Source organism: Lissotriton vulgaris, chromosome 10 (genome assembly GCF_964263255.1).
Source record: "Lissotriton vulgaris chromosome 10, aLisVul1.2, whole genome shotgun sequence".
Taxonomy (NCBI): domain Eukaryota; kingdom Metazoa; phylum Chordata; class Amphibia; order Caudata; family Salamandridae; genus Lissotriton; species Lissotriton vulgaris.
This window is the reverse complement of record NC_141698.1, coordinates 56287728-56355447: the sequence shown is the minus strand read 5'-3', so window position 1 is coordinate 56355447 and position 67720 is coordinate 56287728. Positions and strand designations below refer to the sequence as shown.

Below are 67720 nucleotides of genomic sequence, written 5' to 3'. Positions count from 1 at the left end.
TGGCAGATGCAGTGTTTTACGCTTAGTTAAGCATTCGTCACATTTTCCACATAGTCCATCATCTGCCGCATAATTTTCAAATAAAAAAAAAAGTTCTCGTAAACGGATCAAAAGTTACTAAAACGCAGTCACATGTTCCTGCACGTTGAAGGCCTTTCACAAATATTTATTGGTCACTTTTCTTTCGCTTATTGCTGTAGTTGAGTTTTAAACTGGTGCTAATGAGATTAAAAGTTGTTCCAGACAGTGTCAATGTGTAAAAAAAAAAAAGGCAACATAAATGAATGCTACCCCATGCTACGCTGCATATTTTAATCAATCCTACTGCATAATTTGGTCCTCCACGGTGCATGATTTCAGTGACCTTGATCATAATGTGGCTGTAACACCTCGGGTTATAAACTTATAAGATAATATATTGGGCTAATACACTTGCTGCGGAGACCTCCCTACAATCTGTGGCTTCACAAGGTCAAACCTTGCTACTCAGCCTTCCATTTCTGAAAAAAAGAGCGAGACAGTGCAGTCATCTTAGATTTTTGCGCCTTTTTCGGGATACTGTTTTGGTGGCTTTTGAACTCTATATACTTTACGTGTGCTAAGCAGGAGTAAGGTGCCTGTGCTCCATCTTCAAACATGGCTAAATTGGCTCATTCCTAATTGACACATTTAACCTGCCTATTAATCCCTAGTATGTGGTCTGGAAAATGTAACCAGGGCCTGGAAATTAAACAGGACTAGTGGACTACAGTACGTACTGTGCGATCCACAGAGTGGTCCTGCAAAACATGGCTTTGGGCCTCTGATTGCAATGTGGCTGCTGCAGTGTAAAGCCTGCAATGCAACCTGTTAAAATAACCCATTTGACAGGTAAGAAGACCTCCCTTTTAGATATGAAATCTCCCCTATGCGGGCCTTGTAGCCCACAAGGTAGGGTGCATGGTATTTTGAATGCAGGAAGTTTGGGAGTTTTACAACTTGGTGTTTTGACTTTATTACTGTTTTTGTATTGCATAAATACTTTACACATTTCCATAAGTTAAGCCTGTCTGCGCTGTGCTATCACTACCATGGGGTTGAGCTCAGGTTAATTTGGTGACTTTAAGGGTTCACCCTGACAAGAAGTGTTATTATTCTTTGAAGTGGGCCGTCACCCATTCTCTTTGTTCTCAAGATACGTTCTGCCCAAAAGACGGACAACAAAATAGTGGTTGAGAAAGTAGTCTGCAAATTACAAGTCCAGTTGTTAACTTTGAAGATGTACTGTTGGCACAGTTGGCAGAAAATGGAAAAAGGCACACATTTGATGTCTGGTTATGTAGATTGCCACCTTTGATTGCTCTCCCAATTGTTATGTCGCCTATTTAGTTAACCCCTTGCATGCGTCAGATGGCCCCTAGCCGTTCGACGTCACAGTGGGCGTGTGCAGAGGACGTCGGGGGCCGTCCGAACCCCGCCCACTCATTATTTCGCCAGCACCGCGGCGGAATTCGCACTGCGGTCAAAGAGTTAAAATATACACAAGCCCAGGGCTTTGCAGATCTCATTTGTGGTCATGTGTATGCAGTATAAAATCCAGTGCTGCCACTGTTTAGAATTTGGAGAGCTACCAGTGAAGAACTGATCCAGAAACAGAGAGCTGCCATGCCGGATTATGCGCACTCTTCCACCCACACAATAACAGCCACACCCCTCATTCTTTTACATACACAAAATCATTACCCATGAGCAGCTGCAGTGAAGGTGAGGCTGACAGACGAGGATGAGGTGGAGTAGAAAGGTTGAGGTGTAGTGAGAGAGAAGGGGGATGTGAAGAGAGGGGAACGTGAAACAGAGAAACAGGAGGGTAATAGGGAGGAGGCTCAAGCAGGAGCTACGATAGTGAGAAGAAAGGAGGATGTCGATTGGGGAGAGAAGAGGGTGAGTCAGAAAGACAAGAGGGTGAGCAAGAGAGAGGAGGGCGAACAAGAGAAGGGTGAAGAAGAGAGGGGGTGAGGAACAGAGAGAAGGGTGATGTGGAAAAAGAAGGGTAAAGTGGAGTGAGAGTAACTTGACTGAGTGAGGGGATGATGAGGGCAGCAGAAAATGAAACTAAGATAAGGCAGAGAGGCAGGTGAGGTGAAAGAAATATAAGATGACGTAGAGAAAGAGTAGGGAATAGCAAGGATGCAGGCAGATAAGGTGGAAAAAGGCTAGCCTGATGTGAAGAGTGAGTTGGGGAGGAAGTAGAGGGTGAGGTGAGCAGGACATCAGAGTCAGAGAGAAAGGAGGGTGAGGTGGAGAGAGCAGAAGAGATCAAACTCATAGGTAAAACAGCTACAAACACACAGTTAACTAGAAGACAGAAACCAGCAGTAAGAATGGTATGCAGCTATCATCTGTACAAGACCATTCAACATTCCCAGACTCAGCTCTCAGACACCGGCAAGACCCACCCATGCTTCTTCATGGCCCTCCGTAATCCTAAAGCCGGGCCCACTGCCCTCTGTCCCTGGCCTGCATATGTAGCTGCACATGGTGAATAGGCTTGCCTCCTGGTACAGCCATGTTTAGATCACCCACCTTCCTTCCCTCAAGAGCCTCTGTGGGTTCAGGGTTTCCCCTGGTTCACTTATGTGAAGTGGAGACAGCCTCCCACACAAACCTTGTGTTAACCCCTCTCAAGGATGCCCCCTCGAAAATGTTGTCTTTTCTTCCAGACAACACCCGCTACCTGATTCTTCAAGCAGTTGTGGGTGCTCGACCTGGCTATGTCAATGTCTTACACCTTGACCTCCCTAAAAATGCTACTTCTTTGACCCTGCGACCACTGGCCTCCACTCTGGGCCCTGGCTGTCCCCCCTCCACATAGCGCATCCTCCTTCGACCCCCTTTCCCTTCCTTCCCATTCTGGGGGAAGCACTCTTAGCTGCTTTCTTCTCTGTCTGTCCTCACCTCTCTTTTGGTTGTCTTCCTTTCTCTTTATTGTTGTATGATGTTCTTTGTTTTGTCTTTAGAAAAGTATATTAATATTGTCGCAGTGCGGAATATTTCCTTTCTGCGGGGTGGGGGTTTCACTTCTGTTTGGACCTTGTTTGCCTTGACCCCCTGTTTGACTCTTTGGCTGTGATGTTATGTCACCCCTCTACTGGACAATAGACTCCTAGTTTGGCTTCTGTCTTTTTGTCCCTTCCTTAGCCTCTCCCTTGGTTCTGGCCAGGGTTCCTTTTTGCCGCCGTCACTTGGGATTTGAGAGGTCATCGTGCCTTCATTGCCTTTGTGTTTCGCAATCTATGAAGTTGGGGTTGCTTTCTTGAAAGGTCCTGGAACGGTTAACTTATTATGCAGCCCAGTTTTTGTTGCCCTTCACCCTTGCTTTTCATTTTCTGCGACATGTATTTCCTATTTGTTTGAATTCAATAAACAGATGTTAAACATAAATACTACTTCTCAGCTTCAATGGAGCAGAATGCAGTCGCTCACCGAAACCTCAAACTACCCTGCTATGTTTCCGTCACAGGCCACTTCCAGGCTTTGTCTCAACACCACACAATAAACACACTATTTCTGAAAGATTCTGCACTTGCTTTAGTTTAACCCCTTCCACGCATGGCTAATTCTCCCATGATGCGGGGGGAGGGGGGCCGCACGCGGCGCCGCTGTGCTCATGACGAGCTGAGCTAGTCACGACTCCGCCCACTAAATGGAACGCCCCGCACAGGAGGGGAATTATCCTCGCATGGGCGTTACGCTGCCGTTATGACTCGCTCGCTCGCCATGAGCACAGCGCCACTGTGCCTCATGACGAGCTGAGCTCGTCATGAGCGTTGAACGGGTTAAAGCTCTCCACCGTGGGTGGTTTCCTCTTTATTACATTTATTTTCTAGTGGTTCATACAACTCGGATGTTTGTAATCCCTAGGTGCTACTCTTCTCAAGGCTCTTAAGATTAGGAAATTCGCCAGGTTGGCACTAACTGCTTGGAATGATTTATCATTGGAGATTAAATGCCAATCTAGCTGCTAGGAATTTAGGGAGAAAGTCAAGACTGATTTGTTTAAGGAAGAGGGTGTGCACTGATGGAGGTATTACTGGTTAGCCCAGTACGGAGGAACAACTGGCTATCTGCACCCACTAAAATTAGGTTTACAGTTACAAGCCAGGCTGGTCTTTGTCCTCCACCCTAGACTGACAAAGATGGGGAGCCAACAAAGCCATAGCAGCAGCAGGGTTGACTTTCTCGAAGGACCGTGAGCTCTAGGTTTTCCTTCAAGTGGACAGTTTGCTTTCTTATAACCTAATCAAGGGCCAGATGTAGGTGGCTAAATACCGGTCGGTAACGCCGAAATTCAGTAAATTACTGCGTTACCGGCCGGTATTTAGCCATGTGCAATGTAGGTGAGCTCAAACCTACTTGCAACATAAGGAATCGCTAAATAGTGATTCCTTATTTTGCTCTTGCATTTATGCAGTAATCGGAAATACGGATTCCTTAAATGCAATGTACGTAGCACTAAAAATAGTGCACTTCAGCCTTAAGGAATCACTAATAACCACCAACTTCAAGTTGGTGGTAAGTAGCGATTTCCTTTAAAAAAGCACTTTTTTGCTTTTTTAAATGTGCCATGTGGCACGCATCCATGCCCTTAGGGCATGAATGTGCGCCACATGTGCACATTTCAGGGGTGCAACAGGGTGTCCTTTGGACACCCTGGCACCCTTGAAATACCTCCTGCTATTAGCGATTCAGTAATAGTGAATCTCTTCCTATTCATTCCTATGGGCCTCCTAGCCCATAGGAATGAATGGCTAGGTATTCCTTAATAACGAATCTCAATTACCGATTCGTTTTTAAGGAATGTAAACGAATCGCTAATATTTTAGCGATTCCTACCTACATTCCATTTAGCAAGTCCTTAATAGCAATTCAGTAAAAATCACTATTAAGGACTCGCTAAATGGAAGTTACCTACATGTGGACCCAAGTCGCTATCCTTCTGGCTAAACTCTGTTTAGAGACAGGAGTTTCTGTCCTGTGCCTGATGTTCCATAAGAAATAGGTAACTGTTTTGAATGACTCACATCTTTAAACAAAGTTTTATCCAAGTTATTTTTGAGTGTTTGCTTACCCTCCATCAAACATTGCTCTGCAAGAGTCCTAGCTCAGGCAAAAGAAATCTTACCAAGTGCAGTGCGTCTGGCTTTAATGACTAATGTATGTCTGTAATATACAAAGATGGGCACACAGTTTCACCACTGCTCCATGCAGCATTACACTGTGGAAAGTACTTCGTGCCAGTAGGAAGCCATAATGTGCAGTCAATGGCACAGTCTATTACCATTCACGATATGCCAGTGCCCAGGAAGGGTGATAGATGACAATAGACACAGATAACTCAAGCTTTCTGTAGGCAAATGCTACAACAAGGGCAGGTAAAAGGCATAATTAGGAAGAGTATCTAAAAGTGGTTTTTGGAAGTGAAAAAAGGAAAAGTACACAAGACAACGTTATCTTTTAAGCTCATAAATAGAAAACTCCTGCATTTTTCAAGGTGAAGTTATGGATATCACAACCCTCAACTACCACTAAATATATTTACAATAATGCAGCATGGGTTCAAAAGGAAGACTACTTTCTTGATGACAAAATAAGGTTTCTCTGAGTAATCAAATCACTAATGGGAGTGGGAAGTCACAGGCTTGGTATCGGCTGCAGCTGGGCTCCCACAAAGTGAAAACATCTGGCATCTACAGAGAGAAAGCATATTTATATGAAGAATCCTAGGCTGACCCCTGCATGGTGTAGCTGTTGCCTAAGCAACAGGGTTCCCTCAAATAAAAGTGGATCAATTATTTTAGCAGCATCTAAACAACATTTAAGTGAAGAAATAAAAGCACTGGCAACGCCAATGGGTATGGCTCATTACTGAAAGCACCTCTACAGTTACAGGTGAGTATAGGCACGCAAAAAGTCAAACATGCATTGGTCCTGCAGCCTTTACCATTGACGTGTAATGTAACCATCCCTATCGCAGGCCTAGTGTATTGAGCATAAGCTTTCTCACAAGGCAACATCAGGCATACAATCATAAAATCCCTTAAATATAGATTGTAAAAACAGTATACAGCCCATGCAAGGAATAACTCAGTGAAACTCTTCTACCACCAAGGTTTGTCACAGATGGTGACCAACAACAGAACTCTCGTCTACTATGGTAATCTGGGAGTTCTATGGAACAAATACCTCTCTACAGACTTTAACACAGTGTAATAACAATGTACTCTTAAATGCCTATTGGCTTTAACAAGTGCCTTTCACAGTAAATAGATGAGACCTGCTGACTTTACCAAAAGGTTTTGTAATAAACAGCGCATGCCAGTAGTCTTCGCCTTTTTCTGGTCACAGTAACCAACTCAGTAATGCCGTAATGAGTATAAACGTTCCCTCAATAAATACAAATATTACACAAACTATTTTTTGAGTGAAAGCACACCAGTTCTACTCAATCAAATGATGTACTTAAGTTAATCAACATCTGGGCCGAGCCAAAGCCCTGCTCCAAGAGGTACTTCTTTGAAAACTATTTTCTGTTGATCCCATGAGGTCACCAACAGATATGATAAGGAAGACCTTAAAACCAGATAACATTTCCAAAGCAATTAAGTCCCAACTCTAATAAAGGGTGAATATATCCTTCCTGGTTACTACTACAGTTCCCAGAAGTTTGAGGGCCACATCTCAGGTTCCAGCAAAATGGCCTGCTGATCCTTGTCCAAGATTCCATTAGTCCTTTATTTCTCAGTGAATTTTCATGGGGTCAGTTCTCCTGAGCCTTGCGAGAGGCTTTCAGGTCTTAAGATTCAAAAGGAGACAGGGTTTCCAAGAGACTTCCTTAGGGAAGCATTCTGCCGTCTTTCGGTGTTCTTCAGCTGCAGCAGTTTTACAATTTTAATGTGGTGGGCAGTCACCCTAGTTTATAGATGTAACCCAGCGGGGATGGTTGATGCACTCTGAACCTATCACGGTTTCATTCTCATACTGACCAATCCCTTACTCAGCGCTTAATTTGTTTCATGGTTAGGACTAAAGCACAAGTTACTACTTGTGTAACAATATATCTGTAAGAGACATTAGTTAGTGATAGATTCCTTACCTTAGAATATCCCCAGGCATCAGACTGGATCCGGAAAGTTTTGCATAGCAGTACCCCTGCGCGTCGGTAGGTGGCGTCTTACGGCTCCACGTCCGTCACTGGCATTGCACGCGCTGAGATGACGTCACGGAGACTACTTAGGCGCCACCCATGCGCGCTGACGTCAGTTCTGTACACGGCTTTCCGCACCAGGAACGCAGAGCCATGCAAGATACTGACCATTGGTGCATAAAACTAGGGCCCTAAAAAGGGGAGGACCTTAACCCTAGTAATCAGTTCACAGAACGGGGAGGATGGGTGGGGCAGGAAGAAATCTATCACTAACTAATGTCTCTTACAGATATATCGTTACACAAGTAGTAACTTCTGCATCTGAAAGACACGTTAGTGATGAGATTCATCACCTTAGAATAGATACCCCATCAATACAAACCCCGATGGTGGGTCTGCGAACAAAATTACACCAGGAAGTCACGGAAAACAGAACGCCAAAGAAGCCGTCTCTCCGGACCTGACTGTCAAGGCAGTAATGCTTGGTAAACGTGTGCAGTGAGGCCCACGTAGCTGCCTGACAAATGTCCTGCAAGGGAACGCCACGTCCCAAGGCAGTAGTGGCTGCAGTTGCCCTGGTCAAATGGACACGCAGCCCCAGAGGAGGCTCCTTCTTGGCCAAGGAGTAACATGCTATGATGCACAGAACGACCCACCGGGAAATGGTCCGTTTGTGCACAGCCCGACCTATTTTGGTGCCCATGTAGCCAACCAAGAGCTGATCATCCAACCGGAACGGTTATGTACGCTGCAGATAGAATACGAGCGCATGTTTTCGGTCCAGACGGTGGAGCCTCTCCTCTTCCCTGGAAGGATGCGAAGGCGGAAAGAAGGTGGGCAAAGTGATGGTCTGCCCGATGTGACAACCTTTGGTAAGAAAGGACGGGTCCTTAGAACCACCCTGTCCGGATGAACAGAAAGGAAAGGGGGTTTAGAAGAAAGGGCCTAGAGCTCACTCAGTCTTCTGGCAGAGGGGATAGCTACCAGGAAAAGCCGTCTTTAGAGTAAGAAGACGCAAAGGACAGTTCTGAAGGGGCTCAAAGGGAGCGCACATCAGATATGTCAAGACAAGGTTTAAGTCCCATTGAGGCTTATGAACGGCACGGGAGGAAAACAGTTAACTACCGGGGACTTAAAAAGAGAAGGCTGTCAACTGTTGCCGCTCAATCTCCACGCATGGAAGTGGAGGCTGGACAGGTTCTGTTGGAGGACCTTCCCCTGCTGCTGCAACAGAAGATCCTCCCGAAGAGGCAGTTGGATCGGGGGATCGAACGTCATGTTGAGTAGCTCGGGATACCAGTATCTTCGTGCTCAATCCGGAGCCACACGGATGATTCGGGCCCGGTCACCCAAATCTTCTTCAGCACTCTGAGCAGAAGTGGTAGAGGCGGAAAGGCATACAACAGACCGCCACTCCACTCGCGACAAAAAGCATCAGCGAGCGAGTGCCATCTTGGAAATTCAAACGCGCAGAACTGATGACATTGCGCATTCTCTTCGGTGGCGAACAGATTTAACCAAGGCTCTCCCCACTGCAGAAAGAGACCTTGCGCCACGTCTGAGTTCAGATGCCATTCGTGATCCATCAAGCACCAGCGGTTGAATTCGTCCGCCCTGGCGTTCAGAGAACCTGCCTGGTGTTGAACATCCAAGGTAATGCCTTGAAGTCCCTCCATGTCCAGAGGCACAGAGCCCCCTGACATAGGGTCCACGACCCCGCTCTGCCCTGTTTGTTGCAATATTTCATGGCGGTGGTGTTGTTCGTGAACACCTGCACTACACTTCCCCGGACAGAGGGAAGGTATGCCTTCAGTGCAAGTCAGATCGCCTGAAGCTCCAAAAGATTGATATGAAGGTGAGATTCCGCTGGAGACCAGAGACCTCTGATCTCCGCCTCTGTCAAGTGGCCTCCCCATTCCAGGAGGGACGCATCAGTCACCCCTGTGTGCTCCGGTTGGGGAAGGAAGATGGATCTGCCATTGACCCAATCGCAATTTGTGAGCCACCACTGCAATTGACGTGCAGTGCCCTCCGAGATCTGGACGTGATTAGACAGGTCACCCTGATGCTGTGCCCATTGAAACTTCAGGTTCCACCACTGAGTCCGCATAAGCCATCTGGCATGTTGCACCAGCAGGATGTAGGATGCAGGAGGCCATCAGGCCCAGGAGCCGGAAGGTCATCCTGACTGAAACCCGGGATAGAGGCTGAAAGATCGGAATCAAAGCCTAAATGCTGTTCGGGAGGATAAACCGAAACAGCAACATATCCAGAACCGCTCCAATAAAAAGGAGTTTCTGAGACGGTATCAGGTGCGACTTCGGCATGTTGATGGAAGACTCCAGCGAATGCAGCAGGTCGGTCGTAGTCTGGAGGTGGGAGACGACTTCCTGGGTTGAGTCCGCCTTGAACAATCAGTCGTCAAGAAAGAGGAAGACTGAAACCCCGGATCTGCACAGACGATCTACGTCCCCGGCCATAACCGTATTAAACACCCGAGAGCCAAAAAGGGGGGCCCAGGAACTGAAAGGGCTTGCGGTCAACCGCGAACAGCAGGACATGGTAAACCGTGCTCGATGTCCCCCTGGGTCAAGGGCGGAGCAACTTCCTGTTTGCAAGTGTCAAGTGATCCCCCGACAGGCGGTGGTACTGACGTGGCATAGCAGGAGGAGAAGTCTCAAAGGAGAGAAGCAGCCCCTTCGGACCATTTGCAGAGCCCATCTGTCCAACGTGATGGCGCAGCAGTGGGGGAGGTGATGGCAAATCCCGCCGCCCACTGGCGTGTGGTGGGCCTGAAACTATGGATTGAAACAGCAGACTAGGGTGGTCTTGAGCCAACGTGTTAGGGAAGGCGATGGACCGATCCGCCTGCCCGTCCTGGGACCCCCCTTCCGTCATACAAACTGCTCTGCCTATGGAGGGTGCAGGGTCAAGACCACAGTGGATGATGAATCCCAATACAACTCGGCCCACAGCAGTTGCTTGGGAGAGAATTCTCCAAGCCTCCATAGACACCGTGGCTGCACCTGCACCACTGTGTCCCACACAGAGTTCGCTATTGAAGGGTAGCAGCGGCTTTGTAGAGGAGGCCACTGCTGAAGTACTACAGTGAGGAGATTGAGCCTGACAGGCACTGTACGGAATCATCCTCACATCGAGCTGTGAGAAGGACCTCAGACCCCTCATAGAACCCCATTCGGAATTGGAGGCCAGACAGGGCAGGCCCGATAAAACTCACTGTGGCCGGCGCCGATGGTGCCGAGGCCAGCACCGAGACCGTGATCCAACGGAGAGGTGAAGACCGACACCATCGCCAGAACCGAAGGCGGCACCAATGCCGGAGTCGAAGGCCGCGCCGAGGCAGGCGAGCTAACCGCCGTGCCGAGGCCAACGACAGTGTCGCAGCCGGAGCCAACAGCTGTGCCAAGGCAGGGGCCTGCACCGACGCCAGAGCCAACGGTGGCAGCGAGGCTGGAGCCAGTTGTTGCTTGTGTGTCGGAGCCAACGGCTGCACTGAGGCCGTAGCCAGTGGCCGTGCCGAGGCCGGAGCCAGCGGCTGTGCCGAGGCTGAAGCCAGCCGTGGCGCCGAGGCCGAAGCCAGCGGCGGCGCCGCGGCCGAAGCCGGCAGCAGCAGAGCCGAGGCTGAAGCCAGCGGCAGCCAAGGCCGGAGCCAGCAGCAGCCAAGGCCGGAGCCAGCAGCAGCCAAGGCCGGAGCCAGCAGCAGCGCCAAGGCCAGAGCCAACGGCAGCGCCAAGGCCGGAACCAACGGCAACGCCAAGGCCAGAGCCAACGGGGGTGCTGAGACAGGAGCCAATGGTAGCACCGAGTCCGGAGCCCACGGCGGTGGTGACGAGGCCGGAGCCAACTGCGTCACAGGCTATCTGGCCGGAGCCATTGGTTGCTCCGAAGCCGGAGCCAACGGCTGCGCAGAGGCCGGAGCCAACAGCTGCACCGAGGCCGGAGCCAACGGCCGCACCGAGGCCAGAGCCAACGGCCGCACCGAGGCCAGAGCCAACGGCCGCACCGAGGCCAGAGCCAACGGCCGCACCGAGGCCAGAGCCAACGGCCGCACCGAGGCCAGAGCCAACGGCCGCACCGAGGCCAGAGCCAACGGCCGCGCCGAGACCGGAGCCAATGGCCGCGCCGAGGCCGTAGCCAGCGGTGCCGCCGAGGCTGGAGCCAATGGCGGCGCCGAGGCCGGAGCCAATGGCGGCACCGAGGCCGGAGCCAATGGCAGCACCAAGGCCGGAGCCAATGGCGGCACCGAGGCCGGAGCCAACGGCGGCGCTGAGGCCAGAGCCAACGGCAGCGGCGAGGCCGGAGCCAACGGCAGCTCCGAGGCCGGAGCCAACAGAAGCGCTGAGGCCGGAGCCCCGGCGGTGTCGACGAGGCCGGAGCCAAGGGCGCCACAGGGTATCTGGCCGGAGTAACCGGGCCCAAAGGCGATGGCACACGGGCAGAACCACCCAAGCGGTCTGTGGGGCCTGAAGGCGCTCCTGAGGGACCCAATGGGACAAGAACACGGCCCATGGGCGACAAGGAGGCCCCAAGGGAGCCGCGGGGGAGTGACCACCTGCCCCCTACACTGAGTCCCGCGACAGGTGAGAAGACGTAGAGCGACGCCGCTCCTTCGCCTTTAATGGCGCCTGGACTTACCTGTCCCCGATTCCGAAGAACGGTGATGTCTGCCACGTCAGCGATCCTCGACCTCCCACGGGAGCAGGACCTTGAGTGGTGCGGTACCTAGTGCCGGGCCTCCAATTACTTCTGGGAACGCTCCCGCAAGACTTCTGCGCCATGTCCTGACAATCGGGGCACGTCTCGGGGAGATGGCGTGCCTCAAGCAGAAGAGACACGTTGAGCGGGTCAGTCACCGACATGGTCGGACAGCAGCCCCAACAGGACCTAAACCCGGGCATCCCTACTGCACCAAAAGCCGAATTCTCGACAAAAACAAGAGACAAGTCTCATAAACAAGTCAGATTTATTGACTAGGAGTACCGCTCTCTCTCAGATCTACGCTTGCTGGAGTGGAAAAAGGAAGAACTGATGTCAGCGCGCATGGGTGGCGCCTAAGTAGTCTACGTGACGCCATCCCAGCGCGTGCGACGCCAGTGACGGATGCAGAGCCGTAGGACACCAACTACCGACGCGCAGGGGTACTGCTATGCAAAACTTTTCAGGTCCAGTCTGATGCCTGGGGATATTCTAAGGTAAGGAATTTATCACTAACGTCTCTCTTTCAGATAAGCATGTTTTACAGAAGGGGGCATCAGCTCTGCTCAGCTGTCTGGCCTCTCAAAGCCCACCACAAGGCTGGTCCATTTAATTCAGGTGCCTCTATAGGATCGGGAAACCTCTAGCTGGTCGCTCTTATGGTGTTCCCTCTGTACAGGGAGTGTGTGCGGCTGGGGAAAGGCCTATACCTAGTAAAGGCCCCTTCTGCCTGAGACTAGTCTATAATATGACTGAGGATGCCAGACTGCTGGGCTGGGTGCAACAGATGGTCAACCTTTACCCACTTTTTCGCTCCTCAAAGCTACCTGTTAAGTATAGTTGGGGTGTATCCTGCCAGGGAAAAGTCTGGTAATCGCACTCCCCTCGTCTTGCTGATAGTGGGCCACTAGTTGCAATAAACACCTATTATCTCTCCAGCAGGCCCTTTAACAACCATAGTCTAAACTGCTGGAGCCAGAGCTCCAGGATCAATGGGAGGCTAATTACAGGCACCACAAGAGGCTTCACCTTTAGGCAGAACTTATGGACCGGGATGCAAAAATATGCTTTTAAAACACATCACCAGCTTTGTCAATGAAAAACTGCCTTTAACCTATGGCTAGCAGTCCCTTTTGACACTACTACTGCAGTCGCATGCTAGTTAGCACAAGTGATCGGTTTCACTGCAAAGCACCACGTAGCTGGGGCATTTGGGCTTCAAAGCCCACAGAAGAGGGCTTATTTAATGTTAGAGGTAGCCGTGTCAAATTGTTTAGTCTGATATGTTAACAGTGAAGCTTTCGTAGAAGTGGTGCAAGACTGCCGGTTAGTCCTCCTACCATGTTTTTTTTAAATCCCATGTGAACTGTGTAAAAATCCCACACTGGCAATTTCACACTTCTGTCACATTCTGCAATTTCCACCATGGATGTACTTAATTGCCAAATTTGTCAACTGGTGGTTTATACGACATGTTTTAGGAGAAGAACACTAGCATTCTTTTACTTTCAAGGGGTCCCAATATGCTAGCGCTTAGATTGTAAAAACAAGGGAACCCTGCAAAAAGATGCACTTTTTTTTAAAGCAGATTTTATTTCCTTTTCAATTTATACATACATTTTCATGGACTTTTTTTCTTTCCGGGGTCAAATTATTGTCAACTGCTTACATATATTAACATTAACATGACAATCAAATTAATATTAAAAAACAGGAAAGTAGCTGAGGTGTAAGTAGTTCCTTCATATCACACATGAATAGATTCAGTGAAGACATGCAGAGTGTTCTCCAGTGTACAAGAGTTGCAGTGCAATCTCCCAATCTTGATGCTGCATAAGGAGTGTTACCCCGATTTGAAGGCCTAGTAATGAATGTAAAGCAGTAAGTACAAAAGCACACAGAATGCGGGAAAAGTCTTTTCCAGGCCACAGAGTTTATGCACTAATTTTACACTTCATGTCCGCAACTAATTTCTTGTACCCTGGTACCTTTTCAGAAAGTGCAAGTCTCCGGAAGTGATTTAGATGTGCATCAGTCAGTTTGTTTCTTTGTTCATTTTTAGAACACCCATTGTGGAAACGGAACACTCGCATACGTATGTGGAGCCAATCATGCAAAGTATTTTCACACAGATGCACTGCATATCTATTAGTTCCATCTCAGCTTGTGCCCTTTTCAAACAAAGAAGTTCAACAGCTACAAGATTCCTTGCACTAACCATCCCTGGATTTTCTACAAGTCTGAAAAGTTGAGTGAGAACTCTAAACTGAGAAAATCGCTCCTTAATGTCCCCAGACATTTCCTCCAGATAGGCACACAGATTGAGACTCAACAACATTTCCTGAGCTTTTTCAGCCCTCTGGGTTAAAGCCTGCAACGTGGGGACGTATGCGAGATCACCATCTTTCAGCTGCTCTCAGAACAGGTCAAGTTTACTTTCGAAGGAAAATGTGGCACTTATCATTGAGGACACACGTTTCTGTCTACCTTGAAGTGCCAGCATGATAGTGTTGAAATGTGAGAAAAAGTCACACAGAAAATGGAGCATGGTGAGCCCCTGCAAGTCATACAATTCTAGGAAGGACAGCCCTCTACGGATTAAAAGTTGTTCCATTTCTGGAAGCAAAGTGATTAACCTTCCTAGAACCCGACCTTTGCTCAACCACCTTACTTCAGTATGCAACAATAGGTTCGCATATTCAGTGCCGGCATCCTTCACCAATAATTTAAAGAGTCTGTGGTTGAGTGTTTTTGCTTGAATAAAATTAAAAATTCTTACTACTTGCTTCATAACATCATTTAGTTGTCCTTGCTTTATTTTCACGCACAATGCTTGCTGATGGATTATGCAATGATAATAAATGAAAGTGGAAGATAGAATTGTTTTTCTTAATAGAGATACAAAGTCCCTCTCATATCCAGTCATAGAGGGTTTGAAGATTGTTGAATGGTAGGTGCTTAGATGCAAAGAAATTACACCCGCTAGTCAATACATCCTCTCCTCTTGTGTGTCCATGCAATGGAAAAAGGTAGAGGAGCTCTTCCTTTGGAATGATTTCTTGTTACAAATACCTCACCCACACCATTAACGCAGCCAGATCACCTACATCTGTTGACTCAAACCGCAATGCTAAAGATGAAAGGGGGCAGTGTGACTGCACTGATGGCCTGTGCTAGAACATGGTCACCCATTGATTCAATTCTATGTGCGCATGTGGAATCTGACAGCTGTAATGCACCTATTTCCTTCATAATGTTGGATTTATTAGGATAGTTAGCAAATAAAACATCTGCAGCCGAAAGAAAACATTCTAAACCAGCTCTGCCTCAGCAAATAGTTTGTTTTACAAGTAAGTAGCATGTGTGGAAAGATGCCTCAGTTACAGCTTCAGAATATTTCATCCTGCACAGAAAGAGCTTTTGTTGGGATAGAATGGTTTGCTTCAGTGATGCCACTTTGGCAGAATGAGGTTTTGAGAACACAGGGAAGTTTTCTGTGAAGTCAGAAAGCTGGGGTTTGTAGTACCGCTCCAGGTTATATCTTTTGAGGACATTAACCCTGTCTTTGCAAAGGGGACAAGTAGCTCTCTCTTTTGGTCATTCCACAAAAAGATAGATATTCTTCTTTCCACAAAGACTCGTTTTCACTCTGTATGGATCTGCATCTTTTGCAACACTTTGTTACCAGGCTGGATGCCATTTCTGTTGGGGTCCCTTATGAACACTGCAGGAACATAGTATTGGAATTCATGACCGATGGCAAAACCCTGTCTCACGACCGATGGCACCACCCAGTCTCACGATAGATAGCGTGATCCTGTCTCACGACGGATGGCACAACCCCATCTCACAGCAGATGGCACGACCCCGTCTTAATTACAGAGCTCTGCACACAACCAACGAGGTGACACTTGATGCTGCTATTTGGAAGGGGGTGGGGGGGGGGAACAAGTTCGAAAATACATTTTGGTGTTGAAAAATTTAAATGTCCACATTCAGTCTTCAATTTTTGGGTACAATACCGGACTACTAGTCCCTGAAACCTACACACATTGTTCAACAATATAATAAGTGACATATAGTAAAGAGATATCGTGCTTGCAGGAGGTGGAACCTGATGTGTACAACTCTCCTCAAAAATAAAGTCTAGCAATGCTGGCCTGTCAAAGTCCCATCCAAACTAAATCATGAAACTGTGCTATGTATATATAGATCTTGTTTTGTACCATGGTTACAGAAACTGTGTTTATAACAGATCAGCATTTTACAACTTGTAAGAGATGGTGCTGCTCCCAAAAACTACAACTTTATAGTACTGCTGCAGGGAAAATGTTACACTCCTAGATACAGGGAGCTTCAGCACTTCACCAAGCCCTCTCTCCACCCTCCTCACCGTTATCCAGCGCCTTGATCCCCTGGCAAGCTTACTTACCAAAGATTAACTATGACTGCAGATCCTCGGTGCGAGCTGCCTTTTCTTTTCAAGTGCCCTTCAACAGGCAGCTTTATAACAGTGGTTCGGTGAGGCAAAACTGCGGGTGAGGCACAGCTGGCAAGGAAGCGGATGAGGTGAGGCTGAGTGCAGGCACTTGCGGAAAAGAAAGCCAGCAACCTGCGTGGCATCAGAGGGGCTCGACGGGGCACAGCTGGCAATGATGCGGCGAGGTGAGGCTGAGGACAGGTGATGGTGACGGAAAAGAAAGGCAGCTACTTGCATGCCCCCTTTTAAAAGCTTCACTCTGCCGCACCAGAAAGCAAGTGACGTCACTCACAGAGGCCAATGAGGGCGGGGGGCGCAGGCGAGCATGCGAGAAACTGATTGTCCGTGCATGCCCCTTTGATGCTTTTCAGACAAATGCGGTCCCAGAGGAATCACAACGGGCAGAAATGGCAATGGCAATGAATCCTTGACAGCTCTAGTTTCTAAAACCTAAATACAATCAGGAGGCTTGTCCTCAGTGGAGGACCACAGATGCAAGGTGGCCAACCTTAGGCATGTTACGGTGTAGTTAAATATTACTGGATCAAGGAAAGCAGAGTGACCTTTCATTAAGAAGACGTTTTGTTTACTTTTTTTAAAATAGCTTTCCACGTTCGTTTTTTCCAATCTTCAAGTCTAAAATACACCAAATTACTGTTCATCTAGACCCTTAACAATATCCCGCTCTTACAAACCAGGTATAATGTCTTGCAAGCCAAAACTTCTGTTCCCTTTTTACATGTTGAAGTGCATTTATGCTGGTTGCTGGGAAGCCCAGACACTGTTGCTCATATATGCCAATCACAATCCGCTCACGCCCCGCAAAAGGCAATAATCAGCAGCCTGACTGACCAACCCCAAGTGAACATATGACTGCATGGCCCCATTCTCCATGAGCTTTGCTGCATGCTCCTAAATGCAAGGCACAAGGTCACATTATGCTGTCTTGATTCTAAATATTTCCATCATAGTCAAATGTCTCCACGAATTGAGACCACCAAATTCAGAACATATTTCGACAAGAACTACTGAGTGGAACTCTTTCCCACCCAAGTATCAGAAGGGACCATATCCTCTGTTCCGCCTGGGAAAATTTACGAGCCCACTCTCTTCCTGAATAGGCCATCTATACAAACTCTCCCAAAAACCTATATATTGTTTCAGTCCATTTGATTAATTTCCTCATCCACACTTCACTACTGCCATGCAAATTACTACAAAAGATCCATATATTTGCTCATGAAATCTTCTACTCCTATTCAAATTCCCACTAATCACATGCACTAGTTCTGAGCAGCTGGAACCGTATCATTAACAGCTGTGCTGGCTCAGCACAACATTGGCGTTGTCTAAAGGTCATACATATAACTCTGAATTTCTGTGAGAACTAGTGACACAAAACCTGAAGCTTCAGACTCGTGCGGAACAGTGCATTTCATGCTTTAAGTAGGTGAAATTCTGGACTATATGTAGGAAATTTAGACAATACAACGGATTTATTCGGATGCCATTGGCTCTGCACTGAGCCAGCCACAGCTCCTCATGATCCAGCCCCAGGTTATTTATTCTTTGTTAGAAGAAAGGTGTAAGGATGGTTCCTGCGCCAGTAAATTTACAGTACATTCACGCGAGAGCTCTGTTTAGAGAACCGGACACAAAGTCTGGCAACTGTGCACTGCCCATTGTAGCCAACTAGTCAAACTCTGGAAAATGGTATTCCTTGAAGACGGGACTAACAACTTTGGCATTGAGAACTCACTCCTGTTGTTCTTCAACGCAATCAGCAAATATTGCCCACTGTGGTGTTGTGTACCCTCGTTTTAGGATCATTTTACTCCCAGCTGACTGGTGTAATTATTGTTCTTGGTTTGTTGGTCTGAATCAGGACCGTGGGAATGCTTTTAAAGCGAGATAAACTGCTAGCAAATCCAACATGTTTAGATGTAGTTTGTTCTGCAGGCAGCCAGGTTACCTGGTTTCTATTTCTGCCAAGATGGCTTTCCCGGCCAAGTCTCATAGAAGTTACACTTTCTGTTCGGAAACGAAATCAAGTTTTCCATACCAGAGAAAGCCTGAACCAATGAAGTAGCTGTGCTGGGATGATAGATGTAACCCTCTTCAGTGATGCTTAATCTTCCTAGTCTACCATATAGGCGAGAATAGCAAAGCCATCTTGCTTCAGGGCATAACCACTACCACCGCCATGCATATGGAGAAAAGAACCTGCTGTACCAGTGAACCAAAGCATCCTCTCAAGGATAGGTGTTTGACCACGTATTTAAATCTCGGCGAGGCACTCAGCCTTTCATCCTTCCTCAGACAATAAACAGAGCAACATTGCGTTGGGTAACAAGAAACATCCGTTATTTTAGCGCCAAGATGCCCCAGTGAGTGAGTAAACACATTAGGTTACGGTACTTAGCAGTCATTTCATTCCTCCTTTAAATCGTAGTTGACCTGGCTGCCGTAGGAGTTGTGGCTATAAAGGGGCACCATCCAATCCCCTCTATGATGGGTTTGTTTTAAAAAGCCATAAAACTGTGAATTACATTTCTAAAATGATAAAATATTTTAATTGTGAATGTCATTGTTAAAAGTGTTCTGCATTCCACTGGACTATCTTAAGCCTCTTGAATTGGTATTGATTCCATAACACTATTTACATAACTCAGAAAAGGCAGAAGGGTAGCATTAAACACTTTATAAAAATACAGGTTATTATTATTAACGTCTAACAAAATAAATAAAAGAAAGGAAGAAGAGGTGTTTGCAAAGAAGGTGAGACAGGCCATTTAATGTAGCAGTGAATGTAGCACACAACTGTAGTGGCAGAAACCATTTCAACTTCATGCATTTGTTGACTGGCAAGATCAGATCAGTGATGCAAGTCTCCTTTTTGGGGGAGGGGTGCAACAGGGTGGACTTTGGTGAAGTAGTAAGCAGTACTGAAGCATTAGACAGGGGAGGAGTGAAGACTGGGAAATAATTAAAGGTCTTGGAGCAGAAACGGTGTACAGGATGATCCACATCCAGTGGAGAGCAAAGTGGGAGTTCTCTTCTTTCTTTTGGGTGATGCTATGATGGATTACAGACAATGGGTTGGTCACACACATGGAGGCCTGGTGATTGCAAGATGTTTTGCCATTTCAACATCCAGAAAGCTGTGAGATCGATACTCCTTCCAACAGATCAGCTTCTCATTTAATTAGATCTGTGCACTAGTCTCTCATCTTGGAGAGTGCCATGGAGTTATGCTCACAATACCAGGTCAAGATCAGTCGCCAGTCGTATTCCACCCACGGCCTGGGCAATATCCATTCATAGGTTCCTGTTCTGAACAGAACCAGGTTCTGTTGTCACACTAGCTGGACAGAGCCCTCTGTATTCGCTTGCAGGATTCACGTGGACCCAGAGATACCAGCATCTCTGCAACACTTGGGCCAGCCTGAAAGAAAAGGGAGAGGGTAACTACACAGCCGATAAACCAATAGAAGGCAACAGGTTCTCATTATCTAGAGGCAGCAAAAGACAAACAGAGTTAATGGGTGATAACCTGAACATACTCCAATTCCTAAGTTCACTATAGCTGCAAATCATTATGCCTAGCACACTGGAACATCTTAGAGGCTGTAGACCTACCACAGGAGCAGGATATGCTCATCTCTTTAAAGCACTTATGGTAGATTGCCTGAGTTCCATACAATTTGTTCTCTAGGAGTCCCTACTGCACCAACGTGGATGAAGCCATAAGACCCTGTAGGTCCATATTTAATTCCTAATGCAGAAGACAATCACCATTTCAAAGGTCAGCAAGACAACACTCTGGCAACTGATGGCCATATAATAACGTTAGAATAGACCAATATATATTCTCCTCTCACTAAGGGATTTAAAAATAGTTACATCTGTGATCCCCCTTCCCAACCCAGACCCACTCCAAGCTGGTACTTGTTCACATATTCTTAATGAAAACTTTCTTTTTATATTATGGATGCCTACAAAGAACCCAATCCTGTCCTTAGAGAAACCGCTCATTTACACACACAAATATCTTTAGCATTAGATCCACTGTCCCTGCCCTCTGACCCCTTGTTTGGGGTTATGGGGTTATGACACAAACTTACAATCCTTCAGAAGCTATATGGGGAGATTCAAGTACACAGCTTCTTGTACTCCTTTCCAGCCCATTATACCACATTTACTCTAACCCCACCTTATTCAGGATCTATGTCTCAGAATGAGATAAAGCCCAAACCTAAACAATACGGCCAATGTAGGAAAAACCTCTGACTCTAACTCCCTTCAGTCTTAGAGGTTCTGGGTGATAATAGTTCCTAATACATTTAGACAGAAAGTTAACACTTAGGTCAGCACCATGAAGAAGTGAAACCTGCACTTTAGAATACCATAAGAGAATATAACATAGAACACTGGGTATCCTTGCAGGGGTCACAAAAGCTGTAAAACTCTCAGAAAAGGAATAATATAATAGTTTGACCCCTACATAGCACTTCTACTATGCTCTTACCCTGGTTCAGCTAACGTGTCCACATCCCTAAAAATAAAAGGATTATGGTGTCATTTCCCCAAGCTTTGAGAGGTGCCCTCCTCGCCCTATGATTACAGAACGAGTGCCACTCACCCGGACTCAGCCCTTTCAATCCGCTATGCACTTTCAGTTCTGCCAAACCTTGTAGCACTATTCATGCTTTCGCCACATCTGTACAGCGCTCTGATACCCGTAAGGGTCTTGTTCGCGCTTTATAAAACTTTTCAAATAAATAAATGGTAAGTAGTGCATGTGCAAGCTTTTCTTTTTATGTGCCAAGCTCTTAGGACGAGCCCTAAGTGTGCAGCCATGGGCTTTTTCTTGGCTCCTGAGACAGACATAAATTACTGGGCGAGATAAAGTGGTAGACCACTGGGGTCCCAAGGCTGTATTAATGAGCCACTGAAAATTAATAATCAGGTTACTCCTTTGCAGGTATTTAACTCTCTCAGTGAACAGTCACAGCTTAAGCCAGGAGCTGAGTGGGTTTTGAAATGCAGAATAAAATATGACACAATATATAACTCTCAATCACTTTAATTTTTACTCGGTTACTTACTCTACAAACAACATTACGTACAATATTATACTGAAAAGCTGAATTTACAAAATAAAACCACTAACTCCTAGCATCTTCTAGCCCAAAATGATAACCCCAAATATTTGTATAACTCCGCCGCTAGCTAACAGCTTCTAGTTAACATTAAGCTCTACTGGTGTGTCCTCTTGGGCTGCATTATTATGTTCTCTCAAGTTAAAGATGGCGGTTTATAGGCTTTACTTTAAAGTAGCTACCTGTGCATATGGCAAAGACGTTTGGAGTAAAAGGCGCCGCCTAAAAAAACTAGTCCTAAGTCATTGGTTTAAGCAGTGATATCTAAAAATGCTAATATGCCTAAACACAAAAACCTATATCTGAAAACAACAAGGGCACCCAATAAAGTCAGTAAGGGACCTTGGCGTTTCGATCCCACTATTTAATCATGTGACACCACTCCATCGTGACTGACTGACAATACTCCAGTACCCCCGGCAACTTTGCAAAACTTGAAGCGATCGTTAACCTCCTTGACGCTTCATTGTGGTACCCGATTCTGGATACCTTCATTCGTACGTGCACTGCAATCCTCACCGTTAATAGAGCGCCCACGGGTTTCTCTCACGTCAGATGAGGCTTGCATTATTTAGGCATTAAACAAATGTCCTGATGATGTTCCCCATGATTAAATAGTGGGATCCAAACGCCGTCGACTCTAATTACGCACCCAATACATTTATGTACTATGTGTCATTTAACATGTAAAGGTGCATGCTGAGATTTCTGTTCTTTTATTTGAATATTGTAAATTGAAGAAACCACAAGCTTTTGCCTAAAAAGCCCTTTTTGTTTCACGTTGTCTATTGTATTTCCCGCGTTTGTTTGAGTAGGGCACAGGCTTGTGCCCCACTTTGTTGAATTGTTGAAGAATCTTTCTCACATATCTTTCAATAGTAAAGATTGGACCTCTTTCCGGCTGGACATGTCACCCCAATATAGAAACGATTGTGGCTATATTTATTGAACTGTATTGTTTTGCTTGTGAGGGACAACTGTTGTTTGAAAAAGAAATAAACACAAAAACCAACAACAAAAATAAACAAAGCAATGGGTACGTTTGGTGGTGTCTTTGGTGACCTGTGGTCTAGGCAGCAGTTGTCCCCCATATCACTCAGGGACTGGAACCACCTCATGGTTTCCCTCAACCTTAAGCCATGCTTGTGTAATGTGGGAGAAAGGGTGCCCCATATCACCCAGAAAATAGAGTCATCTCAAGTTCTCCATGAACTTCGGAGTGTGAGAGAGTGAGAGTGCGAGAGCGAGAGAGTGTGTGTGTGTTTTTCCCCAAATCGCTCTGGGAATTGACCCAGCTCCTGGTTTCCTTGAGCCTTTTGTCATACTTGTGTATTTTAGGAGCAACGGTCCTCCATATTGGCCAAGAAATGGAGGCACGTCAAGGTCTCCATGCCCTTCATGGTGTGTTTTACTGTGGGAAAGAAGGGTTCCCCATCACTCAGGAGAATGAAGTATACCTTGGGGTCACCAGCTTCTTCTGATGTTTGTGTAACCTGGTAGCAACAAAGAACCCCTCAGGAATGGCGAAACCTCAAGTTCTCAATGAATTACAAGGCATGTTACTGTAATGGGTTAACCAAAAGGCTCCCAATAGTCTAAAGTCGAGGCATCTCCTCATCGGCTCACAGCACCATTTCTTGAAAATATGTGTAGTATCCTGCATTTGTAAGGTTTAGTATTATTCTCCTCCTGCTCATCCCAGTGCGTCTGCTCTGTGCCCAATAGAACGTTGAAGTCTTGATGAGCCTCGGAATGTTGGGACACAGATAGGTGTAGTGACAGTAGAGCATGGGCTGAGCAGCAGACAGGCTGCTCCTGGTGGGGCTCTCCTTCAGAACATAACTACCTGTTATACTGGAACTGTTTGACCGGTTACCTTCTTGAATAAAAGTTCCTAAATTGAATTCTACCTGCGTGGACCTCCTCACTACATTTGATTGGAGACGAGATGGTGCCGAACCTACAGCTACAAGCAGATCTTAGGTACCTGACGAACAAGAGGACCAAGAGGTGGCGCAATCTTCTGAAACTACAGTGGCAACAACCACGATGTACACAAGAGGAGGTATCCACAAGAAAAGAATAACTGCAAACAAGAAACATGTGTGTTCCACACTGAACAACTACGACATCATCAAAGAAGAAACAAGCCTTTCTCACGAAACCAATGAAGACAACAAGAAACAAGTAAGGATGAAGCACTACGCCTTTCAGCCCCACCAGTGTCCACTCTACCGGACAGCCCTGCCCAGACGTGCTGTGCTCTTCTACTTTACATGTTCTGGACACTAGACTTACCACTACAGTTTGTAGTAAGCTTCCCCCTACCTTTTTACAGTTGTTCATTTCACCAATAGGTTTTCTAAACAGCGGTGAGAAGATGCTGCTGTGAAAGAACTGTCTTCATTTTACATTCAGCAATTGGGTTGTTTACAATGTCACTGGGAACTGTGTAGCTGACGCTGTTGTATTGTGCTCCCTGCATTGTGTGACTCTGTGCACATCTACACTACTTAGTATTGTGCTCCCTGCATTGTGTGACTCTGTGCACATCTACACTACTTATTGTGGACTTTTAGTCGTTCTATATGTGGTTCTGTCATACTTACCACCATCATTCTGCTGACTTTAGTGAGGGGTTGCACTAGTGTTGGCTGCAAGGTTTGTTTCTCATCAAATTGCTTTGGTCGCAACATTTACAATGTAAAGATTTCAACCTTTACTATATACATCGCGCGGCCCTCAACCTTCGCCTACAGTGTTCCTGTGCTGGTGAGATGTACATCTGCTGTTTGTTTAGTGAAGGTACACATACGAGGAAATTGACACTTTGGGACACACTTCATGCCATTTTTAGGAGAGGACTGCCCACATGTCATCGCGCTGTTCTGGACTCCATCTTTCACCTAGGTAACTTTTTCAGGCTGTTTGCCTGGAGTTTCTAGTGGTTTCGTGCCTCGTGCACATATGCCTCCACTGTGCCTCTCTACACTTTCCCACACATCGCCCCTGTGGTGTGTTTTTCTCTTCAGACTTCTCGTCAAGCTCATTGCTTGGCTATTTGTTTAGTCATTTGGCGGTTTGTTTTTGCGTGAGCCCCAGAGCCGCGTGGGTTTCTCTTCACATGAGCCCTCCGTGATGTCACGGAAGGTCTGACCAAGGGACATCGCTTATTGCCCTAGCGTGCCATGAGCCACCCTGCAGTGCGTCCTGTACATGCTGCCATGTTTTCTTCTAGGAATCTTTGGTGGTATTTTCACGGAGCAAAAGTCAATTTACGCCTATTCATTGTGCCTCACGGACTCTGTCAGCCTGCCATCCACTAAACGCTCTTCTCAGCATCCCATCGTGTATACTCAATTTCTACTTTAAGTCTCAGGCACAGTCATACTTCAGCCCCTGGCTAAGTAATGGATTTTAAAACACCCAGTGAAGAGTTAAGTAACAGGTTGGTCTCACCTAATGTGGTCTGAGTCCTTCTACATTTCGTAACGCTGGCACACCTGTGGAGCAGTTTTATGTAAATTATATGGACTGGTGTTAAACGTTGTGCGAATTTCTTGTGGGTATATTTCCTTTAGCCTTCCACCGGCACTCTCAGTACTGTTTCCCACATCTTTTGTGTGCCACAATACACATGCTAATTCGTCCATGTGCCGCCAGTCTACAGCCGCTTACATTACAAGGTCAGCTGTTCGATATCTCTGCATATCTGGTTAACATACGAACTCCGGTGGGTGTCACCGGACTACGGTGACACGCCCACCTAACAGACAGCCAATGTAATCCGTAGTTGTTTTGTTATTTAAGCTGTTTTTTAGCGCGGCTGTGATTTCACCATATGTTTACTTTTTTTGGTTTGTGGAACATTATATAAGGAATTGTCCTTCTCCACTGCTACCTACAGGGGTTACTCTTGGGTCCTAGGTACATACCTTTAGGGGTTCATTTATCCATTTTACTTGTGTACATTTCACACTCTATTATTCCCTACAAAGGGATGGCTATGGGTTCTACCCTCATTAGCTCTTACACACATTTGCCTACTTGCTATGTGTTCATTACACCTTCCGTTTCCCTAAACAGGGATGGGAATGGGTACTAGCCCCATTTGCCTGTATACACTTGCCTACATGGGCCACTCACGGTTTTCACCCTTACCCAGGTCACCGTTTCACGGGTTACAGTTCCATCTACGTTCACTTCGCTACCCTCACACATGGTGAGTCTTATGGGTCTTTGTCCCATTTCTATTCTACACTGCATTGTACCTCTACACAGGGGTTTTCCCTACACGGGCTGCTTTGTCATGGGTCATAGTCCCATTCACAGTGCTCCTCACACCCTTACCTAGGGGTAGAGGATGGTCATGGGCTCTTGTCCCATTGGCTGATATGGTCTTCCTTCATTAAGTTACAGTGCTGTTTTGCTTTACGCAATGATACACTCATACTCTGATTAGTTTTGTCTTTTTGAAAATGGGGAGATGACTAGTGATACTGTATGTATTCACTTTGCTTCTTCTCTGTTTTCTCTTATGTCCGGCTTTCCTCGTGATGTTATACATAATTTTATCCTTGGCTTCTGGATTTTCATTCCTTGTTGTCGTCCTTTGTCTCCAGCCTTCCCTCATTCGTATTTTCATTCTATTTCTTCCCTGTTCAGGAGGAGATCTGTTATTCCCACTTCTGTGTGTTTGTGTAGGCTGGTGTCCATTTTGCGTCATGCAATGTCCTTCCTTGCTTGCCTGCCTGGCCAGTGGGTGTGTTCGGGGGGTAGTCCTTGGTACGTCTATGTCTCTGTTCTCTGGTTGTTTTCTCCGCATTATCTCTGCTTCCTTCTCCTTCCTTACTCCATCCTGGAGGGTAAGCGCCTTTTCCTTTCATGCATTTTCACTCTTCGCTTTTTTCATCTATATTTTCGCTCTCTTCGGTTTGGTCACTTCTTTGCTTCCTTTTTGTACTCGTTGTTGGAGAGTTTGGGTCTTTCCCATTTGTGTACTATTGCTCTTTACTCCCCCTTTGTCTTCTTCCACCTGTCTCTTCGCTCTGCTTTGCATACTCTTTTCCTTGATGTTGTTTCTGTTTCTCTGTTGTTCTTCCTAGTTTATTCTTCCTTGGTTCTCTCTCGCTATAGTTTATTCATATATTGGATTTGTCCTTCTGTTGGAGGGAAAGGGGATATGTAGTATCCTGCATTTGTAAGGTTTAGTATTATTCTCCTCCTGCTCAGTTTGTGCCCAATAGAATGTTGGAGTCATGATGTGCCTCGGAATGTTGGGACCCAGATAGGTGTAGTGACAGTAGAGCATGGGCTGAGCAGCAGACAGGCTGCTCCTGGTGGGGCTCCCTTTCACAACTTAACTACCCGTTATACTGGAACTGTTTAACCTGTTACCTGCTTGAATAAAAGTTCCTCAATTGAATACTACATGCGTGGACCTTCTCACTACAGTATGGTACTTTCAGGTCTCCATAATCTTTAGGTCACGTTTTACAATATGGTAACCAGAAAAGACAACAGGAAATTAATGCAACTCCCAGGTCACGGTGAGCTCCTTGTCAGGTTTGTGTAATCTACTCATGACAAAAGATCCGTCAAGAAATGGTGGCACCTCCATGGTCTCCATGAGCTTCCGACACACCTGCAGTTTGTCGACCTGCACACAATGAGCCGCTAAGTCCTCTGATGATAAATATATTTGCATTATTACACCCACCAGGAAAGCAAACACTGAGATAAAGTAACCAACAAAAAAAAAACAATAGGCCAAAAAAACACAAAAGTATGTTTGCAAATGCACACGGATGGACATGAGTGGCCAGTGGCGTTTGATTCAGTAATAAATCCGGTGTAATTTGACAGACTGCTCTGCTGGTGGCAGTGCTGTGTCTGCATAAGAGGTACTGCATTTAATGACATTGCCCCAAGTACTCAGAAGCGATGAAAGCACTGCGTCAATAGTGTTTATTTATTGTCTTCTGATCTTCCTGAGGCTGTCGTCACCAGGTAATATTTTATAACAAATCTGGTTGGAGTTTGTTTTCCTTGTTAGGGGTGTCTGTCGTTTTGCGTACTTCTTCTGCAGCTCATAAGGGTAGGAATTCAGGCTATGAAACAAGTGTAAAATTAAATTTAAAATAATTACATTTCTAAACAGGAAAAAAAAGCACCCACAGAAGTTGCTATTCAGAGGAGAAGCGCGACATGACTTATTGCAGGCGGGTGATGAACGGGTCGTGGCAGAGGCCAGGCTGTAAACACCCGTAGGCCTCGGCCTTGAGAGCAGGCCTGAGCCGGTCAGTGAGGGCGTGGGTGACAGGGGAGTACACAGGCCTGGTTCTCAAGCTGCCCATCAGATCCCTGCATATGCCTGGCAAAGGAGATGGGCACTGTAGACATCAGTGCACGCATGTGCATCGCTGCAAGCTTCAAGTGTGAATCCGGTACCGGAGCTGCACGCGAGCACAGTCTTTCACATGCATCTCTCTGGGCCAGCTTGTTCTTTAATAATCTTTTATGTACACGGCTCTGGAGCTGCACGTGTGCAAAGCGAGCCTTTCACATACATGCCTTTGGGCCAGCATGTTCTGAGGGCCAAATTCACGAAATAATTGCACTCAAAGACCTCAAGACGACCTGCAAAAACTAACTAAAAATTCACCATCCAGTACCTCACAGAGAACATGACTGTCTACAGGCATGCCTATTGCATTGTGACCACCAGATTGGCCCTCCAGTCCTTGCCCCACCCCTGTGGCTCCTTGCACTACTCCCTTGCTGTTGATGTTAGGGAGCAGCATGAGGAATGGCTTGGGCAGGCGTGCCAGCTCTCCTTAGGAGCCTTGGGGGTTGTGGCATCAATCACTCGGGCTCCTACATTGCGCAGGTAGGAAAGAGATACAAGTGTACATATCGGCTGGTCAGAGCAAGGTACCAGTCCAATCTGACATGCGCACTTCATCCAAGGAGGCTCAGCAGCTGCCCTGTGTCACTGACACTGTTAATCATCCAAGGAGGCTCCCATCCCCACCCACATCTGCCGGTCCTCATTGACTCTCCTGTACGGCAAACTTTGCCCGAGCCATGATGCCCGATGGAGCAAACAAAATAATGGAACCGCCTGAGGATAACAAACAGGGGGACAACACCCCCATGCCCCCCAAAAAAGAAACCAACGCTGGTGGAGACCACAGTCCAGTTAAGGGCCAAATTCCTTTAGTTGGAAACACGGTTATAATAGTGGCCCAGTAACCACTATATGTCCATGCAGGGCCTTTTAGTGTTCGATCACGTATCTTGGTAACCACTCGTGACCATCAAGTTTAATGGGGCATACACTGAAGTCATGGAGCAGACCAGCAGCCACTGGCAACGGTTCTTTTAGGGTATAGTGGTGACCTTGGCTTTAAGGCATCCCCAGAATCATAAAGGTAAGAATGATGCTTCAAAAATGTTGCAGCTTCTGAAAACCTCCCCTCTAGTTCAGTGAATGCTTTTCAGACACTGCCTGGGGCACACAACGTGCTCCATGCATTTCCCAGTTCAAACCGGTTGCTGGGGCACTCTGCCCCAGCTCTGATGCTAAACTGGACGAAGGGGGTGTAACCACCCCCACCCTTGGCCCTCCCATAGGTGGGGCCATAGAGTTAGTCCATCCCCTATACTTGGTATAAGTTTAGGATCCCAGTCCCTAGGATTTTAGATTACCCTGGACGAAACTTTGATACATAAATCTTGGACCTTCGACATTCCACATCGACTGCAAGACGGAAGAATCTCCCTTGTGGTCAAGGAGTGACCATCCTGTTCAAACAGGCACCAAGAAGCATCTTTGCAGTTCTGCATTTTCGAGGCTCCCGCCGGATCCCGAAGAATCTGCAACACAGGACACGGACTTCCAGACATCTCTGAAGCTGACCCGAGCTCCCAGCAAAGCTGAGACCTGTAGCCGACACGAGAGATGTGGGACCGGAACTCCTGGACATCCTGCATTTTTGCAATTGCACTTACTTCTCGAGGTATCCCGAGGTTGTGCATTGGGGTATTTGAAGCCCCTGCCCCGAGCACCTTTTGCACCGAAGTACAGAGGCCAGCACTCCACGAGTGACCCGTGAGTCCCCTTTTTTCACCGCAGCTTGAGACTCCTTCACGGTTCCTAGTCTGTTGGCTAGTAGGCCCCCACAAAGGACAATCTTTCGTTTCTTGAGATTTCCTGGTTGCTTCAGACGTGCTTTCATTCCTCTCCAAAGGAGGAGTCCCCCAGACCGTGCTGGTCTGAACCGAAGCCAAATTCGACATCTTGCGTGGGTTGCTGTTGCCAAGGCTTGTTGGATCCAATCCGGATTCTGAAGCTGCAGCACTCGACATCCTTCGTGGGACAGCTCGAATCCAGCTCCTGGTCATCGTCGACGCCTCCTGGCTGAAGAGTCAAGCTTCACCTCTTTCACCTGAAAACACCCGACATTGGTTGGCATCTTTCCATCGCCATCGGCAAGTGACCCAGACGCGGTCCCCTCTGCTTTCAGGTTCTTCAGATCTCCGATCCACCCTTGGATCCACCGGGACACTTTTCCTCTGGTCGCCTGCAGCATTTCCTCACAGCTCTCCATTGGAATAGACGACGAAACCCGACACCAAAAGACACCTATGCACCCGGCTTCTCTGGGTGAGGTAACACGAGTACTCCAGTGCTCCCGTGGGTCTTGACTCTCAAAGTGTCTAAGTCTAAAAGGGTTCCATCGTAGTTCACCCCTAAGTGTCCTTAGTCTTTAAAATTGTAACTTGTTCGTTCTCCATGGAAAGTCAATGGCGATTCGCGGCTGTGTTTAGACACTGCATGCGTCTCCCATGGGCCTCCTACATCCTAACCTCGGGTGGTTCCTGGTTGCCCCAGCGGTTCTACATGCCCTAGGCCTGCTTTCTATCTCTCACGTGGTTCTTATATCACTATTTTAGTATAGGGTTTGTGAGGCCCCTAGGGCAAAAGGTATACTGTGCAACTTATCGTATACTAATTAAGTTCCTTTTATTGTACTTTTACCTCTAGCCTCATAAAGAGACCAGAGGGGTTGTGTTTAGAATAAATACATATATATTTGATATATACCTTGTGTGGTGTACTTTCAATTGGTCATTCAAGAGATTATTACTGGTAAAACAAGCTGCTTTACATTCCTTTGAAGACTTAGCCCGAAGGCTGCTCTCAACAGCTACCACTAGGATAGCTTTCTATAAAGATTGACTTTAAACAATAAGGGTTGTTTGGACTGGTGTAAGTTGCCTACTAGAATAGTGGACATCATATACCAGGCCAACTTCTCACAGGCAGCTTACAGAAAGCCAAGCAGAAGAGCTGCCTCCCAACACCCTCATGCCATTCTTCTGCTACAACCCCTCGCAAGAGGCCTTGCTTGAATTATTACAGACAGATAAAATAAAAAACAGATTCATATGAAGGTTATGTTTGGGGCCCCCATCCGGGACCTTCAGGTCTTCCTTGCTCAATCTAATTTCATCCAACACTCCCATGTGTCTGCCTGTAAATCATTCACAGACCCAACCCTCCTACACCCAGCATATATGCTACTCCTTGGCAGAGGAGCTCATACACAAACAGAATACAGAAAACACACAGGTAAAACAGTCAGCCACTCTCTCTCTCTCCCCATCTCCAACCTTCCCTGTCCCAGTTCTATCAGCACTCTCCCTCAGGTCACTTCACGCACTCTGACCAACGAAACGCCAAATCAGCGCAAACAATCAAACATTTCAGCAGTACGAATTTCACAAAGAGACAGGCAAATCATGGGGGAATTCCATGCACAAAGAAATACTTACTACATCAGGCATACATGTCATTCCACTAACAACTGCATAAGGCTACTGATAAAATCACATAACACTAGATTACATATCAAGGACAAAGCACAGACAACAGGTGCAACAAGCATTTAGCTTTCGCTTTGGCCCACTGTGCCTGGCTCAGGTTCCCATTTGCCTTTATTACAGTCAACATTTGTCAGTTCCTGTTCACAGGGGTACACCTTCACTTGCATTTGAAACTTGCCTTTTCAGCGAAAGAGCTCCATGCAAGGGGAGCCTGTATGTAATGGAACACACAGTATAGGGTTACAAAAATGCAGTCTGCCCCATGCCACTATAACACATGAGTTTTATTCCTTAACACTGACAAATTCCCTAGTGAACCCATTGTTGAAAATATTTTTTTCCACATTAACACACAGATTATATGCCTCATTGTTTTTTTAAAAATACTAGACCATATAACAAGACAACCCTTTCATTTTCAGAGGTGTGAGCAATTTTCAATTTTTTGTTGAGTGAGAACATGATGTCTGATTTCCAGGTAGGAAATGCTTAAAGCAATGAAAGGTTCGACATGAAATGCACAAGACTGACCCACGCTGGTCTTTTGAGCAGGGTGTGTCATTTAATATGGTACTGACTGACTGACTGACTGGTGAGGAGGCCAGTCAATTGTTTGTACAACTCGGCATACACTACTAGAGGGGTCTGTTGCGCTTTCCAAGTCGGATACTACTTCCAGGCTAGATCACACTGACGCACTTTGAAAATCGACTGCTCCCAGATTTTAGAAAGACTCTGAGAAGGTACAACTTGCTACACGTAAATTCTGGAGTTAGACTACCGGGTTGCTTCTCCTTGGTGAATAGAATTAATATTTGAAACCCAACACAACAAATGATTTCTAATCAACTTTCACACTGGTGAACGATCAACATCCTGGATGGTGAATGATCATATTCCTGTATTTGGTGGGTTGGGCCCAGATATTACTGTTCACTTTCAGAAGAAACAGTGGCAGGCATAAGGACTACTAGTAACAGGTTTTGAAATAGCAGAGAAATGTCCTCACTTTTGATTTCAGTTACACTAAGTATACACAAACGCATTAATATTACATCAGTAACTTACATGGCTAGCATTAGTAGATGGAGAGTACAGAGGGCAGAACATTCATTCAACAAAGACAGAGCCTAGTGAGCACTGACCCCTGCGCCTCTCCCTCCTCGCCCAGCACAAATTCAGCACCCTTGTTTTATATCCCTCAATAATGCTCTGTGGCCGGAAGTCCCATTCACCCTTCATACTGTACCTGCTGCCCACTCAGTGCCAGCCGGAGAAGCTTCATGATGTCACTGTACTTTGTCTGCACCTGTCCCTGCAGGCCCTTCAGGTGAGTGTTCAGCGAATCTGTGGTCAGGTCTGTGGATCCTGCCTGGAGCATCCTGAAAAGAAAGAATGCATTATGCAGGGTCTTGAAAGTGCCTAGGAGAAGGCAACATGCAAAGGAGCTGGGGGTGATACATTCAGCTGCTGGCAAAGGCAGGGAATGGCGAAGAGAGGGAAAGAAGGAATGAGGCGGAGAGGGACAGAAGACTGATAGAGCGAGGGAGAGAAAGACAGAGAGAATGAGAATGTACGGCTCGAGACAGATGCAATAGTTACAATCCACGTATGTTTTAATGGAGATTATTTCACACCTGTGGTAAGCAGATTTTCAGGATCGAAAAAAGTAACCACCCATAAAAATAGAAGCTGGACTACACTTTCACACTCTCTAAGGGGAACAGAGGGGCTGAAGTTAAGGTATTCAAAAGAGAATATAATTAACCTCAGATCACAACATTTACCTTTTTCTGGTAATAATGTAGTACAAATGAATGTATATGTGTCCTTCAAATATGTAGCCTAAATTGAATACGGGACTACTGTGTATTCATTTTGGAATTTTGCTTAAACACCACAGGGCACCCGAGCCCAGGGGTATTAGGTAGAGACTGTCACTGATGACAAAGAAACCTATTAACAAGCTTTCACTGCCCTCTTGAAACAAACAACAGGCAAGATATTAATTTAGATAAAAGTGTGATAGCACCGGAACATATGTAGAAAAACAGCAATAACTCAGCAAACTGGTAACATCTGCATCTTATGGCTTAGCAGACAATAGGTCAATGATCGGCACCCCAACACGTTGCTTTCTCATAGATGAAGCAAAGCTGAAAGCCTATGCTATAGCATCCAAGGGTCCTACTAATATTTGTGGTGAAAGGGCACAAATTGGGTCCAGGAGTAATGCAGCCGCGACAGACCCACACCCCCCCCCCTCCCCTAAGCTACATGCAACGGTCCTACTAACATCTGTGGTGAAAGGGCTCAGTATGGGTCTAGGAGGAATGCAACCGCGACAGACCCAACAAGATTCCTCCCCCTCCAGCCACTCATGGAAATGCCACTGGACACTTGCTATTGTATGTGTGGCGTGCACGGCTCCTGAACAATTACATTGATTAGGCACATGGTATTGGCTTAGCTACAAACTGCCTTGTAAGCCGGTACAAGGATGGCTATACCCTTAGTTCATATGGACAAAGCCCACCTCATGACTGTTGGAGGTTCAGAAACAAACAACAAACCAAGATAGGCTTGAGGCAAAGCATGGAGGGAAGACTGCTAATGTGCGCTATGAAAGAGCCTTTAACCCGTTTAGCACGTCGAAAATTCCACCCCAGTGCGGACGTTCGGTTGCGCTAACGGGAATGGAACGTTCAGCGGACGTGCGCAGCACTAGCGAGGTAGTGCACGCGACGACCGCTGAACGTTCCCCGCACTTAAGGGGTTAATCACAAGTAGACTGGGGGCAGCATTCATAGGAATCAGTGGAAGAAGTGATGGACAAAGTCTAAGAGAAGAAGGATGAATTTTTTTTTTAAAAAAAACCTTCCCACAGAATAACAGTAGGTATTGTGAGACCACAAAAAGTGAAATAGGATGGACATGTAGACCAATGCAGTGGGCAGGAAACTAAATACAAACTGGCAGGACAAAAAGGGTGGCCTATGGGAATGAGAACATGCTTCGTTAGATCAGACTTCCGCCCTTCACTCTTCAGCTAAGGGAGCACGAAACTCTGACAGCGTGACGCGCGAAACACTTCAAACCTATAAGCATGCAGAACTGCCAACAGCCAATATCAACCTTCCATCTGCACTGCATGTATACTCACCCCATTACTAGCCCTGTGATCTTGTCAATCTCCACTGAGATCGTCTCCAGCTGCTCTCTGGAAACCGAGGGGCGCACCCAGAAGTATGAATAGGAGGGCGACACCAGGTCCATCAAGCGAGTTATGTGGCCCTGAAGACAAAGCAGACAAGGTTACTCTTCTATGACGCAAATCCTGCCATTCGCAGATGATGCTGTAATTAGGACAAGAACCACTCATGGTCGGTAAGCGCGACTAGACGGATTTAGTGTGCATTGCAAGCAAGATTATCAATGTTTAATGTGGGCTAAGCTAAACATATGGCATTCAATGCTGGAAAAGGCTCCCTATACCAGTATTTAGTTAAGGGGGGTTCAGCACTACAGGCTATGAAGGCCTTCCATACCGTCTGACATGGAAATAATGCACAGAACCATAGAACCACCTTCCTTGAGTAATTTACCAAATTGCTGTGGAGGGTGCCCTATTAAAAGAAACTAGAAAGATCTAATTATAAACCTATTTCTCTCTTACTGTTCGTATCAATAACTGTGGAAAGCTGGCATTTCAACTGCTTCACTCTTTCGTGGAAGAAGACAACGTGTTTTGCTCATCTCAGACGGGCTTTGGGTGCAGTCACAGCAAAAACCATAAGTTACCTCAGTTTTGGATGATTTGCGTATGATGGCCGTTGCCTCGTCCTCTCTGTAGCTTTTGAAGCTTGTGACAAGGCTGTTCCGTTGGATAGGACCAACATTTCTTGGCTTTCAAGAATCAGCCATTAGGTGTCTTGAATCGTTCTGCATCGTTGTTGGCTAATAGTTAATTTCCACTCTGCCTTACCCTAATATCCGAGTATTGGCGCTTTCCTTAACACCATCGCTGCTAGAGATATTTTCCTCCGGTGCGTAATTGTTGGAAATCCCATTGTTCATAACGAGCTCAGCTCGTCATCAGCACAGCTCCACTGTGCCTCATGATGAGCTGAGCTCGTCATGAGCATCGAAGGGGTTACATTTCTATATTGACTCTGCTGTTTTTAAACCTTTGTAACGTCTCTGGTGTAGTCGTAAATGGACATGGAGGTCCATTTCTATACATAGGTCCGCAAGAAGCACATGTTATTTAAACTCTATCCTACGACTGGACATTATGATTTTGTTGCAAATACTCCTCTGTTTAAGGCATTGTCTGGCTCATAACTTTCTTAAATTGAATCTGGATAAAACGGTGGTATTGGTCCTTAGGAATTATATAGAGAAATCACAGTCATTTTTTAGGCCTATAAGCTCTGCCCCTACCCCTTGCAACATTGGTAAATATTCTAAGGGTTCTGGCAAACTCCAATTGCACCTTAATATCACAGATCAACAAGGTAACAAGTACCTGATCCTGGTAGCAAAAGATCCTTAAGTAAATTCTACCATTTATTAAGGTGGATGTACGCCAGCAAGTGATTACTACCTATATCCTAATAAAGCTGTTCAACTACGACAACTGCTGCTATTTGGCATTACTGAAGAAACAAGCATTTGCAATGCAATAGGTCTCGCATTTTATGATTTTGAGCTATTGGCATTGTAAATGACAATTCCTTTTATTTAGGTTTTGTTTTTTAAAACATATATAAAAGGCATTGTCATTTCCAATGCCAATAGCTTAAACTTGCGTAAATGCAGACCTGTCGCATTGTAAATGCTTGTTTAATCTGTTTTTAGGACAAGACATGAAAGTTCCTTGTGTGCTTTTCCAGCTAAACGAAGCTGAAACAACATAGTTCTTTACACCTAGTGACAAGGGCCTAAGACATAGCTGGGTCCACGTGGGCCGTTCCTGCTCCCACTGCCTGACTTTGCGTTACCTATTCACAGGGACATTACCATACGTGGAGAAGTGTGGCTCAATGGTTAGAAGCGGCAGACCTTGATGCGGAGCTCTGGCCCGGGACCAGGGTTCGATTCCCGCCTCGGCGGGTCTCGAGCTCAAAAACTCCTTGGACCTGATATTCTCGCCTCAGTGCCTAATCTAATCATGGGTCCCACGCTGCGACTCTGGGCAATAGCTTGCTTAATCTCCACGTCGGCCCCAGCAGCGCAGGGGATGCCTGGCTTCGCCTTGGGGGTGCCCAGGAGTGGACACCTCACATGGAAAGCCAGGAAGGGTTCCTCTGCGGTATGAATACAGCGCTACGAGGCCTGAGGGTAGAAGTGCGCTATATAAATACAATTCATTTCATTTCATTTCATTACGTGTCATCTTTGACGCAACTGTTTCGACAGGCAAGCACTGCATTCAGTTAACATTTGCTTTAAATTGGGAGTAAATGGAAACAGGCTATAGTTTTACTGAATAATGCTCCATAATAAAAAAATCTATTAATTGGAGCGCTTGTTGTTAGTGCATTTTTTGAGATACATATATGATCGTGCAGTGGTCAGCCCTGGATAATGCTCGAACTGTTTTTTGTCACATTTAACCTGCACTTCTACTAATATGCTGGTTGCGCTGGATGTATGTGCGGGCCATTTTGAGAGTGAATTAATAAACATAACCAACATTTGTTCACATGGCGTTGAGTGTTCAGATCAATAATATACCAAGTTAATTCAAGTCTGTATCTCGAAACTAATATATATAAGTATATATATATATATATATATATATATATATATATATATATATATATACACACACACACATATATATATATATATATATATATATATATAAATATATATATATATATATATATATACATACACACACACACACACACACACCCCACCCCACCACCACCCGCCCCAAAAAATCCCACCCGCACCCCCCCAGCAGAAGTGAGAAGAGTCAGTGTACACACTTTATGGGTAAAGCAGCCCTGCTTACCAATCCAAAAAAAATCACAAGAACTTGTCAGGGGAACAAAATGCGTTAAAGCGAGAATTCTGCATCATGCCAGGTACAGTAACGCAGATGAGGTCACGAACCACCCATAGGCAGTGCCAGTAAAATGCCAGGGTGGACGGAGGGCTTGCTTTAGCCAGGAAGCCACTACTAGCGTTTGGAGCAGGATGGATGTACCCTACCAGCCTGCGCTCCATTGAGGATTCAGTATTTACACCAGCGATCCACGCAACGACTGTTTGTGTATGTCCGGCAGTCAGCGCGGCCGTACAGTGAATGACATATCCCTCCAACTCCCCCTCCGCACCAAAGAGACTTTAATCCACTTCAAACTGGACAGTGCTGTTCCCCGTGGTTGCTCCCTCCAGACATAAAAGAGCCACAGCCTTGAAGTAAAGAGCTGGAAACTGAAGTCTGGAACAGGAATGGACCCTCCCCAGGCAGCGCCTCGGGGATCATAGAGCGCTGTAATAATACCGTAGCGCGTAGGGGATGTCACTAGTGTATCTCACCCCACACTGCAGATTAAGCCCAGGACCCCTCTTCAGCAAGAGCCCACACTGTCGGAGTTTAAGAGCATGTCTCTCCCCCCCTCGAGGGGCGCTAGCTGTGCACGCAGGACAGCCGGCAGTTCGCAGAGTAGGGAGGGGTCCTCCATTCCAGCACTGTGAAAGGTGGCTTGCGGGTCTCCCTCCCTCTCTCTCCTACCATCCTGAATGAGAACACAGTGGATGTGTGCGTATGCCTTTAGGCTGTCAGAAAGCTGCCTGCTGTCTAATCTAATGTGCATACTTCAAAAACAGTTCAAATAAGTGATGTCACAATGTTGAAGCACTGTATATATGTATGTTGCGAGAACGTGACTAAATGCACAACCAGTGCAGGTGCATGCATGCGCCTGCGGGAGGAGTCAGTCATGTACATAACATCAGATAATATGTATGGGTCAGTACAATAGAGGAGGAACAACATGACCAAATTGTGCACACGAGGTTCACGTCACTTCCTGCATACAAACAGTCCACCACTGTGGAAGTTATTTATTCACGGGCACAAGGCAGATTTTGTTTCAAGCAAAAAAAAAAAAAAGAGGCTCAGACCGGTACTACAAGGAACATAAACGGTGATTTTAGTGGGAAGGAAATCGACATATCACCTGCTTCGCGCCGTGTTTATGTAGCAGCATCTGTATGCAACTCCACGGTTTAAGTAACTGAGGCAGACAGGAAGTGCATGACTGACGGACTCAACACGTCACGTGTAAGCATTTAAACACTCCCTGAATAGTCATAGAGGCCTGACAAGACATCAGCAATGCAAACGATACTAAGGGGTATTTTGTATAAATCCACACAGATCACGCCCCCTTGTTGACCCCATGTAGCCTTCTTGTGGCAGGGAATCGTCACTCAGCTCTTTCACGTCCTGCGGCCCCATACACTTGTCGGTTTCGCTTGTCATGGCGCCCTCACCCATCGGAACAGAAGCACTTCAACAACAGCTTCGGGATACGCATGTATTTGACTGTAGAGCAACAGAGCAGAACGGCTTCAGCTTTGGGCTTCGAAGCTAGGGAACCTGGTTCGAATCTCGGCACCGACGCTCATTTATCCTGTGTTTCTGGGCACATCACGTAATCTGTGCCTAAAAATGAACGTGCCCGCTTGTAAAGGAACTGGTGCTCACGTAATGGGCTATGACACTTTCCCACCGAGTAACTATATACAACAGCAGCAACAAAAAAAAACAGCACCGCCTCTCCCCTACCTCCTCCACCGCAGAGGAACGCGCAGGAATGACTGCAAAAATGCGCAAAAAAAAAAAAGGGGGCGGAAACAGCTACTGAATCCCTCCCCTCCAGGACTCCGTGACCGGGCTTCATGGGTGCCATAGCAATTTTTCAGGAAATCGCCTTGCGACACCGTAAGTCAGGTAACGGAGTCCTCAAAAGGAGGGATCACAGCGGGACAAATCATCCAAACAGGGGCATTGTCCAATGGCAGGCCTCTGTTTCACAAGGCCGGCCAATGGCAGAAGGGGAGTGGTTTCATGCCCCTTCTTGTTTGCAAGAACTCTTGCCTGCAGCAGCGCATGCGCTGCAACGCAGGCTTCGACCTAAAAACTATCAAGAGATCACAGATAACCCATGATCACTGGCATTCCTTCTAGGGAGCATACTTCACCCATATAAAGACAACTTCATTGCCTGCCAATTCTCTTTAAATCCATAGTCAAGATTGTTCATAAGTGTCCCAAAAACTACTGGCCCAAATATTCAGAGTGCATGCTTGTACACTCAATCTTTCTTCAGACTGCAAATTCTTGATTTCTTTCCCTAGAATCCAGCGAGCTTCTTTTGGTGGAGGAGCATTTTCTTATATCACCGCAGAAGAATGGAATCTGATGCATGTTGAACTGTAAAGCCGAGCATCATCAGTCCGGTTTAAAAGAGAACTAAAAACTTTTTCATTCAAGACTGCTTTTGACACTTAGAGGCCCTGTGAATTAATTATCTAATGCGGAGAAGCTCCATCATTCAGTTGCTTTATAAATAACCTAAATAAATAAATAAGCTGTAGGATTTTATTTTGCGGACGTATTTTAGTTGTATGGGTTTTATGAAAAGTATCACTCTGTGGGTCATGACAGTTTCTTTTGAGTGGTAATACACAGTTTGACAAATGCCCGAGAACGCTAGCAATACAATGTGTTGGAAAGGCAGAGAAAAAAACACAGCTTTGGAAAGGTTTTCTAGAATTTTGGTCTGGAGATAAAACCAAAAACAGGTTATATTGACATATGATATAATCAAACCTTGTTCAGATGGGGGTTACATCATGAATTTGCTGGATTTGTTGCACTTGGTGAATATAGTGTCTCAGTAATGTTGTTTCTGTTTCCCTTTCATTTGCCAACTTCTTTGTGCCTTGCTTTGAGTGCTTCCTCTGGTCAGAGACATCATGATTGTTAGATCCCACTAACTGGCAATCATTGGGTGAATAAGTCACAGTGAAAACATTCAAACTATGTTTCTTTATTAATCCCTTGTCCTCCATGCTCAATTACCTGTCACAGTGTCCCTACAAAAAGGGACTATCTGGGCAGGCAGAGATCGGGCACGAGAGTTGAAGAAGGCTGCAAAGGCTTGTCACGTGAAACTTACCACGCTCACAGATCGTCTCACCATAAAGGCTGCATACAAGACATTTCTTGGTGTCCTCCGCTACGGGCAGTATAGCACCCAGAACTTCACCCACATACCACTCACCATACATCCATCCCCACCCAATACAACAGTCATCTTCTTTTGTAAATGTAAATGTACAGGGATTTATATAGCGCAAATCACCAACAGGTTTCTAAGCGCTTGCTTAGGGAACCCGTCCTGGTATTCCCCTGTGAGATAACCCCGGCAGGGTATCCACAAGGTGAAAGCCAGGCATCCCGCCGCGAGGGGCCGTTGTGGAGATTAAGCAAGCTATTGCCCAGAGTCACAGAGTCTGAACCCGTGAATCGAATAGGCACCGGAGCGAGAATTGTCGAGTCAATGGACATTTTAGGACTCAAGACCCCGCCGACCCGGGAATTGAACCCTGGTCCCGGGCTGACCTCTGCTTCCAGGTCTGCCTCCTCTAACCAGTGAGCCACACTTCTCCACATGACACACATTCTGAACTTCTCCGGAATCCAGACATCATACACAATGCGTTTAACTTGAATGCACACTTCAGCACAAAAACATAGATCACACCCACATCAGCATACATTTTAAGTCATCCTCATCCACTCGGGCTACAATAGCACAACAAAGAACCACAGTTGCAGCCTGGCCCACAGAAATTATCCCAGACTCCCATGCTTCATTTGAGCCAGTGGATTCCGGTGCTCGGCACCGGCACTTACTCATCAACACTGGCGCTTGTCATGAGCCTCAGTTACGGACACATTTATTTATGGTAGGCACGGGGAGATTACATTATTTGCCCAGAATCACAGGATGTTGAACCGACACCGAGACGCGAACCAGGTTACCGATCTCAGAAGTCAGCAGCTCTGGCCATTACGCCGCAACTTCCCTCCACTTTCAACAGGAGAAATGGGCTGGTGCAAGCTGCCTCCTGACAGGACCCCTGGCACTTATTTTGTTTACAAATTAGCCACTGCCAGACTGGCTCTTGCCAGTGCAACTTCCATAGTATTCACCTTGAGACATGTATGCCCTTCAAATAACACATTACCAAGTAAACCAAAACTGCTCCCTACCACCTCTCCTTCTGGAAAGAGTGAAACATTTGCTACCTCAGTCCAATCCTGATCCTTTCTCACATGCACGGACACAAGACTCTACTCAGTACACTCCCCCACAAATGCATCCTACAAGTTGCAGCACGTCTCAAATGCTTGATAAAAATGTACCACATTCCCCAAACACTAAAGGAACTGCATCAGTTCCTGCTTCAACTCCACATCATCATCACCACCTACATCATGTACAATGCCACCATAAATGCCAGTGCTGCCTATGAAAATAATCACCTCAGGTGGACAATGAGAAACTACACACCGAGACATCACCAGACTGAAAATAAAGAAATGAAAAACTGAAAAGAAGGCAGGACAGGACTTTTCCATGAACACATCTAGAAGGTGAGCAAAATCCCCATCAATATCATAACTTCTCCTACTCTTCCAAAACTCAGAAAGGAACTATAAAGACACACTTCTTCAGAGATCATCTTCCTATGGTTAGGAAACCACTTCTCAATGAACAATGTGCCTTTTCGAAAATGATCATGGTGGAGATCAGGATTTACAACCCCTGTTCAGTGCTCCGCTGCACTTTCCAAACAGCATTAAATTGTACTCAAATACAAATCCCCTCCACGGTACATACCTTCCTGAGAAGCAGGACGCGTTCAATGTAATCAGTCTCCAACACCTCTCGGTCGGTAATGCGGTCACTGTACGCCTTCTCCACTTCGGTCCTCAGTACTGAGCACAGCTCTACGCGCAGACCTGGATTAGAGATCCGACGAGTCAAATGAATCCTAAGGACACCAGAAAAAAAGTCTACAGTTTCTTTCTACACATATTGAGAAGGAAGGATGGGCTGTACAAGATGAGTCCCCTCTTCAATGAAGGTCAAACATCAGCAGTCAGACACTTTCACTGCCATCAAACACCCTCATGTCAGACAATTGGTTCAGAAGGAGCCCTACAAAGGACAGTCCCAACACTAAACCTTATCATTTGGTAGACCGTAACGACAACACAAAGACTCACCGGACAAAGAGGGCATGTAAAGGTCAACTTGTGCATGGACACTGCTAGAACAAGTCAATGGAACAAAAGCAGGCATTCACATGCCCAGGGAAAAACAGAAAAATGGCAGTGTTTGCCTACTGTGGGCAGGCAAATGAATTTGGGAAAACACTTGGGGTTAATGTGGTTGTGGGGAACATGGACGTGTGGTTAATGTTAAACTTGAAGATTAGATATCAGACAATTATAATTGGGTCATTCAAAATAACACTTGCATTACCTACTGCATGACTGAAAGACCTTGCTTGGGAAACAGCATAACCCTAACTGAATCTGCTTTATTTATCGGCATATAGGACTTGTTCACGAACAGAGACCAGAATGAGCAGCTAAAGTATCATCCTGGAAGTCTTTCTGTATGCTCAGTGCTAGTGGCAGGAGTTCTACCTTAAAACCCAGTAAATGTATGCCTGGGTTTGATCAGCTCATCACCCACTCCACTTCCAGAACCCAAGTCATACTCCAACTCCAGAATTATTAGGCTTCCTGAAACACTAAAACCTCTACTCAAAATAAGGAAATTTCACTGGCAACATGTTCGCACATTAAGGGTCATCCATTCTTTAAACACATTTCATAGAAAGAGGGCGTGACTGGGGGGATGCTAGAAAAAAAAGGCGAGATATAGAAACCCACCGACATTTGCTTCCAGGCAAACGCTATCATAACAATGATTCACAGACCATGAGCCAATTTCTTTTACCAGCCCCACTCCCAGATCACCACGTAGAACCATCACAGTTTGAATACTGGGAACTTTGTGCCCACCTCCCACAACACGGCTTGTTTTTTAAATATATATTCAATTTGTTAACTGTGGTATGCAAACACGCTACCTCTGTGTGAATTTTATAGACTGTGAATAGAGCTTTCCCACCATTTCAAAGGAGGCGTGTGCTTCATTTTTCCACTATCAGAAAAACTCCTTGTTTAACTATATGCTAGTGGAGACCAAAACACCGCCTTATTATTTTGCTGAAAATCGTAATCATTCTGCCCCTCTTGGACAAATCCAGGATTGCTCTGAACAGTGCTTTCAAAGAAGGATTTTACAAAAAGTGTTGTCCTCCGGGAAATGAAATCAGACACATTTTTATGAGTGGGCGAGTATTATTTTTATTTGATGCAAGGGGGTTCATGGTGTTAGAGGTTCTCCAAAAATATATTTTCTTTAATTAAACCAAATTCCCCCATCGTCAGAGTGTGAGAATCTCCATTACCTGAAAAAGATCTGATAGGGCTCGGCTTGGACTTGGCATTTGACTCTGACCACAACAGTACACCGGTTCAGAAAAAAAGCGAGTAAACCGATTGAATAATTAGCCAATGTCTTTCCTTTTCCTAAAGCTCTTTTACTTGTCTGGCCAAAATACCAACCAAAAGAAAAAAAGACGAACTGATAACCCTTGCATATAGGTCACATGAGAGGAACACTGCACCTCGAAGACCCGGCTTTTAATGGTAGGCAATCTCCTGGGGCACCCATGTAAAGAAATTGCCAGCTGTGCTGAGTGAGTATACTCAATCTTATCTATGGCACTGGATGGTGATCACTCGTAGGCAAACACCCCTGACCTGGCTGAAAAAGGACCATATTGTGAGCGAAGACACCAAAGTTTTCACACAGCATCACACAGCCAGACTTGTTTCACTGACCTGTTAAATTCTGGCAGCTTCTCCAAATCCAGAAGGGCCGAGTGGCTCATAATCCTACTCACATCAAACTGCTGGATGAGCTTCTCTAATGTTCGACCCATCTGGTTCTCTGTGAAGAAAAGTAGCTTTATTTACACATAGATATATAACCTCCGTCTGCCTCCCAAACCACTCTTTTAAAGATCTCTGTGGAAAAACGCTCCCTTCACTCCCCTCCCCAAGCACCACTTGCACTAGTGCCCGAGGAATTAGAAGTTGAGTGAAGGAGACCGATATCTGGATTGTGCTATAGATTTATCATAACTTTTTTTATCACGCAACCCAATCCGGATTGAGACAACGAGTAATGCTCAATGGACTCCAGGGAAAACATATACACAGCACTACAAGTGAGTCGGAATGTTGCAGCACCAGGCATTACTATTATTCCCTTGGATCAGCAACACAATTAAGCTCTTGGAATAACACAAAGCACCAAGATCATGCAAAAACAATTCCCTAGACTTCCACGAAAAACGACAACACGCTGCCATCATGCAAATGGATCGACAGAACAAAGCAGTGACCTCAAGCAGCTTGAGCGAGGGCCTACAAACTACTATTACTACTCATCTACATCGCAAAGGCACATGAAATTGTTTTAACCACACAATTATCCTTCTATCCGATATTCTGTAACCTTGTAAGTGGCATACAGCCCTCTGTCTGCCCAGGAGGAGGGACAAAATATTCTCTAATGAATATCTATCAAGAGCTTTGTCCTCCTGCAACCTGTGCACTGATATTTCCTAATATCCATACAGCACTCAAGACCATAGAACAAAACGTGTGCTATGCTACCATTTCGCCAGCAGCCTTACATCGGGTGTTATTACATCGTAAGGTAGGGATTCCATCCATTATGCCAGGAGTTTTTTTACATCGCAGGTAAGTCATTACATTAATGTTTAGACATACTTGAAAATATATATGAGAAATTGAGTTAAATGTAAAATATTCAAAATAATTTCAAATAAAGAGAATTTAATATTAATCAAATAGCAAATAGGTTAATAGGTTCAACACCCTCCTCTAGCCGGAAGCGGGTGGCATAAGGCAATCCCTGGGATAACTTCTCCTGCACCTGTGAAGGAGTCAAGTGTCTGCAGCGGTTGTCATACCTATGTAAAGATACATTTTTAAGATCATTCAGGTATTAAGATTTTAATTAACTTTAATTGATAAAAATAACCGAAGTTAAAGTAAACTGATTATCAATTGAAATGTAAAATAATGCTATTAATTAAATCCAAAGTACATGTTCAAGATAATTAATTTGAAAATGTTATTTTTAAATATTGAGGAAGAATTGAAAACATGTTTGGGATGCTATTAAGGTTCGTTGCCTTCTTCCTAGTAAGGAGAATCGTACATTAACTGATTTTTAATTTGTAACGCAAGAAGTTAAATATATGGCATCTTGTTAGTCTTTTAGTGGATCGTGTTAATTTTTGGTAATACAATGGACTGGAATTGTGCTGACAAGAAGTTTTCTAAAATGACAGTGACGAAAGATTGCACCATTACATACATGTACAACAATTGCGGTTTGGAATGGGCCCACTTGGGTAATACTAATGTGATTATAGACTGAATTAAGTAGACATCTGATTTAACTTTCACCTGAATATATTGGCCCGATGGGGTCATACCTATGAAGGTTAATGAATGAATATATGGCAGTTTGTGTAAAATAAGTTAAACAGATCCTGAATCAATATTTAGGATATCAGGTCAACAAAAACTAAGATGATTTTCTGGAAAGAATTGAGGGGGCAATATAATGTGGATGAAAATGCACTTCAGGAATTCCACTCCACCATGGGGCTCTGTATGCACTTTGGGCAGAACAAAAGGGACTGCTGTCAAGCTATGGAAAATAAAATGCTGTGTCAATGACACACTTCGTCCTTAGGTGGAACACTAAGCTATCAACAGACCTTTCCAAAAGCAAATACATTCCTGGTCGGAGGGCTCTAGAATGAATTACCAAAGGAAATTTAGGATTGGAACAATTGTTGAATGCATGTTATAAACTCTATAAAATCATAGTAATTTAACAAGGCTTTTCTACAATGCTGCGAAATAATTGCCAATAACTGAGTTGTTGCACAATGCTGGTATTGTTGATAGGTGAAGTGCTGAGACACTAACAGAGAATGGCACTGTACAAAAGTGCCTTTTTCAATAAATAAAATAAAACAAACATGGGGGCCTACAGCACAGCTGACCACTGTCACTTGTCGACCCTTTTATGTGCACCTCTTAGTACTTCTAGTACCTGTGAAACCAGAGCCAGAGTTTGTGATGATATCAATTAATGCTTCAGGAAGGTAACCACTTTTGACAAAGTGTTCCAAGAAAATGTCCCCCTGTCGCTTAGAGAGTTTGCTGCCATCTTTATTTAGTAGTAGTGGAAGGTGTGCATACTCAGGAGGCCGCCAGTCGAATGCCTTGTACATTAGAAGATGCTTTGAGGTGGAAACCAACCACTCTGCCCCACGCAAGACGTGGCTAATGCCCATGGCGTGGTCATCCACCACGTTTGCCAAATGATAGGTGGGAAAACCATCTCCCTTTAGAATGACGGGGTCACCCTCCACAACAGCCACTTCATGCTTAGTCCAGCCACAGACAAGATCCTGGAAGGGTTCAACACCCTCCTCCAGCCGGAAGCGGGTGGCATACGGCAATCCCTGGGATAACTTCTCCTGCACCTGTGAAGTAGTCAGGTGTCTGCAGCGATTGTCATACCTGTGTAGCAGAGCAAAGGAGTAGGTTAGCAACAACATAGTCCCAAACATAGCAGAGACATAACGTGGAATACAATCAATGATCATATCCTAGCCTGCAGCAGAGAAACATGGGTTAACACACAATGGCCACATCAGTGTATGCTGCCGAAATGAGACGTAATGCAACAATTGAAACATTGCAAGCAGAGCACTGGCATGATACATCTAGATTTAGCACACAATGGTCACCATGATGCGACACACGACAATTAAACAGGTCACATTACGGTGTAAACAGGAGTGACATGACTTACGAAGAAGATTAGCACAGGTGTCTGGCCACTCAATTGTAGGTTTACATTACAATCCTTAAAGCTTATTAGGCAAATGATGGTGTTAAGGTTATCACTATCAAACACAATGTAACATGTGGACTAATGTAGGGAAATAGACAGTTAACACTTAGGCTGTAAAGCAGCCTGCACAATAGAGAGGAGGTCATTTTGCCACCCTCTACAAATCAGCAATGTTCGATGTGCCCTATTAGTACACAGGTCGCTTTGCAAACTGCATCCCCAGACTGGTAGGACCGGTGCTACATCTGTAAATGTCCTAGCGATCTCCATTCCTCGTGCCTCTACAGACACAGCCAGCGACAAAATACACTGCCCTCTCAGCTTGGGAACAGCAATGTTGTTCCTGTTTAAAATTCTTGTTTTACTTACTCATGCCTTCCCTGAGAGTATTTGATTTTTACAGGATGGTGTGTTTCTGTAGTTTTTGCATGCATCATGTTACTCATGCATAGTATGAAAAGAGTCACTACTATCTAGCTGTACGAGTTCAGGTGCGTGTGAGCCACGGTTCAGAGCTGTGGAGTTCAGCTGAATACAGTGCACTTTTTTCACAGGGTCGGTCAGTGGGTAATAAAGGGCATCGCTCATCCAATCGTTGGCCTTTCGGTTGAGTGCACACAGCAACGGCCAAGTGTGCTAACTGTAATTGTGATTCAATGCAAAAGTATGAGAAGGAGGTGTACAGCTGTCAAAAAATTGACAGGGCAAAAGTTAAAGAACACGCAGTGCCTGTATGTGAGTGTGTACACACTAAGAGAAGGAGATGCAATGAAGTGAGTGCAGGAGAAAGTGAGGAGGTGGCTGAAGAGGAAACAGGCGAGTTGTGAAATATGCAGATGGAGTGTTTCAGAAAGAGAGGAGGAGAAAAAGAGCGTAAATGTCTAACAAAGAGACAGCAGAAGAGTGTTGTGTGAATAAGAGAAGAGGAGTGATTGAGACACTTCAAAGACCTTGCCACAACCACAGACCATAGTAATGTTTAATTCACAGCCTGCCTCAAAATGTTTATATATATATATATATATATATATATATATATATATATATATATATATATATATATATATATATATATATTATTATTATTTTTTTTTTACATGAAGACACACACACACACACACACACAATCTTCATTGTCACCTGTTGTGGGCACCCTAGCAGTTTTATCCATGGTTCCTTGTGTACATAGAGATGCCACTGCCTGCCACTGAAGCTATAGCACCTACAGGATATAAGCTCTAACCTCGAAGAGATAGCAAAGGAGGGTGAGAACTTGCTGTAGTAATTGGTAAGTCTTTTTTGTGAAAACGTTTGCCAATCATTGATAGCACAGGAAAACGGCAGAGGACCAGGACAGAGAAGTAGGCAATGTGTGGCCACGGCAAAAAAACAGCAGTAATGCACCAGCAGACACAAAATCAAAACAGAGGCAAGCTCCCCTGATGGGTAGTGCCACTCGGATGCTGTAGGAAGCTGGCTTTTTATATAGTGGCCCAAAATGAGGTACACTGTGTAAAGTGTCCAGGCAAACCCTAATTGCTTACAGAGGTACAAATGATAACCTGAATACTCTATTTTGTGGTACTCTGGGCAAGCATTTAGGCTTCTCAGAGGGTAAGTCCTAAGCATTTATTGTACACAAAAAGGCAATAAGTGAGACACACATTCAATAAAGAAATCATACACCAATGTATAAAAATAACACAGACTTTTAGATGAATTTAGATACCAAGATCATCGGATTCAGGTAAGTACGTTTCAAGATATGAATTTTTATAGGCTTCAAAAGTTCGCACAGTGCAATTTCTGGAACGGCAATGTTATCCTATTGAGGAAAAACATATGCTGCATTTGCACACTTGTCAGAGACTTACAGACTCTTCTCCTGGTCTTAAGGTGAGTATGGGGCAAGGTCCAGGCCAACATCAACTGGTCACCTCGGTGGCACCGGGCCGAGCGGGTGAAGAGGTGTGTTTCAGCATCGGGTTCCCTGTTCACTTCCCTGGGTACGTAGGGACATAATTGGCCCTCTTCTCCTCAGGCTGTGGGGCTCTGGTGCAGGAGTGCTTTTACGTGTTGGGTTTGTGCTGTGGGAGACACTCGCGGTATAGGGGGCTGCACAAAGAGGCGGTAGGCGGAGACTGAGAGTCCAGTCTGGGCAAAGCCAGGTGTGGGCTCAGCCTTTGAGGGTCTCAGGACCCCGTTGGCACGGTCACCTCCCTCAGACTCTGGGTGTGGGGAGTGGGTGCAGAGGTACTTTGAAGAGTCAGCAGTTGAAGGTTCACTCTTTCCCTTGGTTTTGGAGAAAAGGAGGAAACAAGACAGCTGTGTCACTCTCAATGTGGGTCTCACTGTCCCTGAAGTCCTGCAACGTACAGGTCGATCTTCCTCTGTGTTGGTATCTGGGCTGGATACAACAAACCTTGGTTGCTGCAAGGGGTCCGGTACGCCAGGTATTGGTACTTTGCAGCTACTGTCGGTCCTGGCGTATTCACACTTGGAGGGAAGACAGATCTGACCTGTGGGAGCACAGTGACCTCTTCCTGGGCGGCTGCAGCGTCCGTAATCCCGGTAAGCGGCAGAACAGTGAACCAGATCTGGCTTCTTTGGTGTCTGCGGCAGTAGGGGAGTAGCTCCTCTACTCAAAGAGAGTTCTCTGGCGATTTTCAAAGCACTAGCGGCCCTCTGTGTTTCTTGGGATTATGCACAGTGGCAGGATGAGTTAGGATCTCCATGAGGAGCTGGAGCAGCAGGCCGGCTTGCAGGGTTGTTTACAAGTCGGTAGTTGCTCCTCAGTTCTCGTGTCACCACTCTTCTTTGTAGAGTCCTTCTTTGTGTCCGTTGAATCCAAGGTCCTGGCATCAGGGGTGGGGAACCCCTAGACTCAGTGCACAGTATAACCGCCTAGTGGAATACCATATACAGAGCCAGCTTCCTACAGATAGGTTGATACATGATGTCAGACAAGGTTCATTAGATGTTCCCTGGGAGTGAGGGAATGCAAGAGAGGATGCAGGTGAGTGGGAGGCGCCATATATCTGGTGCGACTGCGTTCGGATGCAAGTCTATTGGATAGAAGAGCTGGCAGATATAAACACCATCACGGGCTACCCAATAATAGAGGTCCATCACGGACAGTCTTGTACTTAGGATCAAGATCGAGGAAGGCACTGACTGGGAGGGGATGGAAATTGGTGTTTCAATGGCTGGCATGTACCAAAATGGTAACTGCAGGTTTTTTAAACAAGTGACGTTCTCCTCAGTCTGTAACTGGATAACCAAACTGAGGGTAAGAATGGCAATAAAAAGAATTTTCAAGCATATAACAAAGGTCAAGGATACTTTCTTGCCAGGGTGGCAACCTCAGCTGGACGACATGGGACGGGAATTCTCATGCCGACCCAGGCTGCGGGCATTATGTCTCTTCAATTAGGTTTCATATTCCTGGCAACAAGATTGAGAACTAGCCAAAGTGACTCCTTAAGAAAAACACAAATAAATGAGTAGCAAAGACTTAGCCCGATGAGAGGCATTATAAAACTGGAGTCTCCACGAGATGGGGAGGGAACAGTAGTGGGATGGGGTTTGAAGACTGCACAGTTTCTTTTGTAGTTGCTGTTTTTTTTTTTAGTAATAAGATCATCTATTCAAAGCAATGGACAAAAGATTTGAGGTTCCTTGAGAATATTGGTGAACAGCTGGAATGTTGAATTGAAAAGTTTAATACATGGTATTAGCACAAAACTATCATTTAGATACTGTATATTATTAAAGATAGATAATAAACAAGCATCAGTCATGTCTTTGCTACCACACTTACAACACCCTGACCCTCTGTACCGTGGGGTCTGTCGGCTACGGAGGGCTTCCCGTTTCAGCAGTTCCAGGCGCTGAGGGGTGCAGAAGCAGTGATAAGCATGTCCACTCTTCAACAGTGTGTTAGCTGCCTCCTGGTACAGCTCAAGGCGGTGCGACTGCTGGTATGGTCCAAAAGGGCCACCTTGGCGAGGGCTTTCATCTGGTGGGATTCCTACAGAAAGAAACATTCAGTGCACTCATAAATACAGCAAGCTTCATGGTACCAGACCCCATGAACACAACACAAGTCCTTATTTTTTGGACAAAAGCACTGTTTTGTGACCTCTAGTTTCACTTTTCACATTCTAAGTTTGGGTCGTAATGACTAGAAGTCATCAAGTGCACTACTGACCAAAAACTCAGGAACAGATTAAAGAATCACGCAACTAGTCCTACAAGCAACTTTGCATAAATGAATGTACCATTACATAAACAAACACCAGATAGAGAGCTACTGAGAATCTCTATTGACAATTCTGCCATTCAGTGGCCACATGCATGCACTTTAAAATACCCTCAAAATGCTGTATAAAACAAAAGGAGGAAAAATAAATGTTCTTAATTTACAAGAGTTAATTGGACAGTCTCTTAATACACTGCGTTTTATTCCATGTCTACTTCTCAGTCTTTTAAAAAATGTCCTCAAGTAGTATTGTGTTGTGACGAGCTTGGGGTTTTGGTAGCCAATGACATGCTGGGGAAAAGTTCTTGTAGAAGTGCTATTACGAGAGCTAAACGTTCTATGTTAAATAAAGGAGTTCAGTTGCTGGCTGCGTGTTGGGTTACCCCGATGAATAAAACGACGTTTACGGAATTAGTGGTGATTCAGCGTACCTGATTTACAACAAATTGCAATTACATGGTCAAAGGCAAAACACAGTGGTTCTCATTCAATCCAGGTTCAAAAGCGAACGGTGCATTAATAGCATACTTTTTCCTCGCACACATTTCAGCAGGTGAAAGCAGGTGGAGCTTCTAACTTATGTGAAGAATACCTGGCACATCCAGAGTTCTGCAGCTCGAACCGAGTGTAAACGTACAATATTGCCACGCTCTCCCCAATTCCAAGGTACAGAACTTGGAAAGCACTGGTCATAATGCACCTGGAAAATATTCCACCCAGTAGTATCGGAATTTACTTGGCTTGATATTACATCTCAAAAGAGCGGGCAAATTCTTTCTTCAGTTCACTTATCTGCTAAAACATGGTTGTAACTAACAAGTGATTTAGTTAGAAGAGGGTGGTGTGCTATACAGGAAATTTTGTTTGGAAGTCAGTGTGATATGTCATAAGTGCTGAATAAACATACAGCACTTTGCAAATTACTACCTTATCTATGAAAACAGTGTTAAACTAAGCTTTAAATCAAAGTAAAATTTTAAGAATGCCTATTTTGAGCCAGTAAACCTGCCCATTTATATTGAACGTGCTTTGTTGAAAACAGTTTTTAAAAAAACTTTTGATACTATGAAACATTTCTATGTGGACCAAACCCAATTATGTCAAACTCATATTCAGAGGTGTGTTTACTTAAAGTTTGGATTACAATTCATTCAGCACTACTGTGCATTAAAACCTCATTTTTCAACTAATCCTAAAGGCTCACTTGAAGTTGAGCACCCAGTTACCATTCACGCTGGGCTTTCCCTACCAATTTATCATTTATCAGAAAAAATAAGACATATGGCACAATAAGAATGTTGGCACAAGTGTTTGTGCACTTTTAACCAGAGAATTACGACCAGCTATCTGTTGGAGCATTTGCATTATGTGATGTGGCCAGAATGCATTACTTATGTGGTAAAAAGGTATCATGCAACAATTTTACAGCTAAACTGGGAATGTGTCGAAACAGTAAAATAGTAGTAACTTATGTAGTTTATGTTTCTTTTCTTTTTTTACATGCCTTATTCTTACATTTTTAAGAGTTGTATATAGCGCGAACTAGACCCGAGACATCGGGTATCAGAGTGCTTTACATAGCACCAGTTTCGTTACAGAAGGACACATTCATTTTTTTAGGCACAGGGAGATTGAGTTACTTGCTCAGAATCACAGTATGTCAAGCGTCATTGCCGAGACTCGAACCCGGTTCTCCAGCTTCGAAGTCGACCTCTCTAGCCGTAAGACTACATCCTCTCCCAATGAGCCAATCACTAATTTATGCAATGAAAACCATTGCGAAAGTGGTCTGATTTAGCCAAACAATTGCTAAATACATCACATTGGTAGAGCTTAAATGTGTATTATTTTGACACAGGTAAAATTGTATTTACTGTCCAAATCAGAATATGTGTTTGGCTAGTAGCAGATCCATTTTGGTATGAAATAAACCCAGAGGTGGCTTATTTCCTTATAAAAGTACCTTCCAGCATAATATATACAGTCACTTCAAGAACTTATGCACTTGTTACGTAAATCTGTAAAACCCGTTTGCCACAAGTTAGGATTCTGCTAGGGAACTTGCCATCTCATCGTTCCAAAGTTGATAACAGCGCATACCAGGAGTTTGGCTACAAGCAACATAACTTATTTACAGAGCTTGGACAAAGAGAGAACGTTGTGGTCGAGTTCCATTTCAAACATCATTAAATACGTATACAGACTGCTCTTTAGCAGCCCCAAATAATTATCCTGCATGATCAAAATGCCTTGTGACTGACATTGGTCTGTTCAATGTATGCTTGAATTTGAATCAGCAGCATTTTCGAGCAACTTTAGGCTATATTGTCACCACCAACACAGGCCAGGGCCTACAAAATGCTAGTTTTACCCTTAGTGATAGATTAATTAACAGGTGCGCAATAAGGAGCAGCTACTGCTCTTTTTATAGTGTGTATTTGTTTAAAGGAGAGCTGTGTAAAATTATAATAGGCTCTTCAACAAAACATTCCCTTATTTAGGGGTTCAATCTTTAGATTAGAAAAAGCACCTTGGAATATTACATTCCCGGTCCTATTTGCCTCCAATAAACAGTCACTGCAGGGCCTATAGATATATCACTGGTGATTCTGCAATATTGCAGTGTTTGAGCTCTCTTAGCTGTAGGGATATTAATTTCGAATTAATTGTAGAGACCTTTCACAAAACAGTGTAAATAGCAAGGATTTAGGCATAAGAGCATCATGAGTTGTGCATGAAAGGGTGGTGCACGTCAGGAGCAGGACAAACTGTGTAAAGCGGGTGGAATCTTGACAAGCGTCCTCACAATAGCTCTCAACCCTGCAAGAAACAATCTAACAAAGGGACTTGCAATAATTGTAATTGTTGTGGATGCTATACTGAGTAGTGGAAACTAGATTTATTTTATTTTATGTATCACCCTTCAATTTGTGGATCACACAAACTTAACCTATTTTGGAATGTTGCTGGTTTTAAATTTAGAAAAAGAATGGGTGAGACAATCACTGGGCTCCTGTTACAAAGTGCTAGATTACCTGCCCATTCCAGCATATCTTCGATGGCCTCTGCAGCTCCGGGCACCAGGCGGCTTTGGTCTGTGTCTTCCAGTCGAAGGATAAAGCTCCCTCTCTGTTGTTTGGCAAAAATGTAATTGTAGAGAGCGGTACGAAGTCCACCCAAATGGAGGAAGCCTTAAAAAAAAAAACAGACCACATATGGAGATTATTAGCCCTGCATGATCAAAATCCCTGCAAATGTTGTAAATCCATAATTATCTGGTAAAGGATGCAAGCACAGAATCACAAAAATCCAATGGCCCACAATATTGCCCACCGTTTTGCCAATAATTTATTGATGAAGGTAAACCGTAACATTTTAATTGCAATCGGTGCCCACTGTTAGCTTCATTTTGAGGAAAACGTTTTTTCAAGCCACACTACCCCAAAAAAGAAATATACATATATATATACATATACACACACACACACATCTATATACATGTGGTTTTGTTACCAATGATTTGATTGAAGAGGTTTAAATGACATTTTAAAAAATGGCACCACTATTGTTACCAAGACTTATGCTGAAACGCGTATATAACCTCAGCGAATAAACGCAAGTTATGTGAAAATCTACTTCTGGAGTGCCATTCTTTTCATTTACGTGGAAGAGGGATTTCTTTGAATTATTTACGCGCTGGCGGGCGCCTCGCTCTGGCACCGCCGATGATTGGGAGCACGCTGTCAACCCCAACATAACTGAATGGGAATATATATATATATATATATATACACATATATACACACACATAAATAAATACACACACACACATACATATATATATATACACACACATATATGTTCCTTTTCCGGTATGCCTAAATACGATTTTGTTTGTTATGGTAACTGTCATTGAAGAAGGCGTTGTTTGCCGAAAAGCGTCTGTCAGTTTTTTCGCCCTGTTTGCAGAATAAACTCTCCCCTTTAAAAACTTCCCAGTTGAGTGCCTCCAAGTTTATCCACGGATGGGTGGATTGTTTCTGGAATATATATATATATATATATATATATATATATATATATATATATATATATATATATATATATATGTCATTTGAGATGTCATCAGTGATGTCATGAGTGATGTCACTGACCATGTCAAGAGTGATGTAATATGTGACGTCATCAGCAGTGCATTGCACGCGCAAGTTATAGTGAATCCAACTAACTATAACGTGGGAATTTCAATGGTTTTATGCGAGTAAAATTTCCACCTAACTATAACTGGTGTGAAACCTATGGTTTTTTTCAGTGAATTTAATAGGTTTTTTAAATGCTAATTCCTAACTATAACTGGTGTGAAACCTATGTTTTTTTCAGTGAATATATATAGATATATATATATATATATATATATATATATATATATATATACTAGCAGCCCGCCCCGGCGTTGCCCGGGGGCAGAAGGGGGCTGGGGGCTGCATTTTGAGTGTTTGTGTAGTCCCGGCCGGGCCCCCCGCCCGCCCCGACATTGGTTGTACCGCTGCCCGCCCGCCTGCCTCCCGGCGGCCTCCAGCCCGCCCCAGCGTTGCCCGGGGGCAGAAGGGGGCTGGGGGCTGCATTTTGAGGATTTCTTTAGTCCCGTCCCGGCCGGGCCTCCCGCCTTACATCAGCAAAACTCCGGACTTAGCCCCCACTCCCGGGCCCCCGCCCGCCCCGACATTGCCTTGCGCGGACCGCGGACCGCCTCCCGCCTCGCCTTACCTGAGCCGCCGCGCCACTCCTCGCCGCACGTCGGCCCTCGTCCCAGCTCCTCCCAGCACGTCATCACGCAGGTGTAGGTCGCGGTCAGCGCTACGTCGCGGCCGGCGCTTGTTTTAGGGGACTACTTTTTTTTTTAAACTTTATTTTTTTAATTTACGTTTATTTTTTATTTTTTGCAGCCTATGTCCATCTACACACCCTGTGGTTTACAACAATGTATTGGGTGTGTGGATTGGTGCTGTGGTTCCCGAGTTTACCTTGCCAAAAGGTGCAAGTTCTCTCTTTATAATAGTAGTATAGATATAGATATATATATATATATATATATATATATATAAAATTTCTATGGCAAAATGAAACCCCTCATTTTGTTCCTTTTCAAATTAAATGTATTAAGTGTTACCACTTTATTCCAATCAAGATGACTTCAGGTGTGCCATACTTTTGTCATAAGTAAGACTGTTAGCGTTCTAGTTGTTCTTTAGAACACTCTGGGACATTCTGTCATTGGGCTATAGTTGGGCTACATCTGGCTGATATTTGGGCTACATTTGGGCTCTTTTGTCTCTGGGGGCCATCTTGGGAGACTGCATATCAGAATTGTTTTAATTAAATATAAGAGGATTTGAGAAGTCACTCAAAATGTGCCCTAATTTTTCTTTCTTCAGCACTAATCATAATTTCTATGGCAAAATGAACCCCCTCATTTTGTTCCTTTGCAAATTAAATGTTTTAAGTGTGAATACTTTATTCCAATCAAGATGACTTCAGGTGTGCCATACTTTTGTCATAAGTAAGACTGTTAGTGCTCTAGTTGTTCTTTAGAACACTCTGGGACATTCTGTCATTGGGCTATAGTTGGGCTACATCTGGCTGATATTTGGGCTACATTTTTTTTTGTCTTTGGTGGCCATCTTTGGGCTACATTGGGCTACATTTGGGCTCTAACATATATATATAGCCCAATGTAGCCCAATATATATTTTTTCAAAGTTAATTTTCGTAAAAACCACTGGAGCACATTTCTTGAGACATAGCAAAGGCACATCGGGGTACCAGTCCCTACAATTTTGCCAAGTTTGGTGGAAATCCATTCAGCCGTTCGGGCTAAAAGTGAGGTTGACTGCCCTATGGAAATTAACATGGGGAAAACACGTTTTGGGACCCCCCTTTTATCTCGGCCCCCGCTTGACGAATCCCCCCCAAACTTTCAAGGAAGGACCGGAGCTTCGCGAGGCAAATTCGAGGAAATTTTCAGGCAGATTCGTCAACGGGAGCCAAAGTTATTCACAATAGAATTTTGAGATTTTGCATTGAAAAAAATCCTAACTATAACTACCTACTGGCGACCGCCAGTAGGATATATATATAGCATTGTCATCCGCCCTGCAGACAAGGGTGGCAATATTGTCATTTTACCCAAAGCCATGTACATAGGGGAAGCACAAAGGCAACTAGATGATGTCAAAACCTATAAAAGGAGTAATAGATCGGAATATAACTTGAGCATTACTACAATCTGGGACAAACTTACAGATTGGAAAGACAAAGGATGGATTGAGTGGGAGGAATATTGTTATCTTAAACGGGATTATCCCGTTCTTCCTATATTATATCTACTTCCGAAGGTGCACAAATGTAAACATAATCCCCCAGGCAGACCTATCATTTCGTCTAGAGGGAGCCTTCTGGAAAATATCTCCAGATATGTAGATTATTTTCTACAAGAATATGTGAAGAGCCTACCAACATACGTACGAGACACGAAAGACTTCCTGGACAAAATCAAGGATGTCAAGTGGGAAAGCAATCAGCTTCTCATAACTCTAGATGTCAGCTCATTGTATACCTCAATAGAACACACACAAGGGATTGAGGCATGCGCCAGATTCTTGAAAAACCGTAACATCAAGTATCTTGGACATACTACCATGATATTGGACATGATCAGACACTGTCTGGTTAACAACTTCTTTCTGTTCAATGATGACATTTATATTCAAACACATGGCACAGCGATGGGCACATGTTTTGCCCCGAGCTTTGCCAACTTGTTCATGGGAGCATGGGAGGCGGACATCAGACACAGACCAGATCTGAAAGAAGACTTCCAAAAAGTCACTATGTGGCTACGTTACATAGACGATATTTTCCTTATCTGGAAAGGAAGTGAAGTAACAGCCACAGAATTCATTTCTAAACTCAATATTAACAGGAGCAATATCACTCTTACGAGTAATATTAGCAAAACGGAAATTGAATATCTGGACACCAAGGTGCAAGTGCAGAATAAGAAACTTAAAACCGTACTGTTTCGAAAAACAACAGCAGGTAACACACTACTGCACGCGCTGAGCAGCCACCCTGAACCTTTAAAGTGGAGCATTCCTTATGGAGAACTGCTTAGGGCGAAAAGAAATTGTAGCACCATGGAAGACTATCGGAAGGAAGAAACACTTATGGTGGAAAGATTTACAACCAGAGGATACCCCAAATGGGTTATCAAACAAGCCATCAATAGAGTGAAACAAGTAGAACGCAAAGACCTACTCAGCAATTTGAGGAAGAATGATGATAAAATGGAGGATGAAAATGTGACCCGTATCATCCTTAATTACAATGGTAACCACAAACAAATTAAAAAAAGTATCACTAGAAACTGGGAAATTCTTAAAAATTATCCTATAATAGGAAATACCATCCCTTCCAGACCTAGTATCACATATCGCAGGGGCCGCAATTTGAGTGATCTCTTGGTGCATAACATTATCAGTGAGAGTACACCACGAGGGGTCGATCTCCCCGGCTTTTTTCCTTGCGGTCACTGCAAAGCTTGTGCTAACAGCCAGATGGTAAAGGAATATTGGAATCCCAGTACGAGCAAGATGGAAGTGATCAAACAATTTCTAACATGTACTACCATGTTTGTGGTCTATGTATTGGTATGCCCATGTGACTTAAAGTACACAGGGAGCACCACGAAAATGGCAAAGCAACGAATACTTGAACATACCAGAGCCATAGCTAATAAGGATAAACAATATCCGATTGCTCGCCATTTTGAGAGTCATCATTTTTCCAATGCCAAATTTTTGAAATACTATATTATTGAACAGGTGATCCTCTCTGTCAGAGGTGGTAACCGTGCTTTGAAACTGAGGCAACGGGAATCGAGGCATATCATAGGTCTCTGTACCCGTTTTCCTAAAGGACATAACCTTGATGAAGAATATAATGTACACTTACATGACTAATGATTGCTTTACTGTATATTATATAATTGTATAGATACATTCTCTTATATGTACTTTCTCCAACAGGTTGAAAGGGAGGGACTCTGTCTCAGGCTTGCGACAACTGCACCCTATTCCTTTCAACGTTGGCTTTCTCCATTCTTCGCTCCAAGTATGTCTCTTTTACAATTTTGTTATTTTGGACTGAATCACTGTGCACTTTGATTTAGGTTGATATTTTACCGTTTGCGGTGAATTGGAGTACGGGTTTTTGGCCTGATCATATTAGTGTAATCAAAGTTTTGCCTTCTTTGACATAAGTGTGTACTCTTACAGGAAGTTCATATAACATTGTCTTGCCGTGTATAACTGTCAATGATGTACTGGATACCTATGTTACAACCCACTATCTAGGGTAACATACCATGCTGCAATCAAAGAATACCCACTATTTAGGGTAACACTGTATACACCTCTGTATATACATTCCCACTTACCAGGGGATACAAATCGTGCCTCAGCGACAGGGTACACATAGAGGTGGGGTCACGTCATACTTATGTGCTCCCGTTCAGTACATCTAGACTCCCCACATACTAGGGGATCTATATTGGAAAGTATAAGATTTATATTTTGCTAATCATATGCCATCGGCATCTATTGTATGACCGATATGCACTGCTTACTCGTGCCGATGAGGTTTACATTAACCATAGCAACCTTCCAGAATAGATGATTGGAAGAATATGCCCACGTGCCGCCACCGAGTTACAGTTACCATAACAACCAGTCATTTATGCTTTTGATTGGGCTGGCAGGACATGTGATCAATTCACGCACGCCGGCTCTTCCCCTGTTTAAACTAGGCACAATTTCAGCTAGTTTACACACTAAGACACGGCTTTTGTAAACGGACTCACTATTTACGCCATCATTACCATTATTTTGTGACTATCAGGAATTTTACAGACATCATATATGTTTTGTATATTTGACTGGTTTAGTCTGTCAGTGAGCCACTATTAGCAATACACTATTTGTAGAGATGCACTACAGTATTGTTTATCATAACATATATATTGTGTAAGCTTATGGACCTAATGATACAACATCTGATAACTCCAAGATGGCGCTACATATCACAGCATTTGTTTGTTAGTCCGTCATTTATGTTGATACAAAGCACACAGTAAATACGGCAAACTTTGTGATTAACTTTGTGTGAACAAGCACTCATGGAGTGCGAAACGCGTCACGTAGGGCTTATGGCGTGAATAAACCCTACCTTTGCTGACAGACCTGCGGTGTGATATATATATATATATATATATATATCCTACTGGCGGTCGCCAGTAGGTATATATAGTTAGGATTTTTTTGAATAGGGATTTCTGAAAATTCTATGTTGAATAACTTTGGCGTTGATGGACGGAATTGGCTGAAATTTTTAGGAAAATGGCACATTTTGTTTCTGAGCGGCCCCTGAAAGTTTTGGGGGCGGGGGGTTCGTCAAGCGAGGGCCGAGAAAAAAGGGGGGTCCCAAAACGTGTTTTTAACATTGAGTTTTCCATAGGGCGGTTGGACTCACTTTTAGCTCGAACAGCTGAATGGATTTCTATGAAACTTGGCAAAATTGTAGAGACTGTTTGCCCGATGTGCCTTTGCTAGGTCTCAAGATATGTGCTCCAGTGGATTTTGAGAAATTAACGTTCAAAAAAATATATATATCTTTGACAGCGTCCCGGTTAGCGCCCCGGTTCGCGTACCAGACGCGTAACGGAACTTCGAGAGGAGAAGCGGATTGGCTCTCCGGTGACTGTCAACATTCTAAACAGTCCGGAGCGGCCGCTATCTTGCGTCTCGGTAGGATCGAGAGACAAGAGGTGGAAATAAACGAAGGGGGAAATGAATGAAAGGGGGCAAGGTAGACCCTTCCTGACCCCCTAGGATTGATGTGGGGGCTATTAAAGGGCCCCGCGGGGCAAAAAAAAAAAAAAAAAAAATGTTTTCGATTTTTCGCGGTGGAAGCGCTACCCGGTACGCGAACCGGGTAGCTCACCGGTAGCGTAACGGGAGTCCGCCATCTTGTGTTTCGGACGAATTTAGTCACAAGATGGAGGATAAACAATGTTGGGAATGGGTATAAGGGGGCACGGGAGACATATCCTTACCCCCTAGGTTTTCTGAGGGTGGCTGAGGAGGCCCATATATGTAAAAAAAACCAGCCTTTTTTTCAAATTCTTGCACGGTTAGCGCCCGGTCCGCGCACCGGGTAGCGTTCCGGAAAGCGTAACTAGGGGAAAACCAAGGGAAACAGTAAAATAATATAGGTGGGTTATCCTGGAGGTGACGCACCTCAGCAACGCTATAATTGATTGGATGCCACCTCTGCATGTGGCAGTGCATAGTATAGTTTCCAAAACTATACTTTTTGTCTGTGCCTCGGGACAGAACTGCATCGCAATGAGGCATGTCACCAGCCGGGCATTGACCTTTTTTTGCCCTCGAGGGTAAGAAAAAAATTGCCATATAAAATGGTCTAAGCGGTGGGATTGCCGGGGCTCTTCACGCAATAACTGCCTCGGCTCTACCTCCTCTTCCTCTTCTTCTTCCTCTTCCTCTGGGTTTGGAAGGAACTGTGCAGGTGGTCCTTCCTTCCTAGGTGGTTGTGGTGGTGGTGGGGGTCCACCAGCTGCAGCTACTACAGATGCCATGACTGAACAAGCAGAAACAGGTCTTCCTCTCACAAAGATGAAAGTCAGAGTGAGGAAAAAAGGTGGGGGCTTTCATCATTTGGGAAAAAAAAAGGTTCTAAACCAATGAAAAGTGTTATTTTCAGGTCACATGACCTGTTACGCTTACGTTACGCGTCCCACTCCGCGCCCGGAGCGCTTCCGGGGTGCTGTGCTTCGCGCCTCGGGTCGCGCTCCGGAGCACTTCCGAGTGCGCTAACGCGGCGCGTCATAAGACGCATTACGCGGCAACGCGATACGTCGCGCTTACGCGACGCGTCACGATGTTGTTTTCGAATACGGCAGTTGCGCTAATGGAACGTTTCCCGTGCGCGGATCGGGTCGCGGCACCAAATTGAGCTAACGGGAAGCTACCCGGTGCGCGGACCGGTAGCGAAAAAAAAAAAATAATAATTTATAAACATAAAAAAATGATATTAAATACATAAAAAATATATTTTTCCTTTAAAAGAAGAATACATTTTACAGCTTTTGATATTTGCTATTAAAAAACTATTGAAATTCACTGAAAAAAACATAGGTTATAGACCATATATAGCTAGGAATTAGCATTTACAAAACCTTGAAAATTCACTGAAAAAACCATAGGTTATAGACCATATATAGTTAGGAATTAGCATTTACAAAACCTTATTTTACTCACACAAAACCATTGAAATTCGCATATATAGTTAGTTGCACTAACTGTATATCGCGCACCCGCAATCCACTGCTGATGATGTCACATATTGCATCATTCATGACATGGTCAGTGACATCACTGATGACATCACTGATGACATCTCAAATGACATCACTGATGACATCACTGATGACATCTCAAATGACATCACTGATGACATCTCAAATGACATTACTGATCACATCACTGATGATATCATTCATGTGATAATACGATGAACCTCTTCAGACTCTAATATAACCTTAGATACAATCAGTGTAAACAGACACTCACAGACTGTCATTCATCCATGGAGTTACTCACACACCTAGTCAGTCATGCAAAGAATCAATCACACCTCCATTTCCTCAACTATACAGTTATACACACCTTACTTATTCAAACATATACTAACACATATTTACTCTCTTATACAATCCCTGATACAAGTTCAAAATGATCCATACAGCCACTCACACATTCACTGGCTCTTATGCACAGTTATTTATTTATGTCAACTCTCACATGTACTGTGTTTTACATATGTACTTACTTTGACATGTAGCACTGAGATATCCATTCACTCACCAATACACTCATGCACACAGTCAACTGCCCATACAGCTGTTTCCACATGCACTTTTGAACCCATACATCTAGTGAATCAACTGCTCACACATCTATGCACAGAGTCATACACCTCCCAGCCCCCCACACACACACTCAGTCTCCCATACAAATACTTGGGCAACCAATCAATAACCCATATAATTACTCATATAGCTACTGATCAACACATGCAGCAGTTTACAGAACAACAGACATAATGATGCACAAATTAAGACAGTTTAGTCACTAACCCATGCACTCAGTGAGACACATTTAATCACTCACTCATACAGTCAGTCATGCACCTACTAAATCCTTCATCCAGACACTTATACATCCACTCATTCTTCAATATTTAAGACATATTTTGACTTTACAGAAATATACAGTCACTGGATGTTGTCATCAGTGATGTCATTTGAGATATCATCAGTGATGTCATCAGTGATGTCAGTGACCATGTCATGAATGATGTAATATGTGACATCATCAGCAGTGGATTGCGGGTGCGCGATATATAGTTAGTGCAACTAACTATATATGCGAATTTCCATGGTTTTGTGTGAGTAAAATAAGGTTTTGTAAATGTTAATTCCTAACTATATATGGTCTATAACCTATGGTTTTTTCAGTGAATTTTCACGGTTTTGTAAATGCTAATTCCTAACTATATATGGTCTATAACCTATGGTTTTTTCAGTGAATATATATATATATATATGCTCCAGCCTGTCCCTCGATGAACTTTCCGTGCGGACAAGAACGGGACACCAAATGACGCCACAGCCAGACTCAAAGTACTTTCACTGGTGGTATATTTCTATTCGTGCATACAGGGTGCAAAGCTGAGTAGTGCTTTCGATATGGTAGACCATGCAATTTTATGGCCAACTTTGTTGAAGCTAGAAGCACCCGAAGGTATAATCTTCTTCCTCGCCAGGTTATATGAGAAGTTGAAAACTAGTGTGTGCTTTGGAACTAGAGGAGAATGCACCCCAAAATGTAGTGTTAGAAGAGGAATTAGACAGGGCTGTGTCCTGGCTTCCCTCCTATTTATTTTATTTAATAATGAAATTGATGTAATTTTTAAAAAAGTTAACGCTGATACCCCTCAGGTCAAAGGTGTACCAGTGCCGGTGTTATTATACGCCGATGACGCTGTTTTACTTTCAAGGAACCCGGTGGGATTACAGCGACTAATGGATAGTTTTTCCTCTTTTATTAAAGATAGAAAATTGGTAATTAATAAAGGGAAAACTTACACCATGACCTGTGGAGCTAAAGCTAGAGTTTTAAATACTTTTTTTATAGATGGAGAGAAGGTGCAACAGGTGGAAAAATGTTGTTACCTAGGTATTACTTTTTCTAATGATAGGAAATGGAAAAATGAATTTATTAATATCCGGAATAAAATGGCAAAAAATGCCCATGGTATTTACAGATTTTCTGCCAAGGTAGGGGATCGCCGTCCCAGGGATATGCTCAAGATCTACCAGGCTAGATGTGCTACTGTAGCACTGTATGGGGCAGGAGTGTGGGGCCACGGCTGTGTTTCAGAACTGCAGCTGGAGGAAAATCTATTTTTAAAAAGGCTCCTTTGTTTGCCCATGTCAGCTTCGACTGTATTAATTCATCGAGTGCTAGCTGTCAATCACTTAGCTGATCTATTATGCCTTAGGCCATTGATTACTTGGCGGTCTATCTGGCTAGAGGATGATAAGCAATTTAATAGATCTATTGTTGAGGATTGTTTATGCCTGGACAAATACCAAAATATTCCCTGGTTCAAATATGTTGTTGCCTGTTTTTCAGACATTTTTTATCTTAATCTTGTAGATAACCCCGGTGCAGCATCTATGATCTCCAAATCTGAAATGAAAATTACTTTCTTGACATTCATGGGGAGAAAGCGGGCAATTGCAGCCAGATCTCTGTCTACTGTTATTTTTTATAATAGGTATATTACAGTGGAAGGTTTCCCTTCGTATTTAACCATGGTAACTAGGAATTCTCACAAATTTGTACTAACTAGGCTCTGATTCGGAATGGCCCATCACTTGGTAGCCCATCCTAATATTAAGAAACATCCGACTGGGCCTTGCAGGTGTGATGATGTACCACCCAGAGCACTGTACACTTTCTGTTGTTATGTAAACTGTAAACATACTTTCGTATTGCTTTTCTGAAACCCATGTTTGTTAAATACGGAGTACGTACAGTTACACATGCTATGATTTTAATTTTTAACTTGGAATCACCAGATATCTGTTTTTAAACTGCAACGTTCTTAAATAAGTGCATCAACGCTGGGAAAAGTATGATTTTTAACTGAATTTTCTCATCAATTGGTTAGATATGTCTATTTTAATGTAAATAACTGCATTTGATATGATATTATGAAATATGTAATAATAGTTTTTATTCTTTTAACATGCTGTACTGTGTTTGTGCTTTTATTGTCATTCATTTGAACCGAATAAAGCTTCATGAAATGAAATTATATATATATATATATATATATATATATATATATATATATATATATATATATATATAGAGAGAGAGAGAGAGAGAGATAGAGATAGAGATAGATATAGACATACACACACACAGAGTAATTTAAACTTTTGAAGCAGACTATGAATGAAGCATTACTAGTTTGTGAAAGTGGCAGTGGTCTTCGGAGTGTCTCAATCACTCCTGTTTTCTTCACACCATTCTTCTGCCGCCTCTCAGTTAAACACACTCTTTTTCCTCATCATGTGTTTCTGAAACACACAATCTGCTTACCTCACATCTCTTTTCTTTCCTTTTCAGCACTTGTTTCGCTCTCCTGCATCTCCTTTACTTCGCTACAGCCACACATAGCACACCCACATGTAAACACTGCATTTTCTTTTGCTTTAGCACTGTACCTCCTTTGCACACATTTGCATATAATCACAATGCCAACTGGTACACGTGACCATTATTCTGTGTGCTCTGCAGAGAGGTTAAGGGTTGGATGGGAATATATTCCGAACACCTTTATGACCCAGTGACAGGCAAAGTGAGACATTCAGATGATGCTCGACCTGAACTGTCCACCCACATCCCAAACTCATACAGTTACATAGAGTCAACTATATTCACACTGCCCACAACACGAGTAATATGGTGCAAGAAACAACTAAAGAAACACACCATCCTGGTAAAAGCAAATAGTGTTAGGGCATGCAAGAGTAAGGAAAATGTGGAATGTAAACAGGAACAACAACACTCTTCCTAGGCTGGGAGTGCAGTGTCTGGTTTTGCTGGCTGTCACCAGTAGTAGGGTCTCCCATACCCCAGCTACCGGTTACGCCACTATTCATCATTACCTGCCCTCCTCTTCCAGTCCTTGCCCCGCTAGCTGCAAACGCCCTCCATACCTGTGGGGCTGGGAGCGAAGCGTACTCTCACAGCGTTGTTAGCGGACACTGGACCCGCTGAATACCCGCGTATCACATGTCCTCTACATACGACCGCTCTCAGGAACCGTAGAAGGTCGTTAGACAGAAGCCCCATAGCCACGGACTTTCCTAACAAGCTAGCCAGGTCGGGTCACCCAAAAAGCTGCGCTGCAGACAAGCGTGCGGTGGTGACTTCCGGGAGCTGACAACAACTGGCCAATCAGGAATAAGCGCTGCATATGGCTCCGCCCACTTAAAGCACCAGTGGTTTCCCCGCTACAATATACAATGCGTAGAAGACAAGCAAAGAACTAGAGCGCTAACTTAACTTTTATAAACTCCAGCAGGCTGTAAGAAGAAGTCACACTCCTCTCAGTGGAGTGCCAGCCAGCTGGTTTTGATCTGTTCCCGCAGCACTCGTA

The 67720-nt window shown here is 44.5% G+C and overlaps 1 protein-coding gene across 1 annotated transcript; it reads right to left on the bottom strand.

Moving 5' to 3' along the window:
* Window positions 1-18938: 18938 nt before the first annotated feature.
* On the bottom strand, window positions 18939-67498 carry EARS2 (glutamyl-tRNA synthetase 2, mitochondrial). Its single transcript, XM_086940437.1, has 9 exons — window positions 67278-67498; window positions 54880-55035; window positions 51424-51613; window positions 46774-47246; window positions 44454-44562; window positions 42370-42523; window positions 34596-34726; window positions 32682-32814; window positions 18939-19824 (listed from the first exon to the last, which is right to left on the bottom strand). The coding sequence occupies exons 1-9, from the start codon at window positions 67411-67413 to the stop codon at window positions 19741-19743; spliced, it is 1566 nt and encodes a 521-aa protein (XP_086796563.1). The 5' UTR covers window positions 67414-67498; the 3' UTR covers window positions 18939-19740.
* Between the last annotated feature and the right edge of the window lie 222 nt (window positions 67499-67720).

Excerpts from the sequence above, each read along its gene's own strand:
- EARS2 (XM_086940437.1), bottom strand. The coding sequence starts at position 67,413 with ATGGGGCTTCTGTCTAACGACCTTCTACGGTTCCTGAGAGCGGTCGTA. Across the intron at positions 51,614-54,879 it reads AGATATGCTGGAATGGGCAG|GAATCCCACCAGATGAAAGC; the intron begins GTAATCTAGCAC and ends TTCTTTCTGTAG. Across the intron at positions 32,815-34,595 it reads ATCACAGGGCTAGTAATGGG|GATGCTCCAGGCAGGATCCA; the intron begins GTGAGTATACAT and ends CTTTCTTTTCAG.